A 72089-nucleotide genomic window follows, 5' to 3' on the forward strand; every position below is an offset into this window, starting at 1 on the left:
CCTTAAATTCATTGAAAGTTTTTGGGATGTGCTGGAGGAGACTTTACAGAGTGCTGGACTCTTGCATTGTCAATACAAGATCTTGACCAAAAATTTATGCACCTCTTGATGGAAATAAATGTTGTGATATTTTTCCATCCCAAAGACTTTCCATGAATTTAAGATCTGGACTCAGAAGTGCCCATTCATGTGTGAAAATGATTCGTCATGCTCCTCCCAAGCATTCTCTCACAGTTTGAGCCTGATGAATCCATGATGTGTCTTCTTACATGATTGTTTAAGAAATGGAAAGCTACACACTCCATCAATTAGGGCTAGAAGAACTGTTGCCAAACATATAACATGTTAGAAACATAATAATAACTGCAATAATGATCCAATAGACTCTTAAGCATTTGCCAATTTAAATCTAAAAAGCAACTTTTTTAGGCCGGGCAGTGTAGATATTTTGTATCCTGGGTTTCCCCATGCTGCCTTGTGCGAAGCGCGATTTTATTCACGCTGCTAGGCAGCCTGGACACCATGGACCAGATTTTCCCCTCAAAAAGGGAACCAATCACAGAACGGGGAGGGAGCAGCAAGACGATGACGACGTCTATGCGACACACCGAAGCAGTTTGTTTATATCTATGGATCCAACATGGCATCAGACATGAAGTTACCTTTCGATGCAGCCTTAGATAGTGTTCTAAGTAGAGAAGTAGAGAGTCTTCCTCGTCGAATTACTGTCGCTCTACATACGTCATCTGGTATAATTGAAACGATTGGCTATGAGCTACGTACAGGCGCATTTGATAGACATTCGTAGCGCCCAATAAACGGCTCTGGGCATTCGTAAACCACGCCTCAAATATGAGAAAATGAACATGTGGTTCCCAGACCACGTCTCAATGAGACGAGGTCTGACGTTAGCCAGGCTAGATATTTTGCTCTTTTGAAATAATTCACTTTAATTGGTTTTGAAATAATATTTATTTACTAAAAGAAATCTAAATTTCGTATACCAATACTTTTTTCTTTTTTACTGGATTTTGTGGAATACTACAGCATTGATTGAATACCATGCTCTAGTACTATGCTATGAACTATTTCAGATAAAATCACCCCTAAACAGCACTGTACTAGATCATATTGTGACCTGTCAATTTTCATTCCAGTTAGATGGCCTTTTCCTGCCGAAGTGGGATCTTTTCGGCCTAAATAATCTGCAAACCAGACCAGACCAGATAATCAAATGCCTGGTTACACGAGGCTAGCCGGATTTCAACATGCATTGCCTCCAAGAGCACCAAGAGAATGGCCACTGTGTCTTTAACTAAACACAACTTTAAATATCTTTTAAATTCAGAGTTTGAGTCCAGAGACTGCTCTGATATTAGTGTGATTTCTGTGGTCAGGCATTTTGAACTTCTGTTGCTCTATGAACATGCTCTATGTATGTGCGTTGATCAATGTTTACATATGAATAAAACACTCAATTAAATCTGTGGTTACACTTTATTTTAAGGTGTCTGTGTTACAGTCTAATTAGATATTTAAGTACTGAGTAATAATAATTACTATGGGGTTAGGGTTAGGAATAGGGGTTGGTTTAGGGTTAGTTGTGTGTAATTATGCACAGTTTATAGTAATTACAGCAGTAAATAAATGCAACATGTTGGGTCACAATTTAGATTAGGGTCCCATTCTCACTATTAACTAACTATTAACTATGACTTTTGCCTCAATAAACTCCTAATAACTGCTTACTAATAGTTAGTAAGGTAGTTGTTTAGTTTAGGTATTGAATTATTGGATGTAGAATATGATCATGCAGAATAAGGCATTAATATGTGCTTTATAAGTACTAATAAACAGCCAATATGCATGCTAATAAGCAACTAGTTTTTAGTGAGAAATGGACCCTAAACTAAAGTGTTATCCAAAAACTGTATATGTCATGATGTCACCTCTGAAGTCTGCAAGATTGCAGTAAAGTGCGGTAAATTGTATATTTTAACATTTTGGATGTTAGATAAAAAAGACATGTGTGCTCAAAGTCTAGTGTGACCGAAGCTTAGGATTTGGACTACAGAGTCGTATGCATTACTTATTGGTGTTTTTTTTGGAGCTCAGAAACAATCTGGAAACTCTACAATAAAAACATCCTCTCAAGAAAAAACATGCAGGTTTGAAACAACATGGGGGTGAGTAAATGATGACCTGAAAATTTGGATGAGCGTTCCCTTTCAGATTTAGCAAACTTTTAAATCGTCACAATCCTTAAAAATCAGACTTCTGCACGATCTGTCACGGGTGATTCATTAGACTTGAAATTGAATGGTGCATTTCTAGACGCTGAGATGGCAGTGTGGTCAACGCAATCAGGCCACCTCAATGAAGATGCTCAGTCATGATGAGGTGGTTACATGTGTTTGACTGAAAATACTGCCTGTTTAAAAACACGCACACGCACACACACAGCTGGACTGGATGGAGACCTGTTACACCGCTCCAGTAATCAACAGGGGTCTGTGGCTCCAGATTCTCTGTTGGGTGTGTGTGTGTGTGTAAGAGTGTGCAGGAGTCCCGTGATCTCATGGGCCAATCAGAGAGCCCATAAGGGTCCCGTGGAGCGGCACTGTGGGGTTCAACACTGTCCTTGTCCTCATCATCTTCATCACCCACCAATCAGAGAACAGCACTACAGCCACTCTCAACACACTGCACCCAGTGGGGAGGACACACACATACACACGCTCTTCTACACAGACATCTTCTGGCGGAGAACAGCATGTGTCCGAAAACACACTCACATGCATTTCAAAAGCCATCAGTGGGCCACTGAATATACAATCACTCTCTCACACACACACACACACACACACACACACAGGCATACTCTTCCATGAGCCTCAGCAGGGTTTCCAATAGAGAGCCCTCTTTCTCACACACACTCACAAATTCACACAGTTCTCTGCAGAGAGAAGCCCTCATTCACAGTCAGATACCTGAACACACACTTTCTCTCGCACAATCTTGTCTTTTCTTTTTCTCTTTCACAGACAAATCCTACAGTCATCATTGAATGCGTGCACACACACACACACACACACACACACACACACACACACATGCACAAACACACACGCACACACACACACACACACACACACACACACACACAACTGCAATAAAGAAATATACCGTTGTTCTGGTTTACAGACTACTGCCATAAAGTCATTTTACAGTATGAATACCGTAAAATTACGGTATATTGCTGGCATCCCTGCTGCCAGCTCTTTACTGTCAATTATAGAAATACAGAAATATACCGTTTTTCTGGTTTACAGACTACTACCGTACAGTTATTTTACAGTATGGATACCGTAAAATTATGGTATATTGCTGGCGTCCCTGTTGCCAGCTCTATATTTAAAAAAAACTACAATTAAACTACAATTTCTTTGCAGTTTACATGTCATTAATTGTAATTCACATGTAATTAAGTGTCCGAGAATGTTGCATTCAGCTTGCAGAGTAAATATATTCTTTTAAATTATCTTACATAAACCACAAGACAAACAAAATACTGAGACATTCAAAATACCTTCTTTTATGTTCCACAAAATAAAGAAATTCTAATGACATAATTTTATTTATTTTTTGCGTGCACGTACCCCTTCAAGTCTACTGAGTTTTGAAAGAGCAAACTCTGAGACAGTCCTGAATCAAAGGTAAAGGTGCCCTGAGGTCAAGAGGTCACTAGGGGTAAATCTAAAACGAATACAGTAAATCTCCTCCGTGCATCTTCACTGATTAGCAGAACATAAAAAGTGTGTGTATGCAGACCTACTGATGAGGGCACATGTATATCTAGATCTGATGTGTGTGTGTGTGCGTGTGTGTGTAGTCCTCCAGACAGTGCTGAGAGTGTCTGTTAAAACCTCTGTGATTACCAGCACCTGTGCGGCCCACCATCTCAACCAATCAGGTCACTCCGTTGTGGTTGAACACGCAACCAGCTCATCAATATCTAGAAAGACGTGATGAACCTCTTCCGTCCAGGCGGAGGAAAGACTGAATCCTTGATTGTGCAGCTGTTACTACACTGCTGACAAGGGCCATGACCCACATCTATCTAGCCAGTCTCCCTCGTTCAGTAGACCATTGTCTAGCAAAAAAATGCCTTACTAAACCAGTCTCATTTGCCAGTTAGCTGTGCTAGAATCAAATCAGTAAGAAAAGTTCCACCCTTGCTATTTCCAAAAACATGGTCAGCTTTGGGAGTGAGTGATAAACCTCATTTAAAGGGATAGTTACCTCAAAAATGATGTTACTTAAAGGGATAGTTCACCCAAATGTGAAAATTCTGTCATCATATTTGAGTTGATGTACCCCATTGACTTCCATAGTAACCCCCCCCCCCCCCCCCCCCCCCACCCCCCCTCACCCCATTGACTTCCATAGTATTCCCCCCCTCCAATGTTCAAATGCACCAAATGTTTGGTTACTCATATTCTTCAAAATGACTTCTTTTGCGTTCAGCAGAAGATAGAAACTCATACAGGTTTGGAACGGCATAACGGGAGTAAATTAAGAAATAATTTTCATTTTGGCATGAACTATTCCTTTAAAACCAGAAGCATTTGGTCATGTTTGTTCAGCTGAACAGGTCTGCTCATTAAAAATACTTTAATAAATCAGATCCTTAATGTCAAGCATGCCGGATAAGCCAAAGATCTATTATAAATACTGCATGTGTGCTATCAAACTCAGGAGCCTAAAGTTTCAAGTAACCATCAGTCAGCCCTAACAAAGAAAGCATTGGGAAATTATTTTTAGTGTGTGTGTGCGTGTGTGCGTGCGCATGTGTGTGTGTGTACTGTATATATCCAGATCCAGATAGACATCGAGATAAGGAATGGTTTGTAGACCAGAACACTTGACTCATGGTTTTTACTGTAATACAGGATGCGGTAATTGCGTTACTCATATAGACATGACTTGAAAGAGTTCAGAGTTGATGGTGTTTAGCCTTCTACCTCACTTAACGTGGAGAACTAAGCAAGCTTTCATCTTGAAATAAGCTTCAGATAGGATGGACATTGTTAAAATAAATCTTTCTCCACAAACACAAAGGCCTGGATTGAAATGGTGATTCCTCTCAGTGTGGAGTCAATCGAGAGGTTAGTAAGTGGTCTGCAAGAGTCAGCATAGAGAGAAAACCACATGTTGCTCTCTCTCGCTTTATGCTTTTGAGTGTGTTTTTTTTCTTCTGTTTTTGCCATGACTCCAGAACAAACATCATCTTCACAGATCATTTCATAGAGCTACACAATCAGACAGGGTGGGGTGGAGGACATGTCTACACAACACTTACACAATCACGGTCGCCTCTCCATCAACCACACGTACTGTACACACACCGCTCTGATTATATTCACACAAAGTAGTGTTTTGCTCTGATATGAAAGGACAGTGAGATTTTGTAATTTTTTGGATGTTTACGATGTTATGGATGCTTATTATTTCTTGTGGAATGATGAGTAGAAATCACAATGTCACAATGGAAAAAAAATCATCATGTATCAAGAACATACTTGGCCCTTTAATGGTGCCATCTGAGTCTTCATGATCCAGTACAGATGTAATTTACTGGAAAAATACTCAGATATTAACCGTATTCACATTATTTGATGTAGATTTAACTAATACTATAATATTCTATTCATCAAGGGATCATCAAAATTATATATCACAAAAATATGAAGCAGCTGTTTTCAACATCGATAATAATAAGCAGCAAATCATCATATTAGGATGATTTCTGAAGGATCATGTGACACTGAAGACTGGAGTAATGATGCTGAAAATCACAGGAATAAATTTGAATAAAATCACAGTTTGATCACAGGAATAAATTGGAATTTCATTTAAAAATAGTAGAAGAACAGTTATTTTAAATTAAAATAACATTTCACAATATAACTTTTAACTATATCTTTTAAAAAAAAATCAAGTTCTGCAGTTTCTAGGTTTTGCTTCAGTTGAAATGAAAATATAAAGCTTTCACTATCCAGTTTCGTTACAATGCTTTTTGCATTTCCAGATACATTTCTGAATTTCTATTTGTTCTGCACGTAAATATGTTTACGGTCACATTTATCCCTAAAAATAATGGTTTGATCTTTCTGGCATCATGTTTGAATGGGTGACATCATAAAACTATTTTTGGCCACATGGATCAAACAGAGATGAGTTTCTCTTACAGTATTTCTCAGTTACACTCTTGTCAATGTAACTCTTGAAATATGTTTAAAAAAAAAAAAAAAATTAAACAACAATTATCACTGGCAGTAGCACCAGGGATGAAAAAAAGGGAGCTGGATCTAGGCGCAGCAGTATTTATTGATGACAAAATCAAAATTACACAAATACGGTAATATTTTACATTAAGGTTTAATTTTAACATCTGTTAACTACTTTAGTTAACATGAACTAAGAATTAGCACTACTTCTACAGCATTTATTAATCTTAGATACTGTTAATTTCAGCATTTATTAATACATTATTAAAATCAAATGTTATATTTGTTAACATTAGGTCATGCACTGAACTAACATGAACAAACAATGAACAGTTGGATTTGTATTAACCAACATTAACCCTCTGGGGTCCTTCGGGTCCAAATGGACTTTTATGGTATTAGGTATGTGAACACACAACAAATATTGGGGTCATGATCCAAGCACGTCACACTTCTGCTCTTTGGTCAAAAATGACCCCCATAGGAAATGAATGGGAAATTGTCAAAAATATGAAAACACAGAATTTTTTTGTGCATACAATCTACAAATCAGCCAGGATGCAGAAAAAAAGGACTCAATAGTGAAGGGGTGAATCTCTAAAACATCAAGAGTACAAAAAAAACACACACACAAATTTTTTTTAATAAAAAATAAAATATATAAAAAATGTCTATTATATTCAATGGGAAAAAATGGGTCATAATTATTGCATAAATATTAATTAAAATCATAAAATTATCTCAAAACACCAAAAAAGAAAAGAAAAATATTATAAAAAACAAGTAAAAAAAAAAAAAAAAGATTTTTTTTAATATATATATTAATCCCGCCCTCCGGGTCCATTTGGACCCGAAGGTCCTGAGTGTGACTATTAAACGAAGGATCCCAGAGGGTTAATAAAGATTAATAAATACTGCAACAAATGCATTGCTCATTTTTAGCTCATGTTAGTTAATGCATTATCTAATGTTAACTAATTCAACCTTACTGTAAAGTGTTACCGCAAATACTCAGGCTTATCAGCAATATCAAGCGAAACAACCACAACATAAAGACAAGATCTGACAAAGACCGAAACAAACACAGGGCTTTATGGAACACAAAGGACTAAACAAGATCATTAACTAAACACAGGTGTGACATGAGGGCAAATCATGGCAACAGAAAACACAGGAAACTGAACTGAGAACAGATGCAAAACTTAAGAAACTGAAGAACTGAACTGAAGAAAAACACAAACACAGTTATTATTTCATTTATAATGTGTTATTTACAATGTGTGATCATTTACTCAGTTCCCTATCGTCCGTTCACCACGACGTACGTCTCCGTTCCCTCCCTCAGGGAACGAGGGTTACCATATGTAACCGAGACGTTATCTATTCAAATTTATGAACTACAAACTTACTGTGGTGGGCTTAAATAACATAGCAATTAGTAACAATAAAATGCTAATTATATATAACAAAATATTCAATTTGGGGTTTGCACATCTAGTGGTAGTTGCCCCAATGCACTTATTCTTCAGGCCTGGGACTTTTTCAACAGTATTTAAGAGTTAATATCAACAGTAACCTTTTCAAATTACATGTGGCTGTTTCCAGAGAATTGGCCGCTTAAATGGGCCATCCAAATAGAATCGTCAAAATCGTCCATCCATTGACTGAGCGTGTCCGTTAAAATTAACTTTTGCAAACAACAATCGCGGTCCTGGACAGTGAGTGACCTTGCACATTAAGATAAAATCGGATTTTCTCCAGTCATTATTAAAAATCAAGCTAACAAAACTTGCAAACTAACGTTAGTAAAGCGGCCAGAGGGATCGTTCTGCCACCACCTAAGCTCCGCCCACAACAAAACGTCACCATGTTTACCAACTGAAAATCGGTCTATAGACCAACCATTTTCAGTCAAGCAAGCCTGTCAAATTCAAGAAAAATGGCAAAGTAGATCTAAAGAAAGGTCTCCCCTGAATTTGATATTTCCAAACATTCTCGAAATAACCGCATTTCATCATAAAGCTGAAAGATTAGCATCTGAATTCTCCACATGGCTCAGGTCCGATCACGTTAAATAACTCAGACAAGTGGATTGAGACGGGCACCGCGACAGTAAAAGTAGCTGAGCTGAGAAGGTCAAAGGCTGAGGCCACTGATGAGAGAAGCTATTTAGAAAGTGCTAAGGTTTGAGTTCCCAATGCCATAAAACAATATCGGAAAAACCTCTGTGCCATGTGCAAAGCATTATTTGAGCTTATCTTTCTCGAAGTTTATATGACGTGAAGATCAAGTTGTCAGGACGGCCATTTAAGTAGACGGGTATTATGTCAATGACAAACTCGTCAAAGCCTTCACTGGAACCAAACCAAGAGGAAGAAGATTTTTGAGGTGTTCAAAACCCCCCACCAGAACAGGACTGGTTCAAGGGCTGACCCACCCGTCCGCCAAGCAAAATACTCCAAGACGCATGCAATTACAGTCTCAGTCAAAGGGCACGCACAATTTGCAAGCCTATTTACACAGCGGAGAACGCACCTCCCACCCTGCCAGGAATAGAAGAGATCAAGATCGGACGATACAGACGCTTCCAACTGAACACAACCTCGCTTTCAGTGGAAATCAACAGAACTCGTCAAACGACAAGGGCACTGAACAGACAAGCGGGCAAAATTAGGTTGAAGAAATATTAACAGTTGAAGAACACGCAAATGATGTGGTAAAAGACGATTCCCTTTCACAGAACATGTGGTCACAGTAGGAGCGTAAATGAGCTCCTGCATGTGACTGTGCTTGAGTTGACAAACACACACGACTCGCAGGTGTCTCGGCGCATGTTCCTCCAAATGAATCCATATGAGGGCATCTAAACAGCAAACAGCCTTCTCCTGCTGTATAATATGCTTCCCACACCTGTCTGAGGTGAAGAGGAACGCAGTCTCGAGGATTTTCAGGGGAAGGTAAATCTGCCGCACTTAAAGTTTTAGGCTTAAATCAGAGCTTTTTCTCATTTCCATTCAGGGCTTGACATTAACACCCATTTTTCGGTACATATCGATCCTGAAATATATTGGAAACGCTTCCAATACTCAATTTCCATATAGATACTCGAGACCAGCAGCACTTTCTCTCTCTCTCATCTCTCCGACAGTAAGTTGACACACAAACCCGTCTCCCCTCACTTTTCGGCATGGGATTGCACGTATTGCACATCATTTTACTCATTCCCGCCGATTTTGAGCTCACATCCAAAGTGTGGCACATAAAGCCGCCTTTCAGTACTAAATTGAGATCTTTTTCGCTGCTTATTGCGCTTAAACAGTCAAATACACACAAAATAATGTCAAAATGCCGGTCTTGGCGAGTATTGATGCAAACACAGACAGTTATGTTTTAAGTGAACTAAAACAGTTGAGAAAGAAAACCCACGTGTAACAGTATAATGGATCCGTGCGTCAAGTCTTAAAGTGACAGCAGCCTAATAAACCTCCGGCCAAATTCACGTTGATCAAATCAATCAAAATGGCCGTTTTCCTTCATGGTATCAATGTCAAAATTGAGGCCAGTGAAAAGCTGAGTGGCTAGTAACTTTGGAAAACCACTACAGCCACCGTGACTGGTGAGCAAAAAAGTTAATGTCAAGCCCTGGTTCCACTGCATATGTGGAGTCTCACAACACCACATTTAAAGATGAATTCAGACAGACACCGACCAATGATTACACTACATTACTTCTCAGCTATTCCTACAAATGAGATTCAACATGTGGACGATGCTAAATACAGGCGTAAACGGGGACTAAAACATTTTGAGCTTGTCCACTTTCGACCACTTCCAGATGTAGTTGAAAACACATTCGACAGGACGATGTGATCGAATGTGTTCAAACAGCCAAAAAAGACCGTCTTCTCTCCTCCTACTGACCTGATGAGTGACATTATAGGAAGAGCGCTAGCCAGACGGGTAAACTTTTAAACTTTGTCAACTGAAGAGGAAAAATGTACCAAGCACAATGTTCTCTCACCATTCCTGATTTCTAACGCACACTTACAGCGTTCGGCTGGTCTTGAGCAGAAACTAAAGCTGATGCTCGCCGTATGGTTTTCCATCGTCTCCGTGTGCGTTCATATGTAAATTACACAAGCTTATTTTGTCCATTAGATCAAAAGATCTTAAAAAACACAAACATTTACCCGCCCATAGACCCTCCCCTCAAAGAAATCAGGACAGAAGTGGTTAAAAGTGGACAAAAGAGACACCTGTATTTAGCGTCGTCCACTTGTGATCCGATCGACCAAAACGCATCTTAATACCAGGTGTAAACCGGGCCTAAGAGATGCTGACAAGAACACTGATTTAACAAAACCAGACAAATGTGTATTGTCCGTCTGTCTGTCGGTGCAGTGTGAATTGGCTTTGAAAATTACGATGATTCTTAGTTGCTAGCCGAAATAGCAACATGTGGCAAACTTTCTTTGAGCACAAAGCAGAACGAGATGTTTTAAGGATTAGGCTGCTTCCCCTCTGATTCGGTTGGAGCAGGTCTCTCCCTCGAGACGGGTGTAGAAAGGAGAAACCACCAGACCAGCACAGCTGCGCACCAGCACCGAGATCTAGCGGTCCTCTGCGTTTCCTCTCCTCTACGGGACGACAGGACGCCCGAGGGCACAGAGCACCAATAATAACAACATTCGTACAGAGAGCGGGTCAGCCCTGCCTTGACCTGCCATCAGAGCGCTGAGGTCTGGACAGAAGCCAGAGCCCGGAGAGAGAGAGAGAGAGAGAGAGGAGAGAGAGAGAGAGAGAGAGAGAGAGAGAGAGAGAGAGAGAGAGAGAGAGAGAGACTTCCTGTACTGTGTTGTACTTCCTGTTTTAAGTAAACCGAACAAACAGCCTCAACAATGACACCTTCTAAGATGAGAGGCGCTCATTAAAGTCATTTTTAGGCAAGGTGCATCAGCTTTAATGTAGAAAATCCCATAAAAATGCATGAATCGGTCTCTGAATTATCTCATACTTTGATAACATTTTTCAAAGGAGCTTTCTCCAAACAATGCCTTAATACTCAAATAAGGGTACATATCATATTTCTCTAGTGCTAAACTGATGGGATTGTTGCTAGGAGACCAAGGAAACATGGTTCCCACGGCAATAACCCTTCCAACACAACTAGGATTCATGCTGATGATGTCATTCTGGAGCTCTTTGGTTGAAGGGATGTTACTCTGAAGACGCCTCATCAATCTGAAACTTATGTATTATGCAACAATAAAGGTTTCAAACAGTAATATGCTACATTGGCGTCACATGACCTTTTGTTCAATATACAATTTATTATATTCAATATACACAAACCCAATAATTTTTTAAATTACATTTTTAACCCAACAATTGAGTTTGTCTATATTTAACCCAAACATGGTTTGAAACAACCCAGCATTTTTTAGAGTGTAGTTTATATAATATTTTTAGTATTTTATGCTCCCCAAGGCTGCATTTATTTAAAACAAAAATATAGTAAAAAGAGTGCTATTGTAAAATATTGTTGGAATTTACAACAACTGTTTCTATTTGAAAATATAGTAAGATGTGATTTATTCCTGTGGTAAAAGTTGAATTTTCAGCATCATTACTCCTTCAGAAATCATTCTAATATGATGATTTGATGCTCAAGAAACATTTCTGATTATTATCAATGTTGAAAACATTGTGCTGTTTCATATTTTTTGTGAAAAGCATGATCTTTTTTTTTCAGGATTCTTTGATGAATAGAAATTGCAAAAGAACAGCAAATAGAACTGTCACTTTTGATCAATTGAGTGCCTCCTTGTTTAATAAAAGCATTCATTTCTCTTATTGTACAACATCTTCATCTCCGTATTGTACAAAAATAATAAATAGATTTTTTTATTTTTTTTATAAAAAGTCAAATGGAATGCATTGCATTGTGGGATTCTGTGTCATGATAAACAGTTGTAGAATAGCACATTTAGGCTTGTAGGTCATATGGATAATATATGCATATACTGTAAGATAGACTATATACTGTAGTCCTATAGTAAGATATCTTTAAAATCACTGTGTTGATGTTGCTTTTCGATTAAATCGTCACGTTGAAAATGGAAGTATTCCAGGCTATTCAGGTTTTTCATGCATACAAATGCGCATCCCTGTGAACGTGTGTTGAGTAGAGTACGGATGCAGGATTCAGAGGGACGGATCTCTACAGCCAAACAGCACTGGAGGGATGGAGTCCGGTTCACACTGTAGGATTTGTGTTGAACACAAAAGCCCAGCAGGGAGATTGGCAGAGGTGTGTGGGAGAGAGTGTGTATGCCAGAGCTTACAGACGTGTAATTACAGCACAGCCCCTCGGAAAAAAAACGGCAAATGGCTGCGGGTTCGGAGAGGAAGGATGGCGGAAAAAGGTAGAAGTGGACCGAGAGAGATTTTAAAGTAACTGTAAAAAGTCTGACAAATGTCAATAAAGAAAAAACACACTCCAACGTGAAACTCCCACAGAACAGACACGCACACACACATAGAGAACAGGTTCCCATGGCATTCATTTCACTTTTCCTTTCACGAACCATCAAAACCATCTTTCTGGAATAACCCTATTATAGCATGACAGTTTCTCACTCTCTGAAATAACTCCCTGATGGCTTGTAAAGCAAATAGCGAAGAGGTGTTTGCACTGGGAGTGTTTGCATTATGTAAACAGCAGCATATCCTAAAGGTTGAGGTGCAGGAGTGTACTAGTTTTTGCTCTAGTCTGGTTTCTCACACACTCGGCATCATGGGAATACTCAAGGCTAATTAGCTCTCTGCATCTGGGAAACTTCAGCTTGTCTCCTCGCGGCATTGGCAACATTCCTATTCCCTTAGTAAGATCACGCTGCCTAAAACCCCAAAACTTCTCTGTGGATGACTAAAAAATACCCAATAAACAATGCTCCAAAACCTATAATTAGTCTAGAAAATAATGAATTAAGAAGGGAAACATCAGAAATTGCTACATGATGTGATTATTGGTTTTCACAAACATCCTGCAGGGTGACAGTATAAAATATACATGCTGTTGGCAACTCAAGTTGATGAATATCCAGACCAAAAAATAACTGTAAACCAAAAACCAATGTGATTTTGTAATTGAAGTGTAAATACAACTACCAGTCAAAGGTTTGGACACACCAACTCATTCTTTATTATGAAGTAATGGTCAGCAAAACCATGAATTAACAAAATTAGAATTATGTAAATAATATAGTGACCAAACAAAGTTTAACCAATCAAAACAATCTTGGGCTTAGCCTGGATCTCAGCTCTGCACACTTTATCAGCTTCAACCTGGGGTGCCTTTCAAATAATATTGCAAAATGAAAAATGAAGATCCGCACACATCAAGATATAGGGCAAAAACCTCACATACATTTATTATCCAGATGCCACAAATAAAGTGCAAAAGGTGCAATGTGAAGCAAACCATCCAACCGTTCAACCCTTATCAGTGCCATGTTTCAAATAATATTGTGCGTGCATTATGGAGCTTTTCCTTCACTATCTTCTCCAGCGAACCCATTTCAAATAATAGATTAATTAATATACAGTGCAATGCATAAGTGAATACACCCATGCTAAAGTTGACTAAAAAGAGGAATAAAAAAATCATATTTTGGAAATTGAACTTAATGCCTTAATTTAAAAAATTAGGAAAAATCCAACCTTTAAGGACACCAATTTTCTTTGTGAATGAATAATGTATCGTAAATAAATAAATGTTCTTCCTTAAAATACATGGTGCATAAGTGAGTACACCCCTATGTTAAATTCCCATAGAGGCAAGCAGATTTTTATTTTTAAGTATTTTTTTTTATTTTTTTTTAGGATACTATGCATCCTGATAAAGTTCCCTTGGCCTTTGGAATTAAAATAGCCCCACATCATCACATAGCCTTCACCATACCTAGAGATTGGCATGGGGTACTTTCCATAAGATCATCTCTCAATGCAAATCAAACTAGCTTTTAGGCTAACTGAAATAAAACCATGCCAATCTCTAGGTATGGTGAAGGCTATGTGATGATGTGGGGCTATTTTAATTCCAAAGGCCAAGGGAACTTTATCAGGATGCATAGTATCCTAAAAAAAAATTAAAAAAATACTTAAAAATAAAAATCTGCCTGCCTCTATGGGAATTTAACATAGGGGTGTACTCACTTATGCACCATGTATTTTAAGGAAGAACATTTATTTATTTACGATACATTATTCATTCACAAAGAAAATTGGTGTCCTTAAAGGTTGGATTTTTCCTAATTTTTTTAATTAAGGCATTAAGTTCAATTTCCAAAATATGATTTTTTATTCCTCTTTTTAGTCAACTTTAGCATGGGTGTATTCACTTATGCATTGCACTGTATATATATATATAAAAGAACAAAAGAACAAAAACCCACAGCGACACTGATCCAGCAAATAAATATAGTGAACAATAGGATAAAAACACCGAATTATTTCCATGTTTTTTGCCACAAAATTACGTTTTATTATGTATGTAAAGCACATGCTCTCTTTCTCCCACTCACGCATACAGTACGGACACACACTCGCACAGACACGTGTTGTCAGCGCTGCTCTGACAATTTTATCAGTAAAATAGTTTAGCAACTTAAAAGCTACATGACATTTCTCACTAGCGAGGTAATAACGGCGTTGTTCTTGAAGCAGATAAACGTACAGATTCGTTATTAGTAGAGACGCCGCTGCCGAACACAGACACACAGACTCAGGTAATTCACACACGCTAAATCTCTCTCTTTCCCCCTCTATCTCTCTCTCTTTCCCGTCTGCTATAGCTCTAAAATGAGGATTTGGAATTGTCAACGGAGGCGTGGGATGAGATGCGTAGGAAATCAGTCCTACACACAGGAGCTTTTTAAGGACAAAAACCTGACAAATGCCTTGAAATACAACATCTGAACAATGTCTTGAGGTGTGGTAACCGTAGTATAAGCGGAATAACTGACACCGGGCCGTTGAATTATTGAAAAATAATACATATATGATTATGATATAGGCTTACCTATGCATATGTATTGTTTTAGAAATACAAACTAACTGTTAAACAAATGTATAAATGGCTTCAGCAAACACATCATCTCCTCAGAAATCAATGTGTAATCAGGGTCGTGACCCACAGGCTTGAGTCAGGATAACCTCCACCACAGCATGACTTCACAGAGAGGGGAAACAGAAATGTTCAAGCCTGATCCTGGATTAGCAGCTCCTTACTGGGAGACGTTCACTCTTTATTTATTTTTTCATGTATATACAGTATATATATGATTATTTATGATTTAGAGGTAAATCAATAGCTATAAAACCAAAACTATAGATTTTCTATAACTACCCCAGACAGCAACATAGCGTCGGTCCAGATCCGGTCCACATCTGGTACACGTTGATTCCACACGGCCCAGATGTGGGCCGGATCTGGGCCGACACAATGTTGCTGTTTGGGACAAATGCAGTCAACAAAGGTTTAACGCTGTCTGAAGAAAATGTGCATGCCTGTGCACAAACTGCCACTCAGATGCAGTTTTGTGTTTGGTTGCCAGGGCAACGCTATGTGGTTGATATTCTGGCCCTGTGGATATGACTATTTCTAGTATAAGTATATGGACCTTCACTAATTTTTCTGTTTGTCTTGCAATAGGGAAAAAAGTTCTGAATTTTCTGAGAAAGGTATATCTGACTCGACACTCATTTAAATTTGGGAATTCTGGAAAAATGCATGTAGAAATTATTTTCAGGTAATCATAATATTTTACTCTTAGTGTTGGTGTTTCAACAGCATCTCACATGGATTTACAAAATAGCTAGTCAAGCACTATACAGTACTGACTAAAGGTTGTTGTTGTTGTTTTACTGTATGTTGGTTTTAATATTTAATTCAAATCCCTCTTAAATTCAAATATTGTTTGCGAATTCTGTCCTCTACACTGAAAATTACGATTATCAAACATTTTTAATAGCCTAGCTGTTGGCCAACAAGTGAACACAATAAAACCACAAACATTCAGACTAGAGTCAATAATGATGAAAATTATAATACACAATGAACGTGTTATAGGAACTTTTTATTATTTGCAAATTTCTGTTTAAAGTCGTCATGAAACGTAAGTTGCAATCATCTTCTCTTTCCTATTGTGACGTATAATCCAAGTGAAATGGCTTCTCAAACAAGAAAAAACTGTAGGGCGGGACTTTATTTTGTATATGGGGAATTGATTGGATGGTGAGATGATTGTGGTTTGCTATTGGTGGATCTCATGTGAGTGACAGGTTGCCCCGACGTCGTGCAAGTAACACATCATCAAAGAAGAGGAGAGGGAGAAGTTTTGATTAAAAATGACAAAGGCACATGAAAAAAAAAAAAAAAAATGTCACAGATAAATCATTTATAATAAATGCTGCAATATTCTAAAAAAAATAATAAAAATAAAAAGAATTGTCAAATTTGATTTTGTGGTGACAAAGCAAACAATGGTTTTATTTTGTTGTACGGTACCTTTTCCCATTTTATGAATGGATTTTGTTTGTTTTATAGTTGTTTCACATAGTTGTTGAAAAGCCTAAATACAGGCTAATTAATGGAAGGTTCCATTATGACAAATATCAAGTGACAACATGCCCCGCTAATGGGTCAAGATGTGCTCATACACACACACTCATATCTTGATATCTATTTATCACTCAGTGAGTTTATATCTATATATTTTTCCCCCACAAAATCACCAATATATAATCAATAATGTTGCTATATCACACTGGAATAACCTATTCATTAAACGTATTACTGTACCTGTATACACTACTATATCTACACATCTATATATTTTGCTGTTTTTTATTTTTGCTTTGTTTTTTTTCTCTCTTTTTCTTTTTTCTTTTTTTCTTTTCTTGTGTGTACTTGTCATTGATCTCAAAAGAAAAAAAAATACTTTTTGCAATCATGTGGCAGCACTGTAGGCCTACTGCCACAGTGAATGATTAATTCAATTAGGGTTCGCCGGTACTCGCAGAACAGCATGAGAGTATTTCAGTCGTGTGTTGCAGGTTTAAACTGAATTAGCGTAAGAGTCAGACTCAGAACAGATCCATCACCTCAGAACATCACAGACTTCCTGTCTGCCTGCCCTGATACTATCTCTCTCTCTCTCTCTCTATCTCTATCTCCATCTTCATTTGACCATACCACATCTGTCCAATCCATGTGTGTGTGTGTTTGGTCACACTCCTGGGGTCAGTTGCATAAAGACTGGTCCTAACTTTTTAAAGTCAGTTACATAAAAAGGTAGGTTGGTTTAACTTGAATCAGAAAGGTAAGACTGATGACCTCTTGACTGACCGCTAGTTGGTCAAACTAGTTCTTAACACGCAGTCTTAACATTGTGGCTAAGTTTCTGCAACCGGCCCCTGATCTTCTCTGCTAATTGCAGAACGCCAGACGTCCTCCACACCCGCCGCTAGTTAGATTCAAGAGATTAATGTCTCCTCTCTGGACCGCAGCGAGACCTGATTTATTCCTTTACGCCAGTTACAAACAATCTCTCCAAGCAGCTCCAGTTTCCCTCAAACGTTTCCTTTTTCTTTTCAGAAAGAAAGCCACTTGTTTAAAAATTATGCAAATGTAGATTTGCTGCATGGTGAGTGAATCTAAGCTATGAATTTATAGTTAAAAAAAAAAAGTTAATTGGTGTTAAAGGGAAACTGGTTTTGTTTCAGCACATGAGCATTGTGCTGCTGTTTGAATGCTGTGTGTAGCGAGACAGCCCCCTCCTGAGGAGCTCAAATAGAAATCTTTCTCTCTTCCACTTTCTGACTGTCTGAACCAAGAAAGTGCGACATGTTCAGTTTTCTGTGAAGGAGAAACAAAAGGCCTCAGTCGCCATGAGCGAAGGTCACTCAGCACGGCTCGTTCAGCCTAATGACATCTGCCCATTAGCATTTGTTAGAATCAATTAAAAAAACTAAACGTTAAACAAGCGAATGAGCGAGGGGGGGGGATGTAACAAATGAGCTCATCAGACGAGGGCGACAAAAAAGTTGAAATGTTTTGCTACGCCGCTCTGACAGGAAGAGGCTTTAGGGCATCAGACCCGAGCGTTATCGAGCCGCGATTCAGGATGGACTGTTTATGGTCTCAGCTTTACCTACATACATCACGAGTGACTAAAAATAACAAGCAGAGGACTGGAACTGTTCAATCAACGTCAATCATTATAACCAGATGCACAGCCAACAAGTGCTTTCTTACAGTCTTACTGCTGTACCAGTCTGTTTCAATATACATTAGGCTAATTGTAAAAACCAAACGAATCAAAATCACACGTAGTATTCCAGTTCTGCATGACTTTGCCCCAGCTACACAATTAGATATTAGGATAAGTGAAACCTTCTCAAAATTATTAAAAACTTTAACACTTTAAAAACTTCTAATAATATGCAGAACCACCATGTAAACAACTCTTTAAAAAAAAACTATATATTCATTTTTAAAGAAAAATATGTTTTGTAAAGGCATGCTGTAGATCTTGTTATGAACGATTCATCTATGTATATGTTTATTTTTTTTAAATCCAGTGAAAATAACAGACTTGGTTACTTAGTCGGCATGAAACGCAACTTGCGATAGTATTTTCTTCCCTTGTGGCGTACATCTGAGTGAAATAGTTTCACGAACAAGAAAAAATTTGGACTTGATTTTGTCTAGCGGAATTAATTAGATCATTGGATCATTGTCCTTTGCTATTGGTGGATCTCATGTGAGTGACAGGTTGCCCCGCCCTCGCGCCAGTCATCATCAGAGAAGAGGAGAGATGCCGCTGCGAGAGGGACGGGAAGTTGTATGTGCATGGATAAATCATTTATAATAAACACAAAATTCCATTAAAAAAAATTAGATTTGTCCATTTTGATTTCGTGGTGACTTAAAGTGCAATAGTTACATCTCAAAATCCAATCAACAACCGATAGGCCCTTTTTCTATACATCACGGAAGAAACCGTCTTTCTAGTGTGTGTATAACTACATTTCTGTTACTAAAGACTAAAATACACTACATGATTTTTTAAATCTTACAATATTTTGAAATCCTGGGCCTCATTCACCTGCCGAAATGGGTACAAAGAAAAACTAGGCATCATGCACTAAACGACTGAGGATTGTCGTTTGTATACTATGCAATTTTCTGTGAGATCTGTCAACTGCCAAAAATCTGACTTTGACTCCTCCAGACTGCAATTTGGGGCAAAAATCTGGGCAAAAGTCTTAAGTGTTTTTTCATCCATTGCTAGGCCTTTGCAAGGGTGTCCTAGAGGCCTTTGCAATTCGGAGGCCCGATTCAAAGAAACAGTTGGAGGCCCCCAATCATTCAGTCAAACGATTTGTTAAAAACGCGTAACGAAATTCATTTAGTAACGAAACATCAGAGATGCGCAACGGTTCGGTGGATTTTACTCAAATGAAAGTCACCTAACATTAATTCCTTGTTTATTGAACTGTGGTATGAAATCAATAGGCTATCACATTTGCAATCGTGCTGATAATCGGGGAAACAGCACTCTACGGCCTGTTATAAATACTAAAAAGGAGCTCACAATGACATTTGTGACCCATATATCTTGAATTTTGGGGGCATTTTTTATTAATTTTGGTGGCAATATTGTCCCTAGCCCCAATTCATTTCCGTGATGATGGGAGGCAGGGCTCTTTCCCGAGTGTAAGCGGAAGCTCCTTCTGTTGTGAGGCCCGTTTCAAGTAAAATTTGTGAAACATTGCAAAGGCCGCTACTGCTAGGGAGTTGCTTCCTCTTACAAGTCAAAACAGCTTACCATCAAGTCCCACTAGATATGGCTAAGGCCCCTCCTTCAATGCAAGTCTATCGGATTTCTCTCACCCAACTTATCGTCCGCCAGGCAAAAAGACTTTGAAAGTAGATTGCTTAGAAAAGTCACACAAAGTTTGATTAATGTATTGGAAGGTTAGTAGGATTAGGGGGGTTGCTCAAATCTGCAAACAACAAGGATGCTTGTTAATATAATTGAAATATTTTGATATGCTTTAATAAAAACCCTTCTGATATTGATCCTGTGTGAGGTTACGTATAAATCATTTCAAGGATGCCTTGGCTTTTGGCTTGCTTAGTTGGGGACATTTAATATTCAACAATATTATTGATCTGCCTTAGGTGGACGATGATGCAATTTTCTTCTAGAAACAAACTTTGTTGTATTATTTTCATGTTATCACTGTGAAGCTGCTTTGACACAATCTGTATTGTAAAAAGCGTTATATAAATAAAGGTGACTTGACTTTTGAAATTCTAGATATATTAATAAAACCGTTGGGATCTAAAGGGAATCTCAAGCAGGAGAAACACCTGTACGAGGCAGAGTGAGGTGCGTGTGTTTGTGTGTGTTTACACAGCGGGACACTTTGCCACGAGCCCCTAGAGATCTTTGCTCTGTTACACACACACACACACACACACATCAGAGCTCTCAGGTTTACAACCCAACCTGCCCACCTGATCCCCCCCCCCATAGTAATCAGTCTTCTGTTGGCACACGCAATTAAAAGATGTCAAACCTGGTTTCTTTAACCGTGTTTGGGTTTGGCTTGTCAGCACGTCAAAGGGTATCTAAAGAAGGTCTCAATTAAGGCAGAAAAAGAGCGGTCTGGAAAAGTGAGTTTGAGGAGAACTGCTGTCCCTCAGGCATGAGAAGGCGCTCAGGGAGACAATGGTCCGGGAACACGATAAGGAAGGGGGGGATACGGTGTGTCTGTCTCTCCCGCCCCCTGGGAATTCTGGGACTGAGACGCTGGGATCCTGAAGGAAAGGTATCAGGTTTGTAAGGCTGACGACTGCGGACGACTGGGATGAGATCCAACTGCTCCTCGCTGTCTCAGGCCAGGGGTACGGAGGCGCCACCAGGTAACGAGAGGCGCGGGGTTTACGTGCCAACGAGCGTAACCGGAGATCCGAAAACCAAGATTAAAACTTTCAGTCCATCATAATTACAGAGGGAAACACTGCTGTCACTGGAATATACTACAGTATCCAGAACTCTGCCGCACAAAACACCTTCCTATACAGGAATATTCCAGATCTATATTCACACATAAATGAAATGGAAACATTGTACTACTTTTACAACGAAAACCAAGAAGCCAAGTGTCCCAGAGTGTTTAGAGGGTTTTTTTGTAAAACCCTTACATTAGTACTTCACTGAAACCGCTTAAATTGTCTAAATCCTCAAGTTGGAAGCAGAACTACTTGTCGAGGAGGAGTGTTACCAGTGTAATTGGTGGAAGTCACTCCATATAAACAGCACTGTAAGGAAAAGTCAAGTCACATCCTCTCCAAGTCTCTTCCTGGTGTGATGACACAAAATGAAAGTAACTACCGGTAGGTATACATGACAAGACTGGTAAGCTGTGTCACAACATCTCATGGTAGCACATGCAATGTTTAATACTTCTGGAACAATGTAATTGTAAGTGCATTATGTGATTTTTGCTGATTTTACAAACCGAGGAACAATTTGAAATGATTTCCTGTGTTAATCGACAGCATGAAAATGAAAATTCTGTCCAGATTTGCTCACCCTCATGTTGTTCCAAACCCTGGAAACCCATAAGACTTCCGCTCATCTTCAAAACACAAAGAAACATATTTGTAAAGAAACATGTCTCTTCATTAAAAGTCCATTCACCCAAAACTTTCACACTTCAAAAAGTTCATGAAGGCATTGTAAAAGCAATCCAAATCAATTGAGTGGTTACTACAAGTCTCGTGAAGAGGCATGATCACTTTATATGAAGAACAGTTTTAATTTAGGATTTTCATCACATATAAACATTGATCAATGCACATACATTAAATATGGTAACAGAAGCTCGAACGTGCTTGCTTGATGCAAAAGAACCAACGAGGCTTGTCCTCAAAGCAAGTTTGGATTTATTAATTTAGATTTAGTTTACAATATTTGATGTGCTCAATGTAAGTGAATCAAAGCCTAGCTCAATCTGTTCATAACATATAAAGCAGTCAGGTCTATCCAGAAGACTTGGATTGAAAGACTTTCACAATGTCTTTATGATGTCAAAGTTTTGGACGAATGGATTTTCAATGGAGGGGCAGAAACTTCTCACTTCATACTTCTAAAATCAGACATTTAGCTCACACTCTTAAAAAAATAATTCCCAGCAATGCCAGAGAAGAAACATTTTGGTTCCCCAAAGAACCTTTCAGTGAACAGTTCTTAAAAGAACCATGTTTTTCTTGGAGTAAAGAAAAACATTTTCCACTATATAGAACCTTTTGTGCAATGGAAAGTTTCCATGGATGTTAAAGGTTCTTCGCAGATATAAAAATCCAATAAAAACCTACATGAAAAAAAATAAAAAAATAAAAAACAGTGCTCAAGACACATCTGCAAATACATCATGGTTCCTCACTATGAATGTTTACAATCAGACTTATGAAAGCATTTATATCCGTCTCAGTTTAGGGAAGGCAGTTAGGACCAGCTAAAGCCAGCTAATCTCAAAAAAGAGGTGCAGACAGTCAGATTCCTGTAATCTAACCTTCTCTACACCCAGCGCTGAACTCGGATCACTGACTGACGGTGATGATGATGGATCCTCTACTGTAAAACACAAAAGCCTCTGTCTGTAGTGTGCGTTAACTCTGATGTCTGTGTGTTCGTTCTCAGCGGTTTGAGTGACTGCAGCCGGGGAAACCCTGCAATACAAGCACATATTATGGTTTACACAGCTCTCAGAGTGATGCCTCCAAGAATACAGTTATTTTCCCTAAAACACACATACATAGACCGTCAGACGCTTTAAGACATTTCACCTGTGAGAGTTACGGACTGTGTTCTAATCCAAGAACTCTAGTGGTGTATTTTAGCTCACACGCTTGAAATATGACAAGCAGACTGGCGGAAATAAATATCTGTGGGTTAAACATAAAGTATCAAGAACGAAGAAATTGTTGTGGATCCGAGATACATTCCTACAGAAAAACCTGTTTAGATCAGCTTGGACCAGTTTAAAGTCCTAGAGGGTCTTAACTGGTTTATAAATACGGGCAATGCTGACCTTCATCTACCCACAAAACTTTGCTCCAAAAACACCCGAATATTCTCGGTCAGTTAAATCATATTTCACCAGCTGAAAATCCCAAAACAATTATCTTCAGAAGACTTGTTTTAAGCTCCTCAGGGGTTAGCAGTTATCTGGGTTGAATCTTTAACAAAATCCAGCTCCACCATAAATATCTACTGTCAAAATCTTCAGTGGAAATCCTCTTTAACACTCCAGATACTCCAGCCACATTAATTATTCGTCTCTATTTGGATTTAGACGAGAGGCCTTGATATGAACTCAGGAGCCAGAGGAACATGAGAGGATACAATTAATATCTGACATGGTCAAGAGTTCTGGGCTCAACTTCTCACATTTGAAGAGGATGACAAATGAAAATTAACCTCCAGACCTTAATTTTTTAACTGCATGCGTCGAGTAAAAGGCAAGAGATGGTAATTCATCCATGGAATCAGCATGAGTGGTCCGTGTGGCGACAGGAAGGGTTTCAGCGTAACGGTCATTAGCGAAGCACTCAATGCTAAATGCAATCAGAAGATGCATTAGCTACAAAAGGGAGGGAGCACATTTTACAGCACATTTCTGCTTGTAAATTGATTTGACTTGAAATGAGTGAATGATCAGAGGCTTAAATTCTTTATCAGTGTGTAGTAATTCCAGCTAAAACTAGCTAAATCACTAGCTAATCTTCAGAGCTTGTATGTCAGAATTTTTGAGTTGCAGGTTTACCTCGCCCCAGGAAATCATTTGGTTTACCGTTCACAAATGAAGTAGCCTAAATGAGATCTTCATTTGGAATCAAAATGTAAAATAAACAAATAACGAATCACATTTATAGGGATATTTTTAATACAATAGTTAGTTCTGATCATCTAATGCAATTCATCAAGAAGTGATCAGTAGTAGCCTAGCCTATAACACTCCACTGTTTACCTGTCGTTGAAGTTAACTGTTGTTTTAACAGCCGGGTTTTTTTTTTTTTTTTTTTGACAGATATTAGTTGTTTCAATTGAAATTCACAAACTCTGTATTTGATTCGAATCTTGATTAAATTGATCCAATATCGCTTCCTTTGGAAATATTTCATGTTCATGTAAAAAAAAAAAAAAAAACTCTCAACCAAAATATTTTATTTCACGTCAACTCCCCAAACATTAAAGTATATTACAATTACAGTTTTTGAATGTCTCTCATGCTCACCAAAGTTAAGTTTATTTGATCAAAAATACAGTAAAAACAGTGATATTGTTAAATTATTACAATATAAAACTGTTTTCTATTTCAATATATTGTAAAATGTGATCAAAGCTGAATTTTCAGCATCATTACTCCAGTCTTCAGTGTCACATGATCCTTCAGAAATCATTCTCATATGCTGATTTGCTGCTCAAGAAACATTTATGATTATTATCAGTGTTGAAAACAGCTGTGCTGTTTCACGATACATTTTCTTTCAGGATTATGTAAATAGAAAGCTTGAGGTTTTTTTTGGAACAATTCAAGCCATTACTGTAACTTTGGATCCATTTAATGCATCCTTGCTAAATACATTTATTGCCTATTTTTTTTGTTTTGTTACTTTAGTACAATAGCACACTTCAAACACATACTGTATTATGCAAGCGTTACATAATACATCAAACAATGCAGGGCTTGAGCCTGTTAAGTAAAATCTTTTTATTTTAGACACATCAGCAAAGAGATGGAAAGTCATACATTTGAGCAATATACAAAACATTTTATTTGTTCAAGGAAGTGCTTCAAAATCTACATTTTTTACATTAAGGAAAATATTTGATGGAAAAAACACCAACTGAAAAATTCATCTCCACAGTAGACCAATGCACTCATCTCTTATTATGTGAATAACAAAAGTAACTGTAAAATTGTAACTGTCTATCACAAAAGTAACAAATGCAGATGTTTCATGTTTAATCCCTCATTAACACTGTGTACAATGCAATAGAACAGTGTGTGTGTGTGTGTGTCTCGGCCAGTCTTTCCAGGACGATGCAGAAGTCTTGCGTAGCTCACGCCTGAGCCAGTCGCTCCAGGACTCGCCGATAATCCGCAAGCACGTCCTGGTAGCTTTTCTCCAGTTCCTCGTGTTGCAGACTCGTGTCCATCTGGCTGATGTGGGACGCCAACTCCTCTGGCCTCAAACATTTCCGCATCTTAGTCAGCTCACGCTGGTTTTTCTACACACATGGCAAAAGCGTTGGGAGAAAATACACAGGTGTCAGTACAACGCAAGAGAAAATAAGATGCAAACCAGCTCACCCGATCCCATCCAAAAACTGCCATTGAATCGAAACCCCAGGGCAAATGTGATTACATCACAGCTAAACTTCATGTAAAAAACAAAGCGAGAGAAAGAGGGGTGAAATAAAAGAGCCGTGAACAAAAATCGAGTCTGTAAGGTTGTTGAGAGGCTTTGGCACTGAATCAAGACACTCAAAACATGAATTCAGAAGAAAGCGCACAGGCACAACATGTATAGATTGAGATCCCATCACAGCTTCATTCGCAGTAACATCTTTAAGAAAGATATTCGACAGTTGATTTCCCTGTAATTCTACTTTCTTTGTTTTTTATAAAAGTTGCTAACAGAAGCACAACTTCCACAAGGATCTGAGTTTACATGACGGACAAATCAGATTTACATTTATTACAAAAACAGCAGAAATTAAATGTACAAAATTAACATTTGAGGTATAATTGAGTGTAATTTATGTTACACAAAGCATCAAACGGTGATGTTACCACAGACCTTATTTTACTCATGAATCAAAAAAGCACTATTGAAAACCCATGGGAAATTCCAGAGAGAAGCCATGGTGAATTAGCCTTCCGGGTTGAGATCGCGACTGAACAACTCTATTGTGTGATTCCTCTAGTAAGCGCTAAAGCAGTGCAGATAGTGTGTGGATGTCACATGTTCCAGTGAAAAATGTCAAGTTTCATGAAACATTCTAAAGAAAAAGAATTCTTCTCAATAAGAATATTTGGTATTCCCAAGAACATTTCTCAGCAATGTTCCTATCTTTGTTCTTAAATTCATTGTAAACAATCTCTTAAAGTTAGGATAATCTCAAACTTGTTTTAAATACCCAAGGGTAAGAAGTTAATTTATTTGGGTTGTTAAGCATTGCAACATTATAACACTACCTATCTACAGTATATGACTTTCAACCAGCATTACAAAAAAATGTTTCTGGATCAAATCACCTACCCTGCCTTTAAATGTTCGTCTTGGTCAAAATGCCAGCGTTGATGAGATATTAACATCTAAAGTGAATGTAAATAGGCAAAATATTGGATTAGATATATTTAAATTATTCTGCACGGAGTCTTGCAGTGTCTATCCAACTTATATCATTAAAATTAATCAAATAACAATTTATGTTGTTAGACCTAAAAAAATAATTGTTTCTCCACTGAAATGTTGGGCAAAGTTCATTATTAGCGAGTTACCCCATAAATCCCTACACACACACACACGATGTTGCAAGGACAGGAAAATCTGCAACATATTCCAAGTAAAGAGACCTCCAGAAGAGAGAGAGGCGCATATGGTCTGCAGATCCTGATGCATTTCCTCTTCCCAGCCTCATGTTTTTCCCTCTTTCTTTGGCTCAGTCTCTTTACTGCTGTCAGAGTTTTCTGTCCTGGACTGTGTCATGATGAGAGCGGTTCTGGTCCAACACATTACCAGTGCTGGGGCTTCAGCACCAAAGCAGATATCAGATCAACTCACATTATCTGCAGAATATCAACTAATATCCCCACAACCTCCAAGAGAAATCAGGACGCATGGGGTGAAAAGAAACAGCTAATCGAGTACAATCCAAGTGAGATGAAAAGATAAAGACCACTGCACGGAATCTGCAGTCACAGAACTTTGCTAAAACCTCCTGAGAATCCGTCTGACATTCTTTCTACTGTGGAACACAAAACAATTCAGTAGAATGTTCGCGTTGCTCTTTTTCATATTATGAATACATACAGCAACCGGAACATGTTAAGCTCAGAAAAAAAGGAGAAATAAAAACTCATATACTATATTCCAAGACTCCTGAAGACATCAGGACAAAATGTTAATTTATATTCACTAAAAACACTGCTCCAATCTCATTTGTGGTTGCATAATGTATGCACTTTCATGGTAAAAACATTTCCTTTTGTGTTCCACAGAAGAAAGAAATATTAACTTGGAACAAAATGAGGTATGATATTTAAAATGCAATCTTTTTTTTTAACTACATAATTGTCGAGATATTCCTTATTGTTATCACAGTGGAAAACGGTTGTGCTTTTTTCCAGATTCTTTGATGCACAGCATTTAGCATATTTAAAATAGAATCTTTTATAACATTATAAATGTCTTTACTGTCACTTTTGATCAATCGAATGCATCCTTGCTAAATAAAACCCCACCATTGGAACGTTTGTGCATTTCTTTAAATATTTTAGACAATTTGATAATGCATACATTTTTTTCTCCCATAATCAGTGCTAAATGTGCAATAAAATTGCACAGAGGTTGTGAATTGTATCCCTTAAAACTCATCTTTGATCACCAAAATGGCATTTAAACCTTTTTTTTTTGGGGTGAAAAAATTCTTCATGCCTAAAAATAGCTTGAATGCAAATCTACACCCTTGCCTCATTTAGTATGAGTTAATGAGCCCCGCCTCCACTCACTCAGAGCAACTCGCTAAACTTTACTGTAGTAAACGCTGCACGATGGCAAGTGTAAATACTGGTTTAATTCAGCCATATATGTTTGAACCAGAAACTGATTCAGAAGAAGAGGAAGAGTGAATTATACAGGGTCGTCTACAAGGTCGATGTATCAGAATGGTCATGTGTTTTATGTATCGCTCTCGACTACGTCGGACACATAACGATAATTAATATGATTAGCCTTTGGCTTGACTACTTTATCAAACAGCTAATAATGTGTTGCTAATGTTACACAAACCATGTTCCCGTTCGCATGTCAGATTCAGACAGCTGGCTTCTAACAATCAGCGTCCGCAGAAACACTTTGAACAACTCAGAACGTCAGTGGAGAAAAGCATACAGCAACATACATTTCATATCAACAGAAAAATATACCAGGATAACCTGGCTTCTCTCCACAAACACGTTGACGTGATTGGTTACAACATATTTGTGACGTAGACAACAAGGGCGATTTCAAAGCGTGTTTTTGGTTCACTGCAGTTTTAAAGAGAAAATACTCAGCAATGGTGTTGACTTGAATTTGCACACGGTTTGTCTTAACGCATATTAAAAACACTAAATAGACACATAAACAACTTGATTTTCACCACAGGTGGTCTTTAAGACATTAAAACACTGCATCGCGTGCTCCAAATCATAACTATAACATACAAAGGCCTGCAGACAGATAACTATTGGGGTCAAACTAATTTAGCGATATTGCACAGATGCTCAGCTCCAATCCTGAGACACACACACAACTGCAGCGTGTCTTCATGCAGAGAGATGGGATTAGAGAGAGACCGTGTGCAGGTGACTGGGTGCTGCATTCTCCCTGCTAAATGGCTCCGCTTAAATCAGATGCAAATCTGTAATAATGACACTTGTTGTGAATGGAGCTCGTGGTGTGGATGTGGAGACTGCGGCTGCCGCCCGGTGTGAGCCATTATACCCTCAAACAAACCCAGAGCGAGGCCTCGGGTCCCTCTCGCTCTTAACACCGCGTGAGAGGATCACACAGGAAACGGCAAAAACTATTCACACCACTCAATGAATAAATTACGCCAGACAAAGACTGCAGAATATCAGAACAGCAGCGCTGAAAGAGTTTTGTTTCTGTTCATTTTTACACAGCACACTAATATAAACGGGGCTAGAAATGTGCAGCTCTCTTTGAAGTCGAGAAATGCTTCATTTCACATGTTGTAGTTGGAGCTGCGTGGTTTGGAGAACGTTACACAAGCGGGCCAATCTTGGCAGTCGGGGTTTGTTTTGGCAAGACTTCACTTGTTTTGTTGTTTCTTGAACCCCGCCTTCAGTACATGAAGTCCAAGCTCCTTTCTCTGCAACTTTATGACTGACTAATCATTGCATGGGTGTTGTTGCAGTTACGCCTAATGGGTAATGTACTCTGTGTACCAAGTCAGATTGCAGTCATTCTGCTCCTGAAATGCAGTCCATCAGCACTGACGGAGACAGAAGCACATACAGCCGACATGAGCCGAGAAAACACACACAAACACACTTACTCTGTATGGTCCAAAGAGTCGTTTTTTCACCTCCAAGCGAAATTCTCTGGCTTTCTCTTCATCGCTCATGTCTGTGTTTCTGAGACGCAGAATTTCATAAACACGCCGTGCATGTTTCTGAAAGTCAGAGAGTAGACAAAAGGCATATTGTAAAGGTTCGTTCATTTAACACACGTTCTAGCTTACTTTCAACCTAGAGTTTGGGGACAGCACCTGTGGCAATAATTAAGTCCTGAGCATTTAAAAGCAGAATATGCGAGCTTCAGATTTTCTTTAAAGCTCTTACACGAGTTCTTTAGTAAAATTGATTTGTTTAAGCTGTAACTGCTGTCAATATAGTACTTTAGAGGTGGAACTACTATGAAAGTTTAGTTATGCCATACCGATACAATTATATAGTTGAGTTATACCAATGTAATTCCTGTGGCAAGAGTTCAGTCAGCCCATCATTTGTGCTAAATAAACAGATAGGGTGATTAGAATACAAAGCTGAGGGGTCGTGTATCACCCTAAAGAGGTTTATTTTGATAATTACCAACTGACTGTGCAATAATCATCCAACTACATTGTTTTCACCAATGAATAAATAAAACATGGACCTGAAATACTGATTTAATTAGAGATGATTTATTTATGTGAAACAAGAGAAGATCTAGCACAGCTATAAAAGAAATGTGTAAAAACTGTCAGTGTGCCACAGATGCTTTCCATATAGCCTAAGCAGTGACGTACACAAACGCAAAAGACAAAACCTGAATAAAAGGAAGAACGTCATGCATTTTAGAAATATGGTTATCATGTTTACTGTGCTATGTGGGTCACTTCCATGAGTTTAGCTAGTCTTTTTTGTACTAATGAAGGCAAAGACCATAGATGATCAGATTATTTGTTTCTAATCAATTGAACATGTAGCTTCCATTGCATGTCACATTACAATAAGATGTAATGTCCACATCCTAGCTGTCACTGATGAATAGTTTTGTAACAGTGAAGAGCAGAAACCCTAAATACATTGTACAAAATGTACCAGTCACAGCAATTATGGACTGAATCTTTAATGGTGTCCACTTCTCTGGGTTAAAAGCATCTCGCTCTGGGATTCCTGAGCTACTCTGACTCCTTCTGTAACTATGACTCCGAGAGGTCCACCATACCTCACGCAGTTCCCACTAGGGTAGTATGGAGAGACACGCATTTTGCCTGGCCATGCCACAGGCACCACCCTGAGATAATCACTCACAAACAACACGAACAGAGGGGATTGTGGGGCATAAAAGGAGATGCTGGGTCATAATTGGAGCAGTTAAAGAGTGACCGGAGTGGCGAGAGAGAGAGGAGTCCCACAGGGGTCACTGTTAGGCCCACTCCCACTCACTACCTGCTAATGGCCCTCAGAGGAAACGGATGTTCTCTCCTACCTTTAGGGGCATAGCAAGTTGAAAACCCATAAGGACAAAGCCATCATCTCAGTATATAAATGCACAAACTCTTTGTAGAATTAATTGTATAATTACTTGGCCTTATTAGCTACACTATACAGCACCAGTAAAGTTTTAAAGTAAGTTTGCTCTGAAATTACCTTTTTTATTTTTTTATTGTGGGTTCAACCACACAGCTACTGCTGGCAAGTGGATTCAGAATGAAGTAAATGAGTAAAATGAAGTAAAAAAGTTATATAACAAATGTACAGTAATAAACAGTGGTATCTACTTAGATATATATTTTACTAAAACATTTTAAAGCAGATAAAATGCCACACAGGAACTGTTGGGAACTATTTTAGTTATGATCGCAAACCACTAATTTGATTTACTGAAACAAAAAACAGATTGATTGAAACTAATCTAATCAGGTTTGAAAATGGAGGTGCTATTGAAACATATGTGTGTGAAGCAGGTTTGAATCCATCTTGTGGCTTTTCAATCCTATTACAATCTATTTCCACCTCTTCTCATGTCTTTTCTGGACTATCGATATCAATAAAAAGGCAAAATTATTAAAAAGTAAAATAAATAAACCTGCAAGGGACGTTACCTTGTTGATCTTGAGTTTTTCTCTGGCCTCAGACGCCATTTCTTCACTGAAGCCCAGAGAGAGTTTCTCATTGGAGAAGGACGACAGGGTCAAGCACAGCTTCACCAGCACGAAATCTCTCAGCTTCACATAACTTTCAGAAGGATCTTCCGCTGCAGAGAACACAGTAGTGAAATGTCAGCCCACGAAAGTTTTCATTTGGTAAAATACAGTATTGAGATACTGACGCCAGACAAACACAGCACAACCTTCACGAAAACACTCATTACATATGCTGAATACATCATTGGAGAAAATTAAGATAAATGCATGTTTACTCTGGTAATCAGGGGAAACAAAGACTTTTACTAAATAAAAAAAGAGATGGGAGACAAAATACAGTAATACAATGTAGATTAGGACTGGGCAATACACTGAATGTTTATAATATATATAGCTGGCAATTAATCAGGAACAAGCTAATATCATGATTTTAATGTACTTAATACAAACCGCAGCATTAGACTTAAGTTCCTGTCACTGCCTCGCAAATACGGGGGCATCAAAAATGTCTTATATTAAACTTTAGTTACAAAAAGTTTAAGTTTGACTCATTTCATCAAATCAGTTGACTTTCAATGAATTGATTCAAACTGCTGATAAAATTTGATTTGTGCTGCATCATAAAAATAAAAAAACGTTCATGGAAGTGTCCAACTGGCCTTTTATGGGAATAAAATGTTTTAGTAAAAATATATGAGGGTAAATATTGCTGTTTATTATTGTGTACAGTATGCATTTGTTATATTAGCGTATGATTGATATAAACGATTGAATATTATTCAGTGTGTTCATTTAGCGCAAATACAATGTAGAAAAAATAGTCTAGATTTTTAATTAACTATTATAATCTAGACTAAGAAATCTAGATTATTATTAACTACATTTTTACTATATTTTACTTCTTGAAATACACACTTCATGGAAAAAAAGGTAATTTCAAGCAACTATTTCTATATTATTTTATATAATGCTATCCTACACAGCCCTTGTTATCTGGTCCTCTCTCTATATAGAGAGAGAAATGAACAAACATGGTAAAATAGTGCGAGCTGGGTAGAGACCTGGTAGAGTGTGGTCCTCTCTCTCTCTCTCTCTGAATAATTGTGTCTTTGTTGAGGGGGTGAGTGAGTGGCAGCATGTGGCCAGCACATTTCAGCAGCAAACTGCCGGCAATTAACATCACATCCCTTCACCTCCCCAAAACTGAAGGCAGAGCAGCTCAGCAGGAACAACTGCCTTATGAAAGGACATTCACAACACTTTGCCCTCGCTCCCATTCAAACACACAGAATATCATAAGAATGGCTGTGTGATCATACAAGTCAGCTTTCTTGAACACATGCTCTAATGTTACTAGGCTTTACATTCATTTTTTTAAATTAGATAAAGCCATTTGCAAAGGATTTCCAAGATCAAAATGAAGAAAACAGCATGACAACTTATAATTTACTGTAGTGGAACTTTCATGCTGCCATTATTGACTGGATTAAAAGTTAAAAGCATGTAAAAGTTGATCAACTAATATGGGTTTCTCATGTCAGCTGTTCATTATTGCAAAATAAACCACAAAAACACAAACACAAAAGTGTGATGAGAACCCTGACGCAAAATGGAGACTGACTTTATAATATCCCACGTAATAATAAATTAATATACATGAAATATAGATATGAGAAGAAATAATTTTATTATTTGTGAATAAAGCGGCTGTAGAGTGATTTGAAATAAATGAACCTATCATAGCTACATAAAACAATATATTTATGTTACTACAACGGTCAGCAATGGTTCAGTGAGACGTGTAATAATGTAATGTATATTATATATATAAAATGGATACTTAAATTATGTTAGGGCCAAAAACTGATATGATGGCTGATATTATAAATCTATACTATACAGTTATGCTATACTGTTTGCACCACTCACATTTTGTCACACTGTATCGTCTTCCAGCCAGGTTAGCATTATGTTTACTATCTAAAAGATAATACTTAGCATAAGTCTTTTGTTCAAATGTTTGGTTAAGTACACACTGCAGCTAAATTTGGTTGTCAATTCAGCTTTTAGTGCTTAATCCAGTTCTGTACACACAGAGTTCAGTAGTTAAAGGGAGTGACAACCGCATTCTACAACCAAATTAACTCGTTAAAGGGATAGTTCACCCAAAAATGAAAATTCTATCATTGTTTACTCACCCTCAAGTTGTTCCAAACCTGTATGAGTTTCTTTGTTCTGCTGAACACAAAGAAAGATATTTGGAAGAATGTTTGTAACCAAACAGATCTCGGTCCCCATTGACTACCATAGTATATTTTTTTCGTACTATGGAAGTCAGTGGGGACCGAGATCTGTTGATGACATGAATGATGACAGAATTTTCATTTTTGGGTGAACTATCCCTTTAAATAATAGTGGATAAGAAAAACGACACTGTGTCCTCCTAACCAGACGCGATGTGATAAGATAGCGACAAGCAATTTGTCTAACCAAAATCAATAAAAAAATCACAGCCAATCAGAGGAGCGCGTGGGCGGAGTCTCTGCAAACGCGCGGCACTTGCAACGAAATGGATACCCACAATCTAATTAATAAATATTGCAACATTTTAACACGATTAAAAACACATACTGGGTGACTGAAGCAATCTTTGTCATAGAATACACTTTTCAGTTGTTGTTAATTTATTTTCAAGATCTGAGATGAATTATCCATTGTCGCTTTTAGTATGGCTATATATCATGTAAACTATATTAAAACTCACATTAGATGCTGTCAACATCAAATAAAGCACATAAACAGAACCAGAGATTATCATTGTCATACTTTGTATGTTGTTCTTCCAGCCGCAACTTCGCAGAAATAGAATATTTATCTAAAACAGAAGCGTTGTGTATATCGTCATCACGGCTGGTTAGGACAAAAACTCTGATTAACATGGAAAAGATCACTTTTATTACGTGACAATCACCACAATTTCGGGAGTGAGTTGTGTTCTGTATATGCACGAAATTATACTGTAATGGATTCACTCCCGCATTTAAATGCGGTTGGCACTCCTGAATCTTTACCGTGTGTATGTGGCCTTAAGTATGAGAAGAAATAATAGCGATCATTTCTCTGGCAAACAACACTAGTAATAAAAGAACTCATGAATGTTTAATCCAGGCCTCGGTGTGCGCTCATACCTGTGATGTCCTGTACTTTAGCAAGCGTGCAGTAGTATCGGTGGACTGTCTCTAAGAGCTGAGCCCCGTGGCCTTCTCCCTGGAACGGTGGTAAGATCAGCATCTGGCTACACACACACACACAAAACACACAGCTTCAGTGATGCTGCACAGAAGAGCACGATGATTAGGCACAATACCGATTTAAGGTTAGAGCTCTTGAGCCTTTTGAGCAACTGTTCTGCAAACACAGGCCCTGTTACAACTCTAGCACCCTTCAGACACACACACTACACTACGGACCTTACAGAATCTACTGAAACTGAAAGGTTTTGCTTCAGGATCATCACTCTACATTCAACAACATCAAGTTACTGACACAACACAGAAACAAAATTGTTAATCACACCAAAAGTACCAAAAATTCTCTTTAAAAGTATCAAAAAAAAAAAAACTTAGTTCCACAAAAGAAAACCATGAGATGTTTTAATATTAGGGTTGGGTATCGTTTGGGTTATTTTTTCACGATACCGGTGCCAAATCGATACTTTTAAAACGGTATTGGTGCCTGAACTGATACTTAAAAAAACTAAAAAAACACACAAAACGATGATGGATGACATTAAAGAACGGCTTTTTGTTGAAAAAAAATATATATATTTAAATTGACAATATATTGAAAGTTTAAAGTATGCTTAAATAAATACAAAACACAAATAATTTACATAACAAATATACAACAATAAAACCTAAACCACCTAACCCAACTGCAATACTTTAACATTAAATAACAGTCAGAGTACTACTAACAGGCATTAACATTCACGTTTTTTCTTTCTTTCCCATAAGCCTATGCCCTTCTCGATTTGCATTTTGTGCCTGTGTATGGAATGTTAAATAAGTTAATAATGATAACATGACTGTGTTTTAGGGCTGGGCGGTATATCGAGTTTGTACGATAGATACATTTTTTTTTTTTTTTTACGATATGGGATGAGGTAATACCGTTTCGATACAGTAGTTTGATACGAGCACATCTGGAGGACGCAGTGTGAGTACAATAGAAGTACATAGTACAATTTGTCCTAAACATGACACAAGCTTATATTAAGGGCTTCAAAATAAGTGGTAAGATATAGTTAACAAGTTTAAAGCAGCTTGCCCTGTCAGATGCTCTGACAGCTGTTTAAAGCGTTTGAGATGTGGTGCTCCCCTCAGTGCTTAACTTACATTTCACAGGTATATTTTCCATCTGTAAATGTTAGAAGGTCAAACACATGTCCATTTCACTGTCAGGAGAGGACGAGCTCCTGCAAGTGAATCTCTGCTAAAATTCAAATAACTGTATTATATTTTATCCATGTCCAAGGAAAGCGAAATCTTTGTCGCAACATCCTTTTAACGTTTAAGGGTATTTCCCATTTCCACCAGCGCTTTCTTTAAAGCATTAAATCAATGGCATTGATCTCTATGAAGTGAGGCATCAGCATCAGCGACGCATTGCTGGTCAGCCGAGCCTTGTAAAGTGGTGCTAAAAGGTAAAATGATTTAACTCCTTGTTTCATTACATGTATCTTTGAACGAATCTGTGTTAATGAACGTGTTAGTTGAATGAACGGTTTAATGACTCAATCAAATGTAGTCCCTTGCCACCACCTCCACAGCTCAGGCATTAAAGTGACATACCGGTGGGTTTCGGTACACAACCCTAATTAACATGCAGTGAAAAACAACTGCAGAAGTGTGATATGATAACACCGAGCTAAATATCACATTGTATTTGCCATATCGCCAAGGTACACATGACCTGTGAAATCAACATCAAAAGAAACAGGAAGCATTTTCTCCAGCCTTTCAACAGCCTATTATTTCGACTATTCGTTTTCTATGCGGGACTATAAGGTTAGACGCAATTTATCATTTGCATTTTGTATGGTTGATCCTATCAGAACTCATTTCGGGTCGCGACCCACCGGTTGCGAATTACTGATAAAGACTGCCTCAATTTAGCTGCTGAAAATGTTCTCAAATACAGTAAGCAATGATATCATCAGTCTCCCAAAGGTTATATCTGTTCATTCATCAGTGGCCGATGTAATGAAACGTTAGCACGTCTTGCCAATCAATACATTAGACTCGTTTTCAAAACGAGCTTTTGGGTGGGTGATGCTGAATTGGTTGGTCTTATAATACCCGGTGAGGGGCTGGCACACAAGAGACGCAAGATGGTAATTTGGGAGTTTTAGGGACAAGGGAGAGAGAAAGATGTGTAATTTTCTTTTCCTTTTTTCACAGAATAAAGCAGATAGTGGGCACGTGCTTCCTCAGTAATTACCTGACACGTGGTCTGGTTTTGTCTGGGTATACGTAGTAATTATACACTGTCATGTAGCCAACCGTCGCGTAAAGGGTCTCTCCATCCTTATTGTACTTCTCGAATCTGCAAGAAAGACAGAGAGATAGAGAGAGATGACAAAGGCAGGCAGGTCAATCGTAGGCACGCTCCCATGCACCGAACCCCCCCCCGTCCCGTCCCGTCCCGTCAGCGCGAGTGGCCCGTCGCTGCACCTGCTGGAGACACTGAATGCATTATGCACTTAATTGGTGCACTGCAACTTTGAGCAGAGAGGCAGGCATCTAGCCTCTTCACATCACTCCAGTCCATTTGCCCATTGTCTGTTTTAATAGGTGCCAAAGCAAAGAAAACACAGGCAGAGTCCCCTTCACTACCGCTGGAGACTTCATTCAGCGTTTCAAAAGACAACAACATTCAATTCAGCCTCTTGGCCTGACTCAAGAAAGAAAGAAACACAAGAGCAAAGAAACCAGACAAACAACACAAAGGAAACTCTTGCCAGATCAACAATTTGCTTCAATGCAGGAGAAAATATAATTAAAGCAGTCTGATAATTGGCCCCACGGGCCCCACAAAGGCAGGAGGGACGTAACTGGGCCCGCTCGGACGCTTTAGACGTGTGCGCGTGTGAGAGAGACTCAGGAAATTAGGGTTTAGAAAGTTACTGTTCGCTATTAATTGACACTACATTCGTATCGGCACTCGCTGACTTTGTGAGAGCACTTGATTTAGATTTTTTGCCTGCCAAAGTTATCAACACTAATCACAAGTTTTGGCCGACAACTTAAATTTGTTCTTTGTTCAATGTCCTTCCAAATTATTTTGGTTACCGCTGACTTCTGAACACTGAGACCAATTTCTCCAATTAGCTTCTTTTATGTAAGTCGACATTGTAAATGATGACGGATTTTACATTTTTGGGTGAACTATAGCTTGAAGTCCTAATGTCAGTATTTGTAACATAATTTAGAGTTTTGTTGATTGTAAAAACAAACAAAAACTGCACTTACCGTAATGGTTATACAACGGAAGTCTATGGGGCGAGACATTCAAAACAGAAATGCGAAGTTTGTTTTATTACCGGTAATACTATTTTCAAAAAAACAAACAATTATTCTTTACACAAATGTATGTTATATGACCCATATAGTCTAAATCATCCTGTTGGTGGTGGGATTACAGTTCTACAGATCTATGAACTTCACAGCTGATTGTGAGTTGCCAACGTAATTTTAAGTGAGCAGATGTAAACACATTCTTGCCTGTTAGACTGAAGATCATTACAGTAAAAGCAGTATTTTCAAGTGTTTTCAAACTGAGGAGTGAGGGATTATACTTTAATGCTGATACACCATAAAGAATATTTGCATCTTAGACACTCACACTAGGAAGAAATCCCAGCGGTCATCATCCACATCGATGAAACTGGCCGTCTCAATGAACCACATGAGAAACGTCTGCAAGCGCTCGTGGTACTCTCTGAACCCTGGACACGAGATATCCACCTAAAATCATGAAGAGCAGATGAAACTTTACAATTAGGTCTTATTTATTACCCATTACTTAATGCATTAACTAACAATGAGACAAATACAAATACAACATTTGATGTTAATAATGTAAACCATGAAATTAAAATTAACCAAGATTAATAAATGCTGTAGAAGTATTGTTAATTCTTAGTTCATGTTAACCATTTTAACTAAAGTAGTTCACAAATGAAACCTTATTGTAAAGTGGTACCGATAAAATCCATAGTGGGTTCACAAGGAATTGTGCAAGAACTTAATTAATGGTTCATCATTCTTTAAAATGGGCAGTGGGAAAGTCAACATTTTTGCACATTTGCAAAACTCTTTTGAAAATTGCCTGTCGAATATTATAGGTTGTATTTTAAACAAAAAAAAAACAGTGAAACAGTGAAATCTGAAAGGTGACTATGGATTATTGAATTTTTATTAATGAAAACGTGTGTGAAAATTTTTGAATTGAAATATTCACAGCTTAAATATACAACCATGTTGAATTTCAGCCCATAAAAATGCAAGCACTAAAAATTCAATGTAGGGATGGGGCCGATCCGATCCAGTATCGGTATCGGGACCGATACCAGCGTAATTCACGTATCGGATTTTCCCGATCCAACCTGCTGAGATACCCGATATCCATGAGTCATGTCTGCGCTCGCTTTAACATCTGCTGAAATGACTCCAAAGTCCAAAAGTGATTCCCGCCGGCGAGTCTGCTAGCTGGCTGCAAACTGTGGAATGGATTTCCTGAACGGAGGCGCGGCTCAATGAGACACAGAGTTATGAGACACGCCCCCGCTCAGGAAATCCATTCCACGGTTTGCGGCTAGCCAACAACTGTGTGGAAATACTTCACACTGGAAACACCGCAGAGCAAGACAGCAAAATGCAATGTTTGCAAAGCTGTAATTCAGAGCCCTTTAAGTTTAAAGCTCCCTCGCGTCGTACAACACAACGAACGCAATCAAACATTTAAAAAAGCACCACGTTACTGTGCGTTCACACCAAACGCGAATAGCGCGTCAAATTCGCGTCTACCGCGTCTATTTGGACGCTTTAATATTTTGAATCCATTCGCGCGACCAGAGAAAAACTGACGTGCGTAAAAAGCTAAAGTTTGAAGCGAAATCGACGCGCGTCTGAGGCGAAATCCGCTTGTTTGTTTGCACGATGCTGATGTTGATCGAGCATTCATCGAGAGAGTTACTGCATCGGAGCGAGGATCACCCTTCAGATAGTGTGTGTGTAAGATGTTTACACTTGCACTTTTCTTATATTTCAAGACGCAAGTATTTGACATTTTGGGAATGTAATAAATATTGACATGACAATCAATTTGAAACCCTTACAGTTGCATATTTGTTTTCAGAATGGGATTTTTCCTGTTAACAGGATTTCCTGTTTTTCTGACTTCCTTTTCTGACCTTATACTTACCTCAAGTTGCGTTTTGGGACATACATGCATACATACGTACATAACATGTCATTCATACTTGCCTGTTGAGAGAAGTTTATTTCAGCAACATATAAAATAAACAATAATGATAATAATAATATTAAATCAAACACAGCTCTGGTATCGGAATAGTATCGGTATCGGCCGATATCCAAATTCAGGTATCGGGATCGGATCGGAAGTGAAAAAATGTGGATCGGTGCATCCCTAATTCAATGCATTAAAATGCAAGCAGGGTTAATGCAATGCATATTTTTTCAAGTAGTGCAATTTAACAAGCTTTTTTGTTTCAAAAACATGTCATTATTTTACTTCCATAAACTTTCGTTTTCCGATTTTATTGTCTGTGTTTTGGTAAAAATCATCAAATTAATTAAAAAGTCTAATATTAATATTATAATACAAAAAATATACTTTTAAAATAAGTAAAAAAAAATATATTTTCGGTTTTAAGCCAAGTGCACCCTGAGTTTTTGCTTTCCGTGCATAACTAGACTAGCCTGGTCATACCAGACTCTCGTACATTTCATTTGTACAGAGAGTCTGGCCACTCTCCATTGACAAGCGGTAACTAAGTTCCTTGAAGGCAGGTACTCTGTTGAAATTGAAAACTATTGGATCTGCCCAGAGCCTCTCTGGATCTGCCATAACCAATCGCTAACGTTTGGTCGTGACCTAACCCTAAAACTCAAACTAGCGCACGACCTCAACGTCATCATTCTCAGCCACTCCCTCTGTTCGCTGATTGAACCGCCAAAAAATTTGCCGGAAAAAACCCAAGAATATACCGCAAACCCAGACGGAGTACTGAAGAAAAATGAAAATTGAGCGGAAGTACGTAGAAGGGCGGAGCCAGGCTATCACTAGACTAGGTAGTAATACAATTACAAACACAACAATAATCCTTCATTCGAGTGTAATAACTTTCTCCACTTCTGAAACTTTTCTGTTGACGTAAAAAAAGTGAGCAAGAAAAAAATAACTATAAAATCATAGCGTAACACATTTCACTATTCATGATCCACACTGGCAAACCTGTTACAATGGCCTGAAACTCTATCATATTCCAGTCTGAATGCTGAATGACGTCGCCAGCAGTCAAAGCAGAGACTCAAATGCAGTGGGAAACTGTACCTTGTGTATATGGTAGGTGAGATCCTCTCCTGCCTCCACATTGTGAACTTTGTAGGTATGTTGCAGGCTGCCGAAGGGTCTGAAGTTGGCCTCTTTCTCCAAGATAGAGATGAAGTCATCTGTGTTACAGCAGAAACCAGCAGGAATGATCTCTCTGACCTTTCCCTCCACATCATCTGGCTGAGGACAAACAGAGAAAGAGAGAGCTGGCTTTATATGACTGACTACCAACATTTCAACAAATGAAAAACTACCAACATTTGCAGTGGGAGAACAACATTTATGTAAGAGAGACCAGTGTATATTACAATTCAAACAATAGAAACAAAGCAATCTTCAAAGTCAATATTTAAACCTCCAAGAATCACAATTAAAGAACCGAACTACGGTGCAAAAACATACATATTCTGTACCCACTGATAGATGCTGCTTTCAAACGCTCACATTTGAGTTTGTTTGAACTCTCTCTCAGCATCAAAGGTTTTTTCTTTACAGTGTGTGTTTAAAAGCATTGAGCAATGCAGCCAATCACAATCAAATCTGTTGAGTGCGTGAATGCAATGGCCTATCAGAGCTGAAAACGCACAATATTTTGTTCTGTTCAATCCCAGCCGAACACTCGCAAATCCTTTTATTACAACCAACAAAGCGTAAACACGATGTAAATAAGAGATTCGTTGTTCAATCAAGACTGTTTTTTTCAGGAGAAACAGGAGTTTTCGCAGGAATGCAGAATTCAGTGAGTTTGTGCTTTAGAGATTGACAGTCTTCGTGATTATAAAGGGAGGCTCTTCTCTTGCTTTCTGTTTATTACCCATTCACCTGCTTTATTTCATGCTGCTAAGCACACTGCAAAGTTTCTGGATTGGCAACCATATTTAAATGCACGATTGAATGGGAAAAGTTGAAGTAATAACCAATAGACCCCAAAAAAATGGGACAAAAGTACTTATTAAACAGTTTTTGCCCTGGTACCAAATATTGGCACACGATTCTTCAGAAATCATTTTAATATGCTGATTCACTGCTCAAGAAACACATTTCGATTTCGGCTTCCAACAATTATGAAAACAAGGTAATGGGGGTAAAACGGTTATTGTGCGGATACCGCATTCTGTCCAGCGCACTTTCCTTTTCTTCTCAGCGGTGCGCTTTCATTCCTCCCTAAGATAAAAGATCCCATCCAAATCAGCCGAATAAGTAAAAGATGTTAAATGCAGGCTACTGTTGCTAAACTGCAGGACATGCTTGATATTAAACCTTGTTATTAAAAGTGCATTAAGCCAGGAAAGAGACGCTGTTCTGCGGGAGTATCAACTCCTGCCCTCCGGGAGGCGCTATAGGGTCCCAGAATGCAGAAAGAACAAATATAAACACTCATTTGTTCCTCTGTCAATATCTCTGCTGGATCAACACGGGAAGGTAAAAAAGTGATAGTTCCCACCTACTTTCACTTTCATCTATATATTTATGGCTATTGAAGACCACTCTTGCAGGGCAGGGCCCCCATCATATTAATTATCTATTTATGTTTTAACTGATGCTTCTATGTTTTTAGCTTTTTTAGGTTGTTGGGGCTTGTACTGCAAGACAAATCTCCGTGTACACGGACAATAAAGTGCTATCTATCTATCTATCTATCTATCTATCTATCTATCTATCTATCTATCTATCTATCTATCTATCTATCTATCTATCTATCTATCTTCCCTAGGTGGCCTCCTGTGAGCACGCTCCGAGACGGGCCGGAACGGGAATAAGCAAAGTATACATGGGCTTCACATGGGCCTAAACGCTCAACTGGACCACAAACAAATGTCAAAATCCATTTTGGTAAGTTTCCTTGTACACACAGTCAGTGATATCTTAGGTGATTGCAAACATTTAATAAAGCGTGTTTGAAATGTGTGTGTAACAGTATATTGGATCCATGCAGCTCTTAAAGTGACAGGAGCCTAATAAATCAGCTACAGTCATTAATGTAAATCAAACGACAAAAGATGAAGATAAAATCACTCACTGCTCTTGAATGAATAACCGTTGTAGTTTAATAAGGATTAGTCTCTATTCAGTGTTATTTTACATTTGATTACTTTATTCAATTTCTGTTGAAGGCTTTTACTTCTCTGAATACCACTGTTAGCACCTCTTCCTGAAAAACCTAAAGCATTATTTATTTCATTTGTATTTTTGTTCTATTAGGGTTAGTTTTTGTCTGTTTTGTTTGTAATTTGTTTCTTTGTTCTTATTTTATTACTTGTCTTCTGTAACTGTTTTGAGGACTGTAACTTAAACATTAATTAACCTAGTATTAGTTTTTGCTGAACAACAAGAATCGATAATTGTGAAATTTCACTGACATTTAAAGTTACTCATATCAAGAAATAAGACTTTGATCAAATCACCCACCGATAATCATGATTTTTTGCCATGATCGGGCGACCCTAGTGGAAACCATGTAATATATACTTTCATTGTAACTCTTTGGGTTGTGCTGGAGGAGACTTTACAGAGTGCTGGACTCTTGCATTGTCAATACAAGATCTGACCAAAATTGATGCACCTCTTGATGGAAATAAATGTTGTGATGTTATTTCCATCAAGAGGTGCATCAGTTTTTGGTCAAGATCTTGTATTGACAATGCAAGAGTCCAGCACTCTGTAAAGTCTCCTCCAGCACATCCCAAAGGCTTAATTTAAGGTCTGGACTCAGAGGAGACGATTCATGTGTGAAAATGATTCTTCATGCTCCTCACAACCATTCTTTCACAGTCTGAGCCTGATGAATCCTGACATGGTCATCCTGGAATATGGCCATGATGTGTCTTCCTACATGATTGTTTAAGAAATGAAAAGCTATACACTCCATCAATTAGGGCTAGAAGAACTGTTGCCAAACATATAACATGCTAGAAATATAATAACCACAGCAATAATGATCCAATCATAGACTCGAGCATTTGCTTATTTAAATCCAAACAGCTAATTAGGCCGGGACAGTGTATGTAAACATATATATATATATATATATATATAATATGTTTACATCTATATATGGGGAATAATGTGTTAACAGATTTTCAGTGAATCATGACTTAAATTGAGTCTAATCATCACAGAAAGCTACTGTATAATTACAGAAGACTTACATGGCTTCAGAAGAACATGACGGCACGAGTCATACGTTCAACTCGACACTTAAATTGTGCTTTTTGCCCTTTTAGGAGCTGGACAGCCACTGGCCACTTTCGGTTTTCACTGACACTGTGATCTTTCTGCTAAACATCTCTCTTTTGTAACTTGGAACAACTTGTTTTTTTGTGTCTGTGAATGATAACAGAATATTGTGCTGAACATCCCAAAGATCAGCAATGACTGTGTGCATCTCTATAGAGGTAACGCACGTTCATCTTAATCTAAAGCACGTTGCAAACTCCCACAGAGCGAGAGCGGTTAACTCAGCTGTGTCTAGTATACAGTGCGAACAGCTGAATTTAATCGTATAAACTGAAGTGGCACATTTATGAGTTATGTGTCTATTCCCCCGGTGCTCGGCCTTTACATATAATCACAAAAGAGCCCTAACAGAGTAATTCCCTATTGTTCTGTCATTAAGCTATACTTCAGCGGTGATTGGCATGCCACAAAAAGGAATTAAAGGAAAAAAATACATATTTTTGTGGCACAAAAAGGAGACCCATTAGGCAATTAGCAATGTCAGCTGAGGAGTTTCCAGCCCCCCACCCCTCCCCCTCTTTCTGTGCCTCCTCTGAAAGACCACTTAATTGAATACATTTACTACTTATCTTAAACCATGAATATCAGATGAAGTTCCCCCCACCGTAATGTGTCCCAGCTTCTCACCGGGCAATAAAATTTAATGAATTGATCTCGACTTAACAAAAAAAAAAAGCCTGGATATGTATAATAGGTTCCTGTGTTCTGAGGCTGGTGAGCGAACTCAATCAAACGAGTTTGCCCTCTCCATTCACGGGCTACGAACCGGACAATAGCGACACCCCCCTCCTCCACCCGCTCTGAGATTTTTTTACCCAGCAGAATGTGCACCCATGTTTGCATTGTATCCATTTCCAGCGGGCCTGACATGAGAACACTTTGTATTAAGTTGCTAAGCAGGGCCCTTTGGCCGCATGATGGGCCGCACTTGTGTCGCGGGACTCTTCATTCACAACGGCCACAAAACACACGACAAAAGGCTAATGCAACACGCCGCTAATTCCTGCTCATTCAGACATCAGCTAATATCAGAAGGGGATCGGTGCACCTGCAGCTCAGTAACACTCACTATTGTCCTGCTGCATTATGGGAGCGAAGAGAGGACGACAAAAACAGAGCAGACAGAAAATTGTAAAAAATTGTTTCTCGGGCAAATTGCTCGATCGCACAAATAAAAGCGTGGCATTGTGGCGTTCCTGTATTAACTAATGGCGCTTAAGGATGCAAGACTCTTCAGAGACTTGAGCTTCAATTTGAGAATATGTCTTCTTTATACGATGGGGTTCAATAAAGGCATTGAATCCAATTACACTGGGGGGAAAAAACCCTTCTAATCAAAGACTTCATCTATGAGGAAAAAAAGATGAAAAAAAGAACCCAATATGAGCAACGGTGGAGCCCTGTAAAAGACACAATAAAATAAACATCTTAAGAATGTTTAGCGACAATAATTGCATGCTACGCGTACAGGTGAAAGATATTCAGAAATGGCACTAAAAACGGCAGTCACGTGGTGTCAACACACAGTAAATAATTAGGTCTAATTAAAAAAAAACACAGCTCAGGTCTGATCTTATCGAACCTCAACTGCCTGATTCAATCACATGTACAAGCAAGCTTGTTCAATCACTGTAGAATTGAATAGGCCTGTAAAGAGTGTGTGCGCAGTGGTAGAATACAGAATATCACAAAAATACAAATTCTGTCATCATTTACTCGCCCTAATGTCACTCCCAAAACTGTATGACTTCCACACAAAAGGTATATTCCGACTCTACTCTCCTTGATAAAATAGTGAGACTGTCTGCGCTATACTCTGTGCCCTCTAAAGCTTTGGCTCTCGATCAGAGGGCCTCAAGGAGACTCAAATGGCAGCATTAAAATACGTTAATAAAGCAAAATAAATCAACTTGTTTCTAATTTAAATTCACTCCCTTATGAGCTACTAGTCTTTTAAAAGTGTTATTTCTAAGACTGAAATATTTTGACTGGAACAGTCTTTTACCGTCATTGGTTAAAATAACCTAACCTGAATATTCAACATCTGTAATCCTGAAATTTAGTTTACAGAAAGTAGGAGTGTCGTGCTTTCAAATATTGTTATGGACAGTGGGGATCTTTGGAGTCAAAACGTTGTGAAAGTTTCAGAACAGACTGAAACTGACGTCATTATGTATTGAAAATCTCCCATTATGTTGTAGTGCTAAAATCAAATAAGGCAGCACTGACTTCTGGTCACAATACATGTGAGAACCAATGATGTTTGCAATAAGAAACAACGTGCCACGGCTTAAATTTTGTTCTGTTCCTCACAAAAGCTATCGTAAGTTAGAAGACCCACAATAAAGTGAATGAGTTGTTGAAAAATGTCCTGACTGCTCTTGTCCAAATTTATCCTTTTGTGTTTGACCAGCGCTCCAGACTAACTGTGAGCAGTGGCACCAGCACCTGATTTGCTAGCACCAAAAATAATTAGTGATTATTAAAAATATTATGTTTTTGTCACTTGGAAATGCACATTTGAAACTAGCTTGAGTTGACAGTAGCAGTAGCTTGAGTTGGGATGCGGATGGATGTAAATCTATTTTCATGAACAAAACCAATAATATCTGTAAAAACAACCATTTTTATAGCCTAATGTAAATATGCTAACTGATTGACGTAGGACTTTACTCTTATAACATGAACTAATACATTTGTAGATTATGATAATCAGAGGTACCTTGCTGCCACGGTATGAAAATTAATTATTATGCTTATGAAAAACAATTTCCTAAACACATTAAGTATAAATGCAAATGCACAAAAACGGCAATAGCTTAAAGAAATATACTGTTGGCAAATTATATTACATTATTCCTTTGATAAATTGAAAAACATTATAATTGCGTCTTTAACAGACGCTCTGTCACTAGTTATGTGCATCTTGTCACTGTAAACTGGCCTGTCAATCATCTTGTCACAGTTAACGTCCTCCACATTTCATTTAAATGAATGTCCTACTGTATTGGAGAGAAAAGAAAGAGCACGCTGATCTGCCAGTCGTGGGTCTTTCATCAGAGATGAGATGATGTTGCAGATGAAATATAACACGGATAACATTAAATAAATATTTTTCATGAGGTTAAATGTTGATTATTATTAGTCACTCAAACCCCTTTATCTAAACCTCTCTACTTAACCGTCGGTGGCGCCAGGGCTCCAGACTCCCACCAAATGATTGCATTTGTTTGTTTAGTTTTTGTTTTTATGTTATATACACTCACCTAAAGGATTATTAGGAACACCTGTTCAATTTCTCATCAGGGTTTCCCCAGGTTTGATCACCCCAAATTTAAGACCTTTTTAAGACCACTTTAATGAAAATTAAGACCTACATCGCACCCATTATGCAGTCGTAAAACACCAGATCAAATCCCAATTATGACTATTACTAACAAATGTTTTAATTAAAAATACATTTATTATAAAAAAAACTCATTCAATAATACACTGCAAAGTGATGTTTTTGGTAAATATCAAACATTCATAACAATACACAGATAAACTAACTTTTCAAATCATCTTAGTAAAGTTTCTCAGCATTCAAATTGCTTCAATCATTGCTTCAGAGGGGTAGACAGATAGGTAAGAGAGATATAGATAGTAGGGGTGTAACGGTTCACAAAATTCACGGTTCGGTTCAATACGATACACTTGTGTCATGGTTTGGTACGTTTTCGATACAGCAAAAAGAAAGAAATGCCAGATAATTTTTATTTTTTTATCTTTATTAAAACTAACATAATAAAGTATGATTTTTTTTACTTTGACCAATGATGGAGCTATAATAGACACAACAGCTCCTTGGAAAAAATGCAATGTAACCTAATATTAGTTATAAACAAAGGTCTATTTTTAGTTCAGATTAACATTTGAGGGCAGCAATTGTATTCATAATGTCAAAATAAAACTGACGTAATGTTACTTGAAAGCATTATAGCCTACTATTCCTGTCAAACTCCCATGGTTGCAGACAGTTAGTGTTACTACAGTAAATCCATGGTGAATGTTGCTGATCTGTGGACACTGGATAGTTCATTCATGGCACAATGTTTCTTCCTGGCTTCCACGCGCTGTTTGATCCGTTAATAACAGAGAAATGTGAATGTTTCTCACTAGATCTCGCAGCGATGTTATTACTTTTCAAGTTTATTTTTTATATAGCGCTTTCACTTTTGTGGCGAATTCAAATGCTTTCTTTACTGGATCTCTTAGCGCTGTGTAGTAACAGTGTCGCATGATCACGATCGGCTCGCGCTGCACTGGTCCAAACTGATGAACGGTCCTTCAACCACACAATAACGAGCAGTTTCGTTCCGCTTGCATTACGTTGGGCAATGTTGTGGTCGCGCCGGCGTCTCTTACATTATGAGCGTGCCTACATTTGAAATAACGAAATTTCGGTCGGCAGGAAAAATGGCCCAACGAACCGTTCAAGTTTGAAAATGCGTACACCGAACCTCGAACGACACTTCCCCATGATGTCTCTCTTCTCGACTGATTGATTAGAATGTTGATCCATTGCCGCCGGCGCGAAAACCCAAACTATTGTTTGCGCATACTCCAAGAAATTAGAAGTTCTCTGACGTTACGCTAAACCCTGTTGAATTTTCACGTTGTTGTTGTTCCACGTGTGTTGTTGTGTCAAAACGCCCACAGAACAGAGGGGCGGGGCGAGCAAAGCTCATTATCATTTAAAGACACATGCACTTAAACGGCGTGCTGAAAACAGAGCTGTTTTTGACCAGGTAAAATGAGTGTTTTCTTACAATACAAATGAGAATTTTTAATTAAAGTATATTACAAACTTTTAATTTAGACCCTAAAGAATCATATTAGCTTGTACAAAAATGGCATTATATGACCCCTTTAAGTTCGCATAGACTAGAACAAGCACATGCTTACCGTTGAGTCCTGGATATGTTGGAAAGGCACATGGTGTGCATGCTTTGTTCAGAATGTGGTACATATGTAAATTGTTATTTTCATAAGATTGTATGAATATAAAAACTGTTCATGTCAGCACAGTGAGTGGTATGAGAAGCTGTACCTCCACACAGTCAAACTTGTCTGTGACCCTGGAAGTGTACTTGACTTTGAACAGGGTGTTTAGGTTCCCTGCACTGTAGTACAGCTGGATCTGAAGACCTTTGTAGCCAAACGCCACTTCACTGTGCAGAAACAAAGCACAAACATTAGAGAAACAGGGAAACACACACACACACACACACTGATTACATAATATTAGTAAATGAATACATGAAAATTAATAATAAATGTATAACAGCGATTGATATGCAATGCAAGGTTTGTTATACATACTCGTCTCCATACAGCTGATGACTGAACTCCGGGTGAAACGTTGTGCTTTCATCCTCTACATCCTCTGGGAACCGCACTACGTCACACAAAAAACTGACTTTATCCATTGGGAATTGAATGGAAGGTGAGCATTACATATCAGAAAGGAGTCAAATTAAATAAAAGTGCTTAAATTGCTGTTTAACATTATCATCATCCAAACAAATCCGAAGCAGAAAAGGAAAGTTGCTTCAGATGAAGAATATGTTAAATCTTGATCTTCTGATCAATCATGCAAAACTAGGAAAAAGTCAATATGGTCAATTTCATGTCGACTTGTAGAATACAGCAGGATAAATGCATTCTGAATACAAATAATGATCATACAACAACAGATTCAGTTTTTATAGTGATGATTAATGATTTACCTAATTTCAGGCATATAGCTTCGTTAGTGTCGCATTTGAACTCCGCAAGTTTCTTCTCCATGTCATTCACAGCTGTAGGAAAGAAAGAGAAACATCATAATTTAACGCTCAAAATATAATTTCTGTCATCAGCTAAACAACTCAATAATAACGTACAATACAATAATCAATTCAATGCAATATGACACAATACAATATTGCGTCTGTCGTTGCACTAACATACCTCACAGATTAATAAAATATGTATAAGGTCACTAATCAAATAAAACTAATTTGGCATATTGACCACATGCGCTTCATTGTGCACACAATCAGACTTTCCTAATATTCCTCTTTGGAACATCTCAACTCAACTCATACTGGACAACAAGATCAAGTCCTTGTCCTTGAGTGCTTTGAACTATTGACTTGTTATACTGATATCATTTGTAATGACAAAAATGTACAAAAATACCAAATAGAAGCATTTGCATTACTGGTCTTATAATTCTGGACTCAAGAGTATACATTTATATAACGAACTATCCGTCATAGTATATATTTATGTTTATATATCTATCTTATATGTGTATCTTTCTTGCTCTCTGTGTGAAATATACTTGATCTCAGACATACAGACATGAACACATCTAATGCACGTTACACTGACAGCTCACAGAGAGTTCATTTGCAGCAGCCACCCGTGTGCACTGCTTAATCTGTGTGATATTGTGAGTTCGTGTGTTTGTTAGTATATCTGACATTTAAAAACGAACAGATATCCATGAAAACAAACATGTGCTGCTCTTCTCTGTGATGATTAACGTTAGCATTTAGCCGCAGCTAAAACTCAGTTTCTCTATTCTGTCTGCTCCCGCACATATCAGCACACAGCACCGCTCGAGCTCTAGCATAACACACACACACACGCTTCATGACAGCATCAGTAATAAAACACGGATGCTATAAAAGGGTTTTTACACTCACCCGCCATTTTTGCGCGTCTTCTCCGTTCAACCCGCCAAATGCCAAAACTACTTCCTGTTTACCCACGTGCTTCCGCTCGCTAAAGCCATTGGATAACGTCTCGCGTTGTTTTTCTCATCGCAGCAGAATCCGATTTGTCTCCTACGCTTTTTCAACAGCGCCGCATGACAGAGCGAGCACGGGTCCTGGCATTACTGTCGTCAACACAACAGTTATTATTTGGGTCTGAAGTCTGAACTGTAAAAAAAGGTCTGAACGGCTATTGGACGGCTATTAGACGTCTTTTAAATGCAAAATTGTTTGCTGGTAGGCTATATATGCAAGGGATATGGTTTAAATGCAGGTAACATCTTAATTACATCAGATTTAAAAGGATGTAGGATTGTGGATCAGGATTGTTTGAGCTTCTGCAAGAACCAATGAGGTTCATCCTCGTGTTACGCAGCACATTTGAGCTTCTGCAAGAACCAATGAGGTTCATCCTCGTGTTACGCAGCACGTTTGAGCTTCTGCAAGAACCAGTGAGCAGTGTTGCCAACTTAGCGCCTTTGTCGCTATTTTTAGCGACTTTTCAGACCCCTTTAGCAACATTTTTTCAAAAAAGCGACTAGCGACAAATCTAGCTACTTTTTGGACAAACCTCAGTAACCTCCAAATGTTGCCAGCACAGTCCTGCGAGCGCGAGGTTTGCGTTCTCCTTGCTGTCACACACCTCTCTCTGCGTCTACCCTGTTCAGTGAATGGCTGAGAGAGGAGCAGCAGCACGGAACAGACGTGAATGAGCAGTGTTGTTTCCACGGACGGACTTATCACTTATCTTTTGTTTTATATTTAAAGAATTTAGTTTGACCATTTTATTTTATTACTTGTGCTTATCACTTGTAATACTCACTATCACAGTGCCTTTAGTTCACCCAGTTCCCGAACTCTCTCAATTCAGATAATTTTACAAAAAAAAAAGTAATTCAACAGCTACTCATTCTATTGTCTGACAAAAAAAAAAAATAGTAAATGAGAACAGCTTTATTGGACATTCGGCTATATTATATTATATTATATTATAGTATGTTATCTTAAAATACAGTATGTGAGCATGATTTTAACGAGAAAAAACATTAGGCAGGCAGAACGCAAGTACGCCGCGATGACGTCATGAATATGCTTATTGACATATGACGTCATCTAGCGACATTTAGCGACTTTTAGGGGAGGCGTTAGCTACTTCCCTTTGAAAATAGTTGGCAACACTGCCAGTGAGGTTCACTCTAGTGTTACGCAGCACGTTTGAGCTTCAGCAAGAACCAATGAGGTTCATTCTCGTGTCTTCTGCAAGAACCAATGAGGTTCATTCTCGTGTTACGCAGCACGTTTGAGCTTCTGCAAGAACCAATGAGGTTCATTCTCGTGTTACGCAGCACGTTTGAGCTTCTGCAAGAACCAATGAGGTTCATTCTCGTGTTACGCAGCACGTTTGAGCTTCTGCAAGAACCAATGAGGTTCATTCTCGTGTTACGCAGCACGTTTGAGCTTCTGCAAGAACCAATGAGGTTCATTCTCGTGTTACGCAGCACGTTTGAGCTTCTGCAAGAACCAATGAGGTTCATTCTCGTGTTACACAGCACGTTTGAGCTTCTGCAAGAACCAATGAGGTTCATTCTCGTGTTACGCAGCACGTTTGAGCTTCAGCAAGAACCAATGAGGTTCATTCTCGTGTTACGCAGCACGTTTGAGCTTCAGCAAGAACCAATGAGGTTCATTCCCGTGTTACGCAGCACGTTTGAGCTTCTGCAAGAACCAATGAGGTTCATTCTCGTGTTACGCAGCACGTTTGAGCTTCAGCAAGAACCAATGAGGTTCATTCTCGTGTTACGCATCACGTTTGAGCTTTAGCAATAACCAATGAGGTTCACTTTAGTGTTACGCAGCACGTTTGAGCTTCAGCAAGAACCAATGAGGTTCATTCTCGTGTCTTCTGCAAGAACCAATGAGGTTCATTCTCGTGTTACGCAGCACGTTTGAGCTTCTGCAAGAACCAATGAGGTTAATTCTCGTGTTACGCAGCATGTTTGAGCTTCAGCAAGAACCAATGAGGTTCATTCTCGTGTTACGCATCACGTTTGAGCTTCAAAAAAGGAACAATGTGGTTCATTCTCATGTTACGCAGCACGTTTGAGCTTCAGAAAGAACCAATGAGGTTCATTCTCGTGTTATGCAGCACGTTTGAGTTTCAGCGAGAGGTTTGTTCTCACGCGTCAAGCAGGTTCGGTTGAGCTTCTGTTTATGTTCGCTGATCAATGTTTATAGGTGAATAAAAGCCCAAATTAATTCTGTTCATCATATAAAGCGATCTAAAATTTGGACTAAACCACTCAATTCATATGGATTGATATGGGCATTTCAGAAAAGTAGCAGTCACCATCAGGCATTTATATGAAAACAGACAAGCTGAAATGCAATAAATGACAGGGTTAGTCTCTATAATCTGACCAAATTCATCCTAGACGATCTTAAAAGATCATAAAATACCTCTACGAGAGAGAGAGAGAGAGAGAGAGAGATCAGGTAAGATGTAATATGTTGTCAAACACTAAATTGGACCTTTATGAAGTGGGCCATTATGTCAGTTGACTCATAGATTAGATACACAGGGAAAATTTCCTCCAAACGGGGAAGACGGTGTGGGAGCTCAATAAAAAACATGACCTTTACGGAGCGTAAGATGGAATAGCTGTGCAGACTGACCCGGGGAAATCCTGTGTCATTATCCCTGCCATGGTGATTCTGAGCGGTGCCGGACAATCTACTGAAACCGCTTGTGTCTGTAATATCCTGACTGATTCCCTGACAGCACTGGATTAGTGGTTTACTGAAAGCACGTTCATGACCTCTCGTACGTTACAGGGCTGCCTGAACCATAGAAGAGTAAAACATGTTAAAGGAACTGTATGTAAGATTGTGGCCAAAATTGGTACTGCAATCACTTTCAAATTACTGTAGAGCGGTGTATCCCCTCCCCCCTGACTCGAGGTTGCCAGATAGACTGCAGGATCCAGCAGGAACGTAGGCTGCTACAAGGAGCTTCCAATGGCAAGTGACGAGTCCTACACAGTAAGTTTTTTTTTCTGTTAATTATGTTTATGCTTCATGAGAGATGTTTTGCGTATTTCGGATTCATAACGAGGTCTTTTAGGTTTCGTAACGTTAGACATTTTTTATCCGACACGTTTGTAGCTGCAGCTGTGGTAACTAGAGCTGAGCTGGCAACACGGATGCCGAAACACTACTGACTTCATGATTGGTAGATAGGTGGAGGGTGGAGCATCAGGCCAAAACACAACATGACAACATCAACATCAGTTGAGGGCTGCAACTTCACTTTTAAATGACAATATCCAGGCCGGACTACTGTCAGTGATATAAGTATTTGAAATGAACATGATTTCTTAATGTCTAGTGACATATCAGGGCCATTTTATGTTTAATTGAAATACATTTCTTACATACGGTTCCTTTAACTGATTTGTGATCTGTGAGGCGGATCCCTGGAAAAAGCCACCTCTGCTCCTGATACTAGGAGAAACTGGCAGTGAAATGTGAATTGTGGTCGTCTCTGAAACCTCCATGACAACTTTCAAAGAGAAACTCTCTAAACTTTACACTTTACCGAATACCGAGTGTGTGTTGTAACAGACTGTGCTATATTAAAGCACACAACAACCACATGATGAATAAAGCTGACTTTAATGCAGTGGCGCAGGTATGGCGTCAGAACCCTATTTCGCCTCTGGTTCGTGACGGGACCGGCATGGTCTTTTTTCAAGTTATTGTGTTCACAAATTTTGAATTAATCCATACTACAAAAATATTGAGGCAATTGAGAATTGAAATAATAAAGATTATATAATTACTCCTCGCCTATTCTTGCCTAAATTTCTGGCGAGTCTAGGCACATCTCAAACGAGCTTAAATTTTAGGGTCTGGTTACATAATAACCGTTAAACCGATAAACGTTTTTTCCTTAGCATTGTAATGCGTACAGACAACAATGTTGTCAAAATGATCCCTGAAAATGATCAAAAACGCTGTGTTATGCTGCCAGGCCAGTAGTTGGCGATGTCACTTTGTAAAGAAAAACTACACGCTTATAGACTGAACACGTAAAGAATATAATTTTTTTTTTTACATTTTTGTCATTACACCATTTTCACAAATTTGCGTTTTTGTATACGGAGACAACAACGGTATAGTTTTCAAAAACGTGCTTTTTCAGGCCCCAAAACGCCATTGTTGTGTAAATGAATGGTCAAAATGCATAAAGTTTTCAGTTGAAAACGGTGTCGTGTAAACAGCCCCTAAATCTCAAACCTCCAGGGAATCACCCGTTTTAAACGAACGCAGAACAGAGGAGAGTCTGCTGGAGAGAGGAGAATGTGACAGAGCTCGTAATAAAACCAGAATCAACATTGGCTTGGCTTTTCGGAGACAAGAACTGAGGGATTTGAAATGTTGTAAAAGCGACGCGGAGATGACGGAACACGTGAGAGGTTGAAAACACGATGAAATGTGAGTAAGGTATTTTATTGAACAGGTAAATTGTAGCTCTCTAACAGAGTTCATTGTAAAGCATTATCCATTGTGAAGGCTCATATTCATCCGCACAGTCACACAGAGCCGAAGCACAACCAAAACAATGTTCTTCTGCAAAATGCATTCAGTTTAGTTTTTTAATCGCTGGAGGGCCAAAAGTGTACATTTAACATGTGGTTACAGTGTGTATTGTATTATAATATGTTATCTTTGAAGAAAATAACTATTAAGTATTGTTGAATTCTTGTTAATAGCAGCAGTAGTCATTGAACCCACTTGTCACTGTTCATTACTCTCGACAGTGAGCTGTTCAATTTAACCCAGTTCCATTTTAAAAGCCACTTTCCCAACACACATCACTGCATAGTTAACCTTGCCCATAAATGATCAAATCTATAATTGATGGAGTTATGATTTTAATACCCCCCTTGTCACATGAAATAATTAAGTAGCTCTTTGAAATTAAGACTGCTTTAATGTGTAAAGGAACCACTGCTAGCAAGAGCTGAATTTCATCCCAGCGCCGGCGTGCTTGGTTTAGCAATGAAGTACTTCGTGCTTATCAAGCTGAACTTGTGCTTAATTATGTAGTGAAGCTGTTAAATAAATTGTTTGGAATTAATGTTTTCTCTTAGGTGTGACTTAGGAAATGTGTGTGTGCCGGCTGTGACAGACACATGTCTAAAGGATCACCGCTTGTATTACTTCTAAAAAAATAACAATAAAAAGATGATTAAAGTCATTCTCACACTCTTTGTTGAACAAATGTATTTGTTTAAAATACCAAATACTTAAGTAGAAAAAAATCTTCCACAACATATCTGTATGTGAATACATTATATTAGCAGAAATAAAATATGTAACGAAAATGACAACATTTAAACCAGCAAACAAGAAAGAGTGTCTGATGATATCAGATGACGTATCAATGTGACAACATGCCCCAAAATGATGTTTATGGGAAAACAGTTCAACTCTTCAGTTATTGTATATTTCATTTAATAATAAATGAACATAAATATCCACTGCAACAGAGAACAATAATTTATGAGACAGCGTATAGAACTTGACCCTATCTCCATACATACATTATATATCATCTACGTGTGCCTGATTGCAATAAGACACTGAAGATTCATTTTTCTGCATTTGCATGTGATGCAAGTAAAGCATGATGAATGCAATCAGATATGAGATGCATTTGTGTTGTCAGGTGTAAATGAAGTGGATAAATGATATCTGAGAGGTATGAAGTGTAAATCTGGTCTAAATAACATCAGAATGAGTGAGAATATTTAAAACAGCAGCAAACACATCAGTATTTGTTTGGCCTTCTGCAGAACTGCAAAACTGAAGTGAGTAATAAATGCAAGTTCTGTGAATTTTATTTGGATTCTATTTCTCAGCTGCATAACATTTCATTAAAACCACATCAGATTGACAAAACTGCTTTTTTTGGGGATTTTATGGACAGCCGTTTGCTCTTCCACTGTATTCCCTGCCTTTTATTGATCCAGTTTCCGGGAACAGTACATCTTGAAATCAAGTTTAGTGGACTAGCTTTGATATTGTGTCAAACTGAAAATATGATAGTGTAGTCTCACATTTCTTTTTCAGTGCACATGCTTTTTCATCAGCAAACATTGTTAAAAAAAATGTTTGTCTTCATAATCTTTCATCAAATTGAAACAACTTACTCTAAAACAAATCAAATTTAATCTGCTGTCATCAAGGCTGCAAAAAGGGCATTGGATATTATGAACCAAAAGCCAAGTAGCAGCAAAATAATCAGCATACTGCAAATTTATGTTAATGTGGTGAAGGGTATGGCAATAAGCATCACAATTAGGATATGTGGAGATGCTCTTGAGAGTGAATTTGACCTTTAGCCTCCACGTCTCAGTTGAAAAGTGTGTGCAGCTGGTGTTTTAGGAGGGGAGTAGACCAGACCTCCACAATCCACTGCAAACTTACATTAAGTTCTGACTCCTATACATTTTACACCATCAAATCAATCTGCAATGGATATTTTAATCAGTGTTCATTTTTTATATTGTTTCATCACATTATGGAATTAAAACAGGTTGTGAATGCTCAGAATCAGAGTATTTGAGAACTTTGCCACAGCCAGAAAAAGTAAAAGAGGAGTGAAAAAGAGCACAGAGAAAAGTTTTGTAACAAGCTTATTTGAAACACAAATGATTTTTTCTTGTTCCTCCTAAAGTCATTCAGAATCTAAAGCTGTTGTGTTGAGAATAAAGAGCTACCTTTCAGCATGAATGACAGGTGAACATTGAAACCGTTCTGTACATTTTTTGTCATCAATGGAATCTATGAAAAGAGTTTAAAATTATCGATCCAGTTCAGACTGAGTATGTACTGATTTTGTTGGGAAGCCGGAATCAATGACTTTGGTCTTTTCACAGGCAGAATAAAAAAGAGTGAAAAGCAGCTTTAGCTCTGAGAAAATAAAGCAGTCTTCTGATCGCTCTGGGAACAATGATACAAAGGAGTGATTGTGGTTGATTTTCCTCCATGTTCCCTCAGAAGATTTTACAGAGCAAACAAATGTTTATTCGTGTGGAGCGTTTCATTTCCCACTGCTATTAGTGCCACCAGACGTGCTGTTGAATGAAAAATACTCTTAGATTTTTGCTCTCTTCGATTTCAGCCTTTGGAATGATTTAGGGATGAGCACTTTAGTGGCAATGACAGACCACACATTAGTCAGTGTCCTTGAGTGGGGGAAAAAAGAGATGGTATTGGCACGAGTCTGTGTAAATGGAGTGAAATATTGATGTTCTGTTGCTTGTTTTGGAACTTGGAACTTTTAACAAGCAAATGGAATGCCAATGTACACAAGAAGTAGGGCCGTTTAATAGCGTAAATATTGACTGGGATCTATAGTAAGTGGCTGCAAATGATAACTTCCATCTAAGAACTGAATGAAATTAGGGTGGGTATGTATATGGGTATTATGTTTTGTTCAATGTGTTGTTTGTTTCCCTGACCCTGGTTTCCTAATGTGTGCCATTTAGTTCCCTTAATTACTGATTTCGTTCACCAGTTGTTCTATTAGTTCTCCCTGAAGCCCTGTGTTTCCTCACGGTATGTTTACACGACAAAGATATGCTTAAAGATATGCTTAAAATGGAGAAGTTTTTCCTTTGAGGTTTCCGGTACCATTGCACCATTGTTCCGCGTAATACGCATGTGCATGACGTCATTGTCTTCAGAGATTCGCGTTTTTGTTGTTTACATGAAAAACGTTTTCAAAAGTTTGCGTTTTCAGGCAAATAAACTGCCAAAAAAAAAAAAAACGCATAAAAAGGTTTACATTTTAACGTTGAAAAGCCCCTAAGTTCTTTTGTCCAATATTGTTTGCATTTCAGTTTGCTTGGTTGTTAGTGTATCTCCTGAGTTTTGTGGATTAATAAAGACTGTTCTTTTGGATTTCCTTTCGTCTTGCTTCTCTACAGCTACTGCACGTTACAGAGTACCAGACCCTCAAATTGAGCCACAAGGGTAAACCATGGACTTACCGACAGTCCAGCTGCTTTCCCTAGAGCAGGAAGAGCCTCGAGGACCAAACACGCGGATTTCTTACATAATTTCCCGACCACTCATTGTGTGCGTTCTATTATGAATGAACGCAAAAAGGCTCGACTCCCCGGTGTCGGTCCACGGGGAACTTTTGCCGAGTCCGTGGAGAGGGTGCTGGTGAACTGCAGGTTTGACAGAGGGCTTGAGCCTGCCGTGATGCTCGAGCCAGAGCCTACCATCGCCCCGGAGCCCAAGCCTTGTAAACATCTGACCAAGTGCATGATCCCGCTACATCGTCCGTCCCTGTGGGGTTGCTTGTGGAGTTCGAGGGCATGGAGGTAATCCCTGCACACACACACACCGCTGTGGATGTGTTGTGCCTGGCCTCTGGGAATTAGGCTTTTTTTATTTGGAAGAGGATAATTTCCTGTTTCTCCCGTCGCCGCTGGTCCCGTCCAGCACAAAGTCTCTAGTTGGTCTACCTAGGTACACTTTCATTAGGTACACATTGCAAGTACCGTGTTGGACCCCCTTTTGACTTCAGAACTACCTTAATTCTTTGTAGCACAGATTCAACAAGGTGCTGGAAACATTCCTCAGAGATTCTGGTCCATTTTGTCATGATATCATCACGCAGTTGCTGCAAATTTATCTGCTACTCATCCATGATGTGAATCTCCCGTTCCTCCATATCCCAAAGCTGCTCTATTGGACTGAGATCTGGTGACTGTGGAGGCCATTTGAGTTTAGTGAACATTTAGTCATTTTATTTAGCAGACGCTTTTGTCCAAAGCGACTTACAAATTAGGACTAAATTTAGTCATCATGAAGAGGCAAAACCAATGCAAGAAGTGCTCAAAATACGAAGTTCAAGCATTGTTCAGAGTATCATAAGCCCGATAAGCGAGGATTTAAAAAGGAAAGTTTTTTTTTTTTTTTTTTAGGTTAAGTGCTCACGGAAGGGATGGGTTTTCAGCTGTCTTTTGAATGCAACAATACTCTGGTTGGGTGTGGTGTTTAAACATTGCTCAGTTGGTACTAAGGGGCACAAAATGTGCCAAGAAAATATCCCTCACACCATTACACCACCAGCAGCCTGAACTGCTGATACAAGGGAGGATGGGTCCATGCTTTCATTTTGTTTACGGCAAATTCTGGTCATTCTCCTCTGACATCTGGCATCAACAAGGCATTTTTGCCCACAGAACTGCCGTTCACTGGATATTTTCTCTTTTTCTAACCATTCTCTATAAACCCTAGAGATGGTTATGTGTGAAAATTCCAGTAGATCAGCAGTTTGTGAAATACTCAGATGGGTCCGTCTGGCACCAACAACCCTGCCATGTTCAAAGTCACTTAAATCTACTTTCTTCTCCATTCTGATGCTCAGTATCAGAACTTCAGCTGACCATCTTGACCATGTCTACATGCCTGAATGCATATGATTGGCTGATTAGATATTTGCATTAACAAGCAGATGAACAGGTGTACCTAATAAAGTGGCCGGTGTGTTAACTTTAAATGTAATTTCGAATAACACACCACAGTTAAAACCTAATAAAAGATTGTTAAAGTTTTATTAAAATACATTTTAAATTATTAAAAGGATTTAAAATGTATTTTAAAGTAAAACTTTAATTTGACATTATTACAAAGTATATTTTTTAAATTATACTGAAGTGTGAAGGAATTCATGAAAGTAAACTAGTAAACTGTCTTAAGTAGCTACACTTAAGTGGTCTTTTATTTTATATTATATTATCTGCAATTACAGTTATATATACACTCACTTAAAGGATTATTAGGAACACCTGTTCATTTTCTCATTAATGCAATTATCTAATCAACCAATCACATGGCAGTTGCTTCAATGCATTTAGGGGTGTGGTCCTGGTCAAGACAATCTCCTGAACTCCAAACTGAATGTCAGAATGGGAAAGAAAGGTGATTTAAGCAATTTTGAGCGTGGCATGGTTGTTGGTGCCAGACGGGCCGGTCTGAGTATTTCACAATCTGCTCAGTTACTGGGATTTTCACGCACAACCATTTCTAGGGTTTACAAAGAATGGTGTGAAAAGGGAAAAACATCCAGTATGCGGCAGTCCTGTGGGCGAAAATGCCTTGTTGATGCTAGAGGTCAGAGGAGAATGGGCCGACTGATTCAAGCTGATAGAAGAGCAACTTTGACTGAAATAACCACTTGTTACAACCGAGGTATGCAGCAAAGCATTTGTGAAGCCACAACACGCACAACCTTGAGGCGGATGGGCTACAACAGCAGAAGACCCCACCGGGTACCACTCATCTCCACTACAAATAGGAAAAAGAGGCTAAAATTTGCACGAGCTCACCAAAATTGAACAGTTGAAGACTGGAAAAATGTTGCCTGGTCTGATGAGTCTCGATTTCTGTTGAGACATTCAGATGGTAGAGTCAGAATTTGGCGTAAACAGAATGAGAACATGGATCCATCATGCCTTGTTACCACTGTGCAGGCTGGTGGTGGTGGTGTAATGGTGTGGGGGATGTTTTCTTGGCACACTTTAGGCCCCTTAGTGCCAATTGGGCATCGTTTAAATGCCACGGCCTACCTGAGCATTGTTTCTGACCATGTCCATCCCTTTATGACCACCATGTACCCATCCTCTGATGGCTACTTCCAGCAGGATAATGCACCATGTCACAAAGCTCGAATCATTTCAAATTGGTTTCTTGAACATGACAATGAGTTCACTGTACTAAAATGGCCCCCACAGTCACCAGATCTCAACCCAATAGAGCATCTTTGGGATGTGGTGGAACGGGAGCTTCGTGCTCTGGATGTGCATCCCACAAATCTCCATCAACTGCAAGATGCTATCCTATCAATATGGGCCAACATTTCTAAAGAATGCTTTCAGCACCTTGTTGAATCAATGCCACGTAGAATTAAGGCAGTTCTGAAGGCGAAAGGGGGTCAAACACAGTATTAGTATGGTGTTCCTAATAATCCTTTAGGTGAGTGTATGTGTGTATATACACTTTTAAGATTTGAAGTACACTACAAGTGCACATTCAGTACAATAAAGTGCACTTCCTTTACATAAGAGAACCTCTGTTTACGTTATGGGGAATGTCTTTTTAATATAGTGGCACTTGTGTGACTTTTAAAGGCACACTATGCAGTTTCCGTTTTTCTCAAACAGTGACCCCTAGAGTCGCTGTGGAGTACTTGTATTTAACGTTACTGTCGTAAATACCACTCACGCAGAGCCGTCTCTGCACTCTTCCGAACCGCGCTTTCTTCGTTTTCTTCATCGACTCTGCCATGATTCACGTCATGTGTGTTAGTGTCTTCCATAGAGGCTGCTTCATATGTTTCTGATGTATGTGACGTCGTGCCGTAAAGCAAGTCATGATTCTCGCGAGATTTGTCGGGGCGCCACCTCTCAAACCTGCATTACTGGTTTTGCCAGCGGCCAGCCCACTTTGCTATCGGGATTCGCCCAACTACGAGTTTGTTTACCATCGAAATGATTTCGAAGCTGTTATATCAAGGTACAAATTTTGCATAGTGTGCCTTTAAAGGTGCTGTATGTAGGATCCAGCGGCCTCTAGCGGTGATGTTTCAGATTGCAACAACAGCGCTCGTGCTCGTGAAAAGCAATAAAGTTACAACTGTAGTCTTTCACATCAGATAACGTTAGCAAATGGTCGGCGTTAGCTGGCGAACTAATGATGTCTAACTTGAGCCAACTAAAGCACAAAATCACAATATATTTTACATGCTTTGAAGTATTGTTAGCTTACCTGTCCAAAAGGATGAAAGCCAACTCAGGGTCTGTTTTTATACCTAAAACAAAGCGGAGGTCTCTCCATAATTCAAACGCTCTGCCAATGTTGATCCGTGTTTTCGTCCTGAGTCGATCCGATTGACGTTTGGCCTGACGAGCTTCAGCAGAGAAATTTTTATTTATTTATTTTTTTTTTTTTTTTTGGAGTTTGTGTTGGAGTCTGTGTTGTGCTGGAGGCAGGTCGTTTTTTGGTGTTATCAGACTCCATGTCGTTAGCTGCAGTGCCGTCGCAATAGACTGTATATAAAACGGAGAGGCTCGGGAGCGCGCATGCACGTCACATCCGGTGGATTTCGCAGAAAATCCGACCCGGAGACTTCACATAAAAATAGGAATACTGCCCTTCAGAGGTAATAGCAAAACGCGAAAAGTGGATCATTGTAATGTGTGATTACAACCCCTTCACAGACGGGCAATAAAAAAAGGATTCATTTTATAAAAAAAGTTACATACAGCACCTTTAAGTAACGTTTAAATGTCTGAATGCCATTGCATAACATTACAAAATAAAAATATCAAATATTTAAAAGAAAGATAGGCTCAGGCACACTGAGTGTTATATTTTAAGACCATTTAGGACACTTGTGTGAACCTGAGGGGAACTGATTTCATTAATTTACAAAAAATCTCCAGAAAAGCAATTGAGGTAAAGACAGCGAATGAGAGTGCTCATGTATCTGAGGCTCTCTGGATTTGTTTCTGTCCACTCAGCGGGTCTTGAAGCAGACCTGGCTGCAGTTACTGATAGCATGTTGAGTTGTGGAGATCAGAGGCTCTGCGCTGGTAATATGTGATGAGTCCTGACAGCAACGCTGACTCCTTCACAACCCCCCCCCGTCTCCTGCGGCTGATTGTGGGGCCGTCCGCCTGGATCTCCGGAAGCACCTGCCTCCTCTCCGGGGCCCAAAGCTCAGGATCAGGCTACACCTGATGTGGCTTTCATTAAACACACATATTGACTTGCAAACTCACAGAACACACACACACCAGCAGAGCTTCCAACAACTGCCAGTCAAGATCTTCACATCTGTGATCTCCATAAGACGAAGAACTATGACTCAGACTGACAAAATGTTTTAAACGCACATGCACAGGATTCTGCTTTGGACACATTTTATTCCTCAGTTAGGATCAGAAAAACATTTTTACATACTTGTGCAAGTGCACCTGAATGTAATGTTTGCGTAATAAATGCAGACTGTAATATTAAATCCCACTTCACAGGATTTAGATGTACATTGGCTGGTTTCACAGACAAGGCTTAGACCCAGACTAAAATGCATGTTTAAGCTGTTTTAGCTGAAAACAACTTGCACTGTTGCACAAAATATATCAGTTGTTTTGTTTCAAGATGTACAGCAGTAATGTTTTTTTCAATGTCCTAATTTAACTATCCCTAATCCTGGTTTAATCTAAGACCTGCCTGTGAAAGTAATTTCGTAATAGCTTCAATTGTCTTTGAAATATGGTTAAAGTGTACTGGTAAATGTACTGACAAGCATTAAAGTACACTAAAATTGCTTTAAATTTCTATTGGAAATTGCTCGTCATGTATTTACATTTATTTGTCGTTACACATTTGTAATGATGGTTTGAAATTCAGTACATTTTAAATTATATTAACTTTATATAGCACTACAGCTCAAATTTGAATCAAGTATTTAAAAGTATATTAGTCTACACATCAAAATAAGTGTTGCTGCTTCATTAAAGCATGACAAAAGATTAAAGCATGGTTTAAAATGTACTTTAAAATAAAACACTTTATTTGACTATCACAATGTGCACTTAAGTGTTAAGAAACATTTCTGAAAGTGTACTTTCTACTTAAATGTCGTTTTTTTTATTTTTTTTATTATACTTTAAAAAATATATACTTTTAAGATTTGAAGTACACTATTCAAAAGGATTAAGCACACTTCTTTTTCACAAGAGGATAAACGCTGTGAGTCATCTCAAAGTGACCTAAGAAATATTTAGATACTTAAGTCAAAATGTATGAATGCCATTGCACTGAATTATTCAAAATTTTAAAGATCAAGTCAAAAAGTATTTGTATGCTACACTCTGTGTTAGTGGATGTTGATAGCAAATGTGATGTGAACCTTGAAGAGAACTGACTTCATACATCCACTAAAAAAACACCAGCTGATAAAAAGACATTACACATCAAAAGGGGGCTGACTTTGAAGACGCTCATATAAAAGATCTGTGAGTCGGTTAAGCACAAAGGTCCCACTGGCCCGCTTTTATAAAGTGAAATCAACACTGGATTGTGCAGAGGTCACATCCACCAGGCCCTAGTTCTCTCCTCCTCATCTCTGTTTAGTTCAAGTTAAGCAGTTTGAATGCCAGCACAAGAGGTGTTTAAATAATCGAGGGTAATAACACACTGTTCCCACTGTCTGGCCAAGTACTTATTAACTCTGATGTCAGTATTTTTTCTTGTTAAACCGCTTTTCTATACAATATCTGTGATGCTTTAGCTTGAGGCTCCGAACACCCTGTACGTCTGTTACGTGTGGCGGAATATTTTACTTACACCTTTTAGTCTTGCATATTAAACACACTCAACCTGAACAGCCTTTGTGATTAAAGCTAAAGGGTATAAAAACAGTACAATTGCATTTATAGCTCGTAAATGTAACATTATTGCTGGTTTTCAACAGCAGTTGCTGCTTGGGTTGATTTATTTGGGAAAGAGGGAAAACTGGAATGACGCCTGCAGCCTGTAGTCAGTGTGTGTGTGTGTGTGTGTGTGTGTGTGTGTGTGTGTGTGTGTGTGTGTGTGTGTGTGTGTGTGTGTGTGTGTGTTATGGCTCCGGTCCAGTCTTGTTTTCTTGTTTGTGTGTGCGAACACACATTATAATGCGGCAGTAAAGCAGGTTATAGGACTGTAAAAAGCTTGTGGAAAAAATGAGCTCATGCTGCTGGGAGCAAGTCTGGGCTTCCCAGCGGGGACAGCTGAAGCCTGCCTTCCTCTCTAACACCTCTGTTCCTCTCTCGTTTTAGTTTTCCTCCCAGGGATGGACTGGGACTAAAATCAACATGGGCAGATACAATGACCTACTGCATCACATGTATCATAAATAATACTAATAATAATTTTACTGCAGTCTGATAAGTTTGAAATAGCTGTTTTGACAACATTGGGAACAATAAAGTGGTTAGGAGGAATAAGACATTTTTTTCAATCAAGTATTTGGTCACATTTAATTGTTTTAAGATTTTTGTAAAAGAAGTATCTTATGCTCACCAAGGATGCATTTATTTGATCAAAAATACAATAAAAGCAGTAATATTGTGAAATTGTGTTACAATTTAAAATAACTGTTTTCTGTTTTAATATATTTTTAAACTTTAATTTATTCCTGTGATCAAAGCGGAATATTTAGCATCATTACTCCAGTCTTCAGTGTCGCATGATCCTTCAAGGAATCATTCTAATATGATGATTTGCTGTTCAAGAAACATTTCTGATTATTATCAATGTTGAAAACACTGTGCTGCTTCATATTTGTGTGGAAACCGTGATACACTACCATTCAAAGTATGTAATATTAAAAAACAAATGCATAATATTAATAATAATAATACCACTTTTATTCAGCAAGGATGCCATAAATTCATCAAACATTTATAATGTTAGAAAAGATTTCTATTTCAAATAAATGCCGTTCCTTATACTTTCATTCCATCAAAGAATCCTTAAAAGAAACGTATTACCACTGTTTCCACAAAAATATTATTGTTAGGGTTGGTTCAAACAAGGAGAGATGGGATGAGAATCTAGATGCCAGCATAAGATTATTTATGAAAACAAACCAGTAGAGGACACAGGAAAAACTAAACCATACATTGATGAGAATAGACAACAAATAACTGAAACCGAGGGCAAGGTATGCACTTAACAAGGTGTAAACAAGGAACAGGTGTGGCTAATCAATTAACAAATCAGAATCCAAGACAAACAAAGACACTGGGACAAAAAACAGGTAGTGAAACCAAACTCAAAGAACCCAACTTAACAGACTAGATGTGACAATTAAGCAGCAAAAACTATTCACTTTTAAAGTGGAACTCAACACTGTGTCTTATATTGACGCTATGGGGAACATCAGAACATCAATGCTTGTGAGCAAAAACTGATGACGTTTATTCAGGCGCCTACTTTATGCTCACGGGCGCTCCGCGTGTGACGTCATGGACTGCTGTCTGCCAATGATTTATTGGCGTGTGTTTACATGTGCTTCAGACACCGGTCATGCTGATGGGAACACCCCCATAGCATCAATGCAAGACGCAGTCTCTCATTCCCCTTCTCAGGGAATCACGGTTACAGTCGTAACCCGAGACGTTTTCAACATTGATAATAAGAACCATTGTTAATTATTGAGCACCAATAATAATCAGCATATTAGAATGATTCCTTAAGGATCATGTGACACTGAAGACTGGAGTAATGATGCTGAAAATTCAGCTTTGATCTAAATTACATTTTAACAAAGAAAAGTTATTTTAAATGGTAATAGTATTTTTGATCAAATAAATGCATCCTCGGTGAGCAGAAGAGACTTGTTTCAAAAACATTGATAACTTAATTATTCCAAACTTTTCCAAACTGGTAGTGTATGTTCTGATTTTACACCAAATTGCAAAATGACAATAGTTTTGTGTGAGTAACAAACCACAACAGAACAAAATGTATGTAATTTTACCTTAAAATCCTTCCCTCCACGACAGCTCTCCAATCAAACATGGCAGGATTGACACAAATGACATTTTGTCGCAAGACACACATTTAGGTCAATGGCATCAATGAGTTGGTGCTTTTCTGGTGATTTATGTTCATTTTGAAGCTTGACAGTCCCAGTCTCCATTCACAATCATTTTATGGAAAAGTGTGGTCATTTGTGTGACATGGAGGGGGGAAAAGTTGATAAATGGAAAATGGGTAAACTATTCCTTTTATTATCCACTCTGTAGCAGATTTATCTTCCTCAGAACATACACATATAAATGAGTCAAACACAGCAGAGCTATAAAATTAATGTGCAAAGCATAGCTTAGATCATTTGGTCGAAGAAGAATTTGATGAGAAATATTTAAGCAACATATTCAAATCTTAAAATGACTTTTGATTGCAGACTTTGATATCTTGGTAAATCTGAGAACACCTTGAGACATTGTTAAGATTAATAAAACATCACTGACATATGAGATTAATGTGATGGTTTTCTCTAAGCAAGAGATTTCTTTTTGTTCTTCATTTAATCTCATTGCTGCCTAGCAGAAACATTTGATATACTGAAGATATCTCATTGGTGATTTTTCTTTTCTATGGGCCTCGGAGTTTCAGCAGTTCCCTTTTGTTATGATGTAGCCTAGATTTTAAAGGAAGCTTTAATCTCCTGGGTCTCTCATCCTCTATAATGCCATAATCACCTGCTTATTACAGGGAAAATGACACAGGCTTTTTCCAAAACAGAATTAGCGCAGGGACATGCACTCTTTTGTAATCCAGCATTACATGCAACTAATTGAAGAAAAAAATATCCCCAATTTCCTGCAGTAGTGGCTTGTCGTCCTCGCTCTGAATGAATGCATACTTCACACAAACACACACTCACATCTGAGAGTATTTAATAGCATGCTTTTATCAGGGCAGGGCTTTCTGCTACGTTATTGTGTGAAGATTCTCAGTAGAGGTCTGTTCATGTGAGAGAAGGAGAAACCAGACAGACCGTACAGCTTCTTCAGGCAGGTTCCTAACTGAAATATTGGGACAAATACTGGGTCAGTTTTTTAATTAGATATAACTTTCTATAAATTTGCTGAATTTTTGTCCACCATCTTGGATGGGTTTCACTGAGCTAAGTGAAATAGCTTTTGCAAAGACTATTTGAGATGCTGTGTTAAGGTGCAGTCACATTTACATTTGTTCAGCAACTTTTGCGAAATCCAGTCATTTTAATAGGAATCCACAATCTCAAATTTCACGTGAGGACGAAGGTTTTCCCCATGCAGATTTCGCAACTGGTTCAAGTTGGTCTCACAAATTATCTGCGTGGACCAAGAGAAAGCTGCATAGTTTGAAAGTGACTTCCAAGCGTTGCTTCATACAGTAAATCACTATTGACCTTTTTTTCCAGTGATATTTCGCTAATGTGACTGCACATTAAAGGTGCGGACACATTTAATGTTGTTCTGCAAAATTTCGTGAGCAAAATCCAGTCATTTTTGTTATAGAGATCCACTCAATCTAAAATTTTGTGAGGGCAGGTTAGGATTAAGTTAGGGTTAGGGTTAGGGTTAGTTGGGTTAGGCTCAACTTAAGTTGGTCACACAGGTGGTTAGTTTGAAAATGACTCCTGTGTGAGTGTTGAGTCATTCAGTATGTATAATTACCACTATGGACATTAGACAAACCATATTTTCCATTAAATTTTTTTGCTCACGCTTTATATTAGTTATTCTTAACTACTATTTACTTACACCACAAAACAAGGAAAATGTAAATATTGTATTGTATTGTAAAAAATGTTGTATTGTGAAACACTTCTGCTTCTATTGAGGTGGGATGGGATATGGGTAAGGTTAGGTTGTATGGGTCGCTTTAAGGGTGGGTTAAAACGGAAGGGAAAGATCAACAGTGTAATTATAGATGTAATTGCAGAAATTAATTACAGATGTAATAACTTGCAGGTACTTATAATAATATAAGTGTATGTACATAATGATGTAACAGTACGGCTGTAGACAAAACACACGATGCAGGAGAATACAATACAAATAATACACAAATACACAAAATCTTTAATCCAAAAATACACAAAACAAGCTGGAGAAACTCAGGAAACACAACCACTTTCCATTAACAAGATCGGACAAAGAGCTGAAAGAACACGGCTTATGAACTCAAGGGTGAAACGGAACAGGTGTGGTCAAGTTGGTCATGCAAATTTGCTGTGCTGACCAACAGAAAGCTGCTTGGTTTGAAAGTGACTTCTGTGTGAGCTGTGCTTCATTCATCACAACACTGTTGACAAAAGTTTTTTTTTTTTTTGGCTAATGTGAGTTCGGCCAATAGAAGGTATCTTGAAAGGCAACTCACTGGGATTTGGAGCAGAGCTTTTATCTGTCGTGAGAGTGTGAAAGTCTGGAGGCAGAGTCGGAGGTGCCTATGGGCCATCCTCTCTGCTCTTCATCACACACACACACACAGGCCTCACTGGGTGTGTAATTTGTGACTTCTTTGATCAAAGCACAGCCTCGTTAGCATTCTGCCCTACAGTAAAAACAGCTGTGTGTGTGAGAGAGAGAGACCCATGATCCTCAGCTGTAGAGCACACTGCTGTATGTAGATTTCAGTGCTCAGGGTAAATCCCTCAGGTATAATCACCCAAATCTGCTCCCTCACCCAGCTTCTGCAGGATGGAGAGAATTGTGATGAAAGGAAATAGAAGGTTAAACCTTTCACCCAGTTCACCTTCCTCAACAGAGCTCAATGATTTTCTAAAAACATTAAACATGTCACCCAGTCTGACCCCTTAAAATCTAACCACAAAAACCTGAACTGCTAAGTCAAATAGGAACATATTTTAATCTTTTTTCTTTTTTTTTCTTTTTCTTTAGCAAAGAGTCTTTTCTGACCCCCAATCCCCCACCCCCCACCCAGACACTGAGTCCGTATCGAGACCAACTAATATAAAATGCTAGATTTTCATATACAATAACACTATAATAACTTTTATTAAAAACACTAATAAACATATTATGCTAAACATTGATTAAATTTATTAAATTGATCAAAAGTCACAATAAATAATTGTTACATCAAATATTTCAAATAAATTCTGTTCTTTTGAACTTTTTATTCATCAAAGAATCCAGAAAACAGTTTCCACAAAATATTAGGCAGCACAAACACAAAGTTCTGTCATGAAACTCTAGATGGCGCAGGCTAATAGGTCCTTAACTCAAACGCTTGCAATCCTGCTGTATCAGTAGCCAATGAGCTTGTGTGCTCAACCTTCAAATATTTGGTTCCCTTAGCAGTGCAGCGCGCTTTCAGAAACCCCCCACCTTCCCCAGCTCCACCTGTACAGATCTGCTGCGGGTAATTCATGTACGCTATATTGTACAGCAACAGCATGTCTTACTTGCTTACAGCAGCGTGTTGTGTATGTATTGGCAGTAGCAAGTCCTGTACTTGCTCTAAAGCAGCAGCGTAGCAGATCTATTCCGCCAAGATCAAACATATCAACATTGTCATACCCATTACCATGCTAAACACTCCGAGTTGTCATGACAGAACTGTTTTCAACATTGATAATAATTACAAATGTTTCTTGAACAGCAAATCAGCATATTTGTTACAACTGTTCTGTGTTTGAACTATTTTCCAGTTTTCTAATGTGCCCTCATGTGTCTCACCTGTGTCTTGCTGGCCATCACTTACTAAATGAAGCATACCCTGAAGGCATATGTTCATCCTGGTGGACCATCTCAGTGTCCGTTCTGGTGGGAATTCTCATTTTGTACGAGGACATGGTGTAGAGCACCACCAAAAGTACCAAGGGTGATGTAAGTGTGCTGACTTCGAGCCCCAGAATCAAGATTGAGGAGTGTGAAAGGATTAGCACCAAGCCTGTTTCGTCATTCACCACCATGCCTATTTCGTTGCCCAGCGCCGAGTCTGTGTCGTTG

The 72089-nt window shown here is 38.5% G+C and overlaps 1 protein-coding gene across 1 annotated transcript; it reads right to left on the reverse strand.

Moving 5' to 3' along the window:
- Window positions 1–25121: 25121 nt before the first annotated feature.
- Window positions 25122–51504, reverse strand: hat1 (histone acetyltransferase 1). Its single transcript, XM_084420556.1, has 11 exons — window positions 51418–51504; window positions 50452–50523; window positions 50045–50120; window positions 49773–49893; window positions 41444–41623; window positions 38708–38829; window positions 37304–37408; window positions 34990–35096; window positions 31760–31911; window positions 29726–29842; window positions 25122–25666 (listed from the first exon to the last, which is right to left on the reverse strand). Exons 1-11 carry the CDS (start codon window positions 51422–51424, stop codon window positions 25499–25501), a joined length of 1227 nt encoding a protein of 408 aa, XP_084276682.1. The 5' UTR covers window positions 51425–51504; the 3' UTR covers window positions 25122–25498.
- Between the last annotated feature and the right edge of the window lie 20585 nt (window positions 51505–72089).

This window comes from Rutilus rutilus, assembly GCF_951802725.1.
Source record: "Rutilus rutilus genome assembly, chromosome: 10".
Classification (NCBI taxonomy): Eukaryota; Metazoa; Chordata; class Actinopteri; order Cypriniformes; family Leuciscidae; genus Rutilus; species Rutilus rutilus.

Excerpts from the sequence above, each read along its gene's own strand:
- hat1 (XM_084420556.1), bottom strand. Across the intron at positions 50,121-50,451 it reads AGCTATATGCCTGAAATTAG|TGCGGTTCCCAGAGGATGTA; the intron begins GTAAATCATTAA and ends TGTGTGACGTAG. Across the intron at positions 49,894-50,044 it reads CATCAGCTGTATGGAGACGA|TGAAGTGGCGTTTGGCTACA; the intron begins GTATGTATAACA and ends GTTTCTGCACAG.